Raw genomic sequence first — 72,089 nt, 5'->3', positions numbered from 1 at the left:
TGATGGATAGAGAAACATGGATATTCACACATGGATAAGGGGATGAGGCAAAAGAGCTGAGGGAAATTTTTTTGCCATTTTTGAAGCTTTTATGGCTCTAGGGAAACACCATGTGATTCTTTTTAGTTTTGAGAAATCATGCTCCAAGAAATGGATCTCCATATGGAGTGAAGGGACCATGACCTTCGAATATGGCATGGAAAAAGTAAATAATAAGATGGGACTTGGAAAATAAGGCGAACAAGCTCACCATAAGTAAGAAAAGAGGAAATTATAATTTTTTGATTTCATACATCTATGAATTATAAGGAAGTATTAAAATTGACCAAAAAAGATGACAAAATATATAAGGGATAAAATAAAATAATGAGGTTACCAAAATTTTACCTATTCTGCATGGAATGAAGGAGCCCCACCATTAGTTCTAGAGTGAAGAAAGAAGAATATGAAAAAATAAGAAAAGATGTTACATAGAATGGAAGGAGTTTAATTAAGGTACTTAAGGCCATGGTTATGTGGCAAAAATATGACTCTATAGATGGTATTAGCTGACAATAAAATAATTCAAAATTAAATGATGAATGAAAAGATTTTGTAATTTTACAAAGACAAAAGCAAGAATACTTAAAGTGAATTCCACTATTAAGTGATTCAACTCATTAATGTAGATTAGTTGATGATATTAACACATATATGGCCATTGGTTTCTATCTCAACAACACACCATTTATGACCACCAATTATTATGTGTACTCAGTGAAAATGGCATTGGCACCAAAGGCTCTAGGGTATATCAAATGCATACCACGTATGCAAATAAAGACTTAAAATAGACTTGAAATTATAATTACATTAGGAAGATAATGAAAAGGTACATGTTATGTTAAATGTCTAAATCCTTACCCACATTTCATTATATGAATTTTTCAAATTAATTTTTATTATGAGATCTATTTATACTATAATATAATGTGACAGTCTCTCTCTCTCTCTCTCTCTCTCTCTCTCTCTCTCTCTCTCTCTCTCTCTCTCTCTCCCTATATATATATATTGATATTAATGTTATTTGAAATAAATTAACTACATTGGTTATTGGAATATAATTAATTAATCATGAGTTAAGTACAAAAAAAATTCAAAATTTCAATGCTCTTATAATTGAGAGTAATTATAATATGTGATTTTTATAATTCTATATGAGCTATTTTGCCTTGATCTTTTCCTCCGAGAATGTTCTTATAGAAAAAAGAGGGAGATTGACATTTTAGGAAAACTTGAAAGAAATGTAATAAAAAGAGGTTATGATTCAGTAAACCTTCAATGATCTTGATCATATTGATTCAGAGGGAGTAAACCATGTTGAGATGGTATCTCTAGTATTCTACAAATTTTTACAATCAAGAGGACCATGATTCATACATCGTGACCATATGATTTTAATGAGACTACCCCTTGTGTACATAATGATGAAGTGATGACTTCCAAGTAATTATCACTTGTATTTGGAGAAGTTGTTGTAAGTTGATGATCTTAAAATAACTTGTATTATGAGATCAAACAAATTGAGTATATGGCGAATGTCTTGTTGGAATTATTTAGAATAATTGAGAGGGTGGGAAGTGAATCAGTTATGCAAGGTCTAGATGTGCAATTAAATATTTTCATAGCTTAGTGAACCCATATCCATAAAACATTTTCATCATGCATGCATCCATTAGACTATGCAATCACTTAAACTTGTAGGTTATTGTCAAATCAACTTTGTAGAAATGTAAACATGAAACATAATAGATTCAATAACACATTTGACATAATAATTTAGCATGGAAACCCAATTTGGGAAAACCCACCAATAACATGCTACTCATTCTCACTCTTTTGAAGTGATACCTTGTGAAAGGCCAACCCTATTACAGTTTACAATGCACACTATTAAATGTGACCTGGTTAAATGATTCCAATCACCCTATTAGGAGTGAGCCTTGTTAGAGGACTTTAGATCATTCACTTGGAATGTAACCTAGATAAAAGATTTACAAATGAATGTTAGGTCAACCTTAATCCAAAGGATTTACCCTAGACTGATACAATAATTAGAAAGTAACATTAAGGCTTGATTTGATAACAACTTACAACACACTTGCATATTACAAATCTTTGTTTCAGTCCTCCATTCTACTTGGGTTCATACACTTCAGCTCTGATAGCTTGTTCACTTTTTAAGAATCCCTACCCTTAAGCCTTCTTGCTTTGCTTGCCAATTTGGTCTCTTCTCTTAGGTCATTGAATGAAGCAATACCCTAGACTCCTTATTTTCCTTACATTCTCACACATGATAATCATTACTTCTGACCAACCATCTCTATAAATAGAGAATTAAGATATTTTTTCATTCATCCTCCATCATCCATTTTAGGGCTAGGTCAAATTAGGTAGGATTCAATGAATCTACCCATTATTTCATTTCATTCCCTTCTATAAACTCCTCCTTCAACCCTGTTTAATTTGCGTCAAAATGGTTCACCATGAATTCTGTGCCACCAGCTCATCAATCTTATCTTCCACACGGTTCACACAATCCAAGAAATAAAACTTATTGGCTTAGATTCATCAAATTCTCAAACTTTCCCATAATGACGACACTTGACATTAATAAGCTTTTGATGCTTGACACACTACATTTCTTGACATCCTCTATCAAATCAGTCAACATGAACTAAAGTTTACTAGTACTTGACATCAACTAAAATTTACTCAAATTACACTATTTCACTTGGTTTACACTGAAATTGACTTTTCTCAACTCCCAATGATTTTTTGCTTGGCTTTCACTAACTTTGCTTAGCACCTACTATGCATAATGTTAAGCTTGGTAGAAAAACTTCATTTAACTTGTTCTTCTAAACTTAATCAATGTAACCAACCTTTGCAATCTTAAGTAGATTATTAATGCACTATAATATCAATGTCTTAACTAATCCTTGTACTCCTTTTCCATATCATAACTCAACCTTTCCTCTAGGTGCTATTGTTACCTCATTTGATCAAATTATCTTCATCAATCAAATAAATGATAGTACTTAAATCATATAAGAAATTGTCTTACTAGAAATTAGCAGGTTTGACATCAGTGACAAAACAATGATTGAAACACATTTATCATACATGTATCAATCTTTTTTCAATAATCTATCTCTTTGGCATTAATGGAAAACCAAACTGACTAGACTTAATTAGTATGACCAATAGAATACCAAAAAGAAAATGATTCCTTGTATTGAAATCTCTCTCTATATTAGCAAATTTTATCTTCTAAATAGGTAGCAAAATTTTGTTTTGATCAACAGATAGTCAATAAACTCATCCTTATGATTCCCTCTGGATTACTTCTTATATCTCCCTCAACATTATCTCCCTCTTACTAGGTAGATATAATCAATAAGTGCACTTTCTTTCTCTAAGTAGATATTCCATAGTTCTATATCTTCTATCTCTAGATTTCTCCCTCTTTATTGCTTTTACTCTTAATGATTTCTCCCTATACTTAGTAGACTTTTTCCCTCTGTTTGATGATAATGTCAAAGACTTGTCATCTTTATATGGAGATATGAATTTTTTCAATTTCTCCCTTGGTCACCTTGCTTGTGACCTTTTTCTATAGCCATAATTGATTGTGAGTAGCTCCAACTCTTTGATTACTTTAGGTAGCTCCTAAAGTAAGATCCACTGCATCAATATGTAACATATGTCAATCAACTTGTTTGATGTAGGGCACTTCTCATGCTTCTTAGATAGCCTTTAATAGGGGTACCACCCCTAGTTTACCTCTTAGATACTCATGAGCATCCTTAGGTAATGCTTTTGTGAAGATATCAACTATTTTCTCTTTTGTGTTAACATATTCCATCTTTACCTCTTTATCTTGAATGAATTCTTTTAAGTAATGATACTTGATTGCAATGTTATTAGTCTTTGTATGCATCACATGATTCTTTGATATATTTACAACACTTGTATTATCACAATAAAGTATCATAGGTTCAGCGATTTCCTCCTTCATACCTTTAAGTAGTTGTTTGATCCATACAATGTTTGTACAATTTATTGCAGCAATAACTTTATTCATCTTCAACAATAGATTGACAAATGCAATTTTGTTTCTTGCTAGTTCATGTAACGAGCCTTTTTCCTAAGAAAAACACTCCTCCACTGGTGCTCTTTCTGTCATCAATATTTCCATCCCAATTAGAATTAGTGTAGGCTCTCAATTCAATTTTCTCATTTTTCTTGTAGTATAGACCATAGTTCTTTGTTCCTTTCAGATATCTCATTATTCTCTTAACAATCATCAGATGATTCTCCTTGGGATTAGTAGAGAATCTTGCAACTATCCCTATAGATAATGTAATATCAGGTCTATTGTGTACTACATATTGTTATTTTCCAATCATTTACCTATATAATATTTGATTCACCTCAGCTGTATCATTATTCTTTGATAATTTATGTCCTATCACCATAGTTGTACGTACTATCTTGGAATCCTCCAATCCAAAAGTTTTCAATATCTCCTTTACATACTTTAACTTTGTGATGTATATACAACATTTCATTTGATTTGAAAACCCACAAAGAACTTGATCTCTCCAAACATAGACATCTCAAATTCTTTCTTCATTTCATTTGCAAAAGCATTACATCAAGTATCTTGTGCTCCAAATATTATATCATTAAAAAAGTTTTAGATAAAAAAATACCTTTACCTTTCTCTGTCTTCAAGTATAGATTTTTGTAATCATCAGTCCTCTCAAATCCAATCTTCACAAGATAATTATGAATCATTTCATACCATGCTCTTAGTGCTTTCTTCAAACCTTATAGATCTTTGTGTAATCTACATACCATGTTTTTTTTGTTAGCATTAATAAATCCTTCTGGTTGTTCTATATAAACCTCTTCCTCTAATATATCATTAAATAATGCAGACTTAACATCCATTTGATAAACTTTGAAACCTTTGTATACAAAGTAAGAAAACAGAGTTCTTACTCCTTCCAGTCTTGCAACATGGACAAATGTTTCTCCATATTCAATCCCTTCTTCTTGAGCATATCCTTTTCAAACTAATCTTTCCTTATTCCTTGTAACTTCACCATTTTCATCTAACTTGTTTCTGTATACCCACTTGGTACCAATAACATTTTTATCTTTTGGTCTAGGAACTAGAGTCCATGTCTTATTTTTCTCAATTTGTTCAATCTTTTCTTCCATGACTTTACTCCAGTCCACATCCTCTAAGGCATCTTTCACTATTTTGGGTTTTTGCATGCTCAACAAACATGTACCATTTCTCAACTTGTTCCTTGCCATTGGTCTAACATCTCTATCTCCAATGATTTCTGTATGAGGGTGATGCCTTTTAACATACTTAAACAATCTTGGTTTAACTCTGGCTTCTATATTTTGTCTCTCAATAGCTAAATCACTATGTACCTCTCTGTTAGGTAGTTCAACATCTCTTTCATGTACACTAATTTCAGAATCAAAATGTGCTTCATCATCATTCTATAACTTGACTCTTGAATGTAACTTGGTTCCTAAATGCAACTTGACATTCATAGTATGTGACTCAGTAATCACTGAAACTTGTAGTTGGTTTGCAACTTGATTTACAACATCTTCATCAGCTGTCATACCTTCATAAAATCATACAAAAGATTTTTTATTCTTCTAGTTCTTTCATAGGTTTAGCCTCATATACTTCTATATATTCATCAAATTTTACATTTGTACTTTCCACAACTTTGTTAGTGTTAGTATCTAAACACTTATAAATGTTACTTCTTATGGAATAACCAAGAAATATACCTTCTTCACTTTTAGCATCTAGTTTAATTACCATTTTTGAAATATTTGAGAATATAATACTTGCTTCCAAATACCTTAAAATATTTTATATTAGGTGAGTATCCATACCATAGTTCAAAAGGTGTTGAATAAGTAACCTTTCCTGACTTGCACAGGATTCAAGGTATAGACAACTATACTTATAACTTCTCTTCAATATTTTAGATAGAGATACTGCAACTATACTATATTGCAATGATACTATAGGTATAGATAACTATACTTACAAGTAGTGATATTGCATGGTTTTCCTAAAACTATTATTTTAGATAGAGATACTAAGCTTACTGGTTATTTTTGGAGCACACTTTGGAAGAAATTGGATATAAAGGTGAAGTTTCTACATTTCATCAACAAATAGATGGACAAACTAAAGTTGTGAACAAAATTTTAGGTAACTTGTTGAGATGTTTAGTTGGAGATAAGCTTACTAATTGGGATTTGATTTTAGCACAAGTAGATTTTTTATATAATGACTCTATGAATAGAAGTACCAAGAAGACACCTTTTGAGATTCTTAATGGATTGAATCCTAAACAGACCACTAAGTTAAGATATTTGAATATGGAAATGAAGAGAAGTGCTAAAGAAAAGGAATTTGTAGATTTTATGAAGACTCTACATGAGGAAGTAAAGAAGAATATGGAAGATGGTAATCTTGACTACAAATAGAAAGAAGATAAAGGAATAAGACATAAATATTTTGAGGTAGTGATGAAGTTATAGCTCAATTGAAGAAGGCACAATTTATAGTTGGTACCTACAGTAAGCTAAAGATGAAAAAGTTTGGTCCTTGTAAGATCCTAAGGAAGTTTGATAGTGGAAATGAATTTGAAGTTGAATCGCCACAAGATGTGGATAGTTCACCAATATTCAATATTGTAGACATTTTTAGTATTTGAATCAGGTGATAAATTAAAAGATAACCTAGATTATCCCAAAAGGAAGATATACAATATTGAGAAGATTTTAGACAATAAAGTAAGTAAGAGTACTAGAGGAAACTACTACATGGAGTATCTAGTTCAATTTAAGGATAAACCACTTGAAGATGGTTCATGGATAACACAAAGTGAGTTGGATCTTTATGATTTTGATCAGAATATCAAGATCCCTTGGTATGGAAATCAACTCTTTACTTACTCTAGGTGTCTAATGTAGGAGTATCTTGGGTCAATGGTAATCTTGCATCAACAAAAAATATTACTTTTTTTTGGTAGCAATATGATATTTGTGAAGTAGCCATTTCTTCTTTTGGTTTTGAGTTGAGTGTGATTGATATCATGTTGAGGACCTATTTGAGATCCTTATTCTATGAGTGCATGAGTTCATGTTTTGTGTGCTTTGAGTTATGTACCATTTTCTATAATTGCTATTTACTAAGATTTCATCTAGCGCAGTGTGTTATTTCTTTTTTAATATTTTATTATGATAACATGGCATCTTACATGCTTTGGAGATGACTTCTTGATTGTGTTTGGACCTACCTTTAAGAGTGCATGAACAATTGATGCCCATTTCTTGATCTTGGTTTGCACCTCCAAGGAAAGATCTATATTATAATTAAATTACTAATTGACCAACTTGTGATCTAGCTAGCTATATTAGAACTTGAATTTATTGTAGGAAAGTAGAATGATAGCATGATAGAAGATAGATAGGAAGAAATCTAAAGATTGCAAGTTTCAAGCTCTAATGTTGTAAATTTATTTTTATGGACGCAACATGGAAAGCTTTACAATCAAACACGTTGGTTATAGATGGCATATTTTATATTAGTAGATCTATGAATTCTTCTATCTCTTTCTTGTAATTTTGTGTTTGATTTCGTGTGTACTTTTGGCAAGATGTTAGAAAAACTAGTTTTCAATATTAGCATTTTCATATTTACATTCCATCCCTTAACAATTTATAGGTATGTGTAAAACATGGGTTTAGGATCTCTTTCATGTGCATTATTCTAAACCATATTCATCAATATTTTTATAAGAACAAATGACAATGGCCTGTATAATGACCCATAGATTAGCAAATAGAGAATCTATGTATAGAGTTGGCCAAGATTGCAAAAAATCACAAAGCTTAGAGGGGATGGGAGAATAATAGTATACTTTATAAAAAATATAGCACTAGCAATCCTATGCAAAGGGGAAAATTAAGAAGAAATGATCAACATCCTCGAGAGCATCACCACAAAAAACACATTTAATGTGATCATATATTTTAAGTTTCCATAACCTGTTACCTATTAACACATGATTCTTTAGTGCCAGCTAAGTAAATATGTCAACCCTTGGTGGAATTTCATTTCTCCAACTGTTGGTAAACAAGTTTGTCCTTTCTTGTTTCCTATGAAAATATGACTCTTAATGCCCGAATGATGAACAATATCTGTCTACAACAATTGAAAAGCCATTCTCTGATTACCAATTTCTCTCTGAATTGGTAGGTACACCTCCTTATGTGAATGATGTTCCAGGAATTATGTTTTTGTTTCTACATCTAACTCGGGGTATGCTCTTAACCTGAGAGAAGAAGAGGCTAACTGAACTAAGTCTAACCAGAGCTTAATTCAAGAAAGAAAATACTTACTGATCTACAAACCAAGCTATGGGATCCAGAAATCCTATGAATTCATAACTCAACAACTATCTACAAAAATTTAAATGAAATGATTAAGAGCTTTTCTTGAATCTTTCCTTGAATCTCACAAAGCACATCCTACTATGATTAATTTATATCCTTATTAAAAAAAGAACTAAACATCCTTCATTTCTTCCTACAATTCAAATTTAAAAGAAAGACGCATAGAAGCAATAGGTTAACTAAACAAAACAAAAATTATTGACATAAACCACTCTTTTATTGGCTCTGCAATATCAAGTCTTTTACACCAATAACTTGCTAACCCCCCCTTGTTGTTATCTTCTTCAATAGTATATATAGAGTTTAAAAATGTACAACATTCATGGGAATACAAAGTATTTCAACATCCAAAATTTGAAAGGGCATGTGACAAGTGACTATGAAATTACAACAAAGAGGAACTAATATGACTTTATCCCTTCATCTGACCTTGCTCAATAAAATGAACTGAATAGACCTTTATCAAATTAATATAATCTAGTCTAAATACCATGACTGCTCAACCAAATATTGAAGAAATTTGACAAGCACTTGCAAGCTTCTATCCATGAACAGAGAAAGAATTCATCATAACCTTGAAAATTGACACCTCCCTGTGGCCCTTGAACTCTAAGTTCTTTGTTGTACTCTTCCCATTTCTTAGTCCTCTATCATCTTTAACTTGAGGCTTATTTGCATTAAATTCATCTTCCCTAATTCTAATTTAAATACCATGACAGGCCTCATAATAATATTTCACTAGCAGGTTCACACAGTCAACCTTTAAAATGTCATTGCAACCATGCCAAAGTGAAGTTTTTGTGTGATAATCTGTGATAATCTTGACAACCCAATCCCTTAACCTTGGGCTATGCAAACCATTTGGTACCATATTTATAGTATGAAGTAGATCTAGATTACCCACTATGTGCTCCGGTAACATTCCAACCATTTTTGGGTTGCCAAGGCTTTGCTTAATTAGCTCCTCCTATAGATCGTCATCATGTTGCATTGTGACAAACTTTATAGCCTGTTCCATATCTTCCAATTTATTTATGATAAGTGCAAGAGCCTTCCTTGAATTTCCCATCCTCTCAAGAATAAATACTTGCTCTTTTATAAGACCTCTTCTGATACAAATCTCATAAGCCTTGTCAAGCGAGTAATATTGGCTACTGCGGAGGAATGGGAGAAGCAATCTGGGCTCATATTCTGCAAAAAAATCTACCTGAAGGCCATGGAATTCTTCCCCTACATTAGGATCTATCTCAAAGAGTGCATGTAAATATTCATGCAGGTATAATTTGTGTGTCTTATCATTGTCAAATTCCAACAACTGTGAAACTACATCAGATGGTGGGATAAACTTCTGTTGCTGGAAAAGTAACACTATAGCCCTTTTCAAATCTAAATTCATCAGAGCTTCTGCCTTGCCTTGTAAAAAAAAACCATATAGATTGCGCTCCTTGATAAATTCAAAAATGCTAGGCTTCGTCAGATTTGCATATATTGCAAAAGTCTTCTCATAGTGTTTATTAATGACATACAAATTGGCTAGAGCCTCTCTCAAAGTGGGAGTTGTAGAGATCATATATAACTATGATTCAATAGTATCAATGACCATGGATGTGCTATATATATATGATTTCCAAGTTTGAATTGTTGACAATAGTTGTTTATAGAATGCTGGATTTGTGGCTAGAGCTATGAGAGCTGCCTCATACACAGTATCCCATAGTTGAGGATTATTGGTGGGGATGTAAGGTACCAAAAGGGGTAGTTTCTGATCACGTGAAAATTCAAACACCACCTCTCCCATGCCATTGAAAATCCATGCAACAATTTTGGGCACAAAGTAGCTACTTTAGCATATTGCCTTTCAAAGAAATGAAGATATTTTGAACCCACCTCATCAAGAAGTTCGATTTGAGCTTTTCTAGCTTCAATTGCAACTAGTGTTTTTTTCATGCTGTTGATGTTGGAGAAGCCAAACTATATGGTCATCTGCATCCCTAGGCTTCATAGTGATTACACCTTTAGGAAAAACTATATAGTATAGGGGTTCCTCCCTACGAGCCCACTACCCTGCTGCACCACTACTTCTTGAGAAAGAAGCATGTGTGAGAAGATAATATTTGGCCTTGAAATGCTCAAATCCATTTATTGGAAGTTTATCTATTGCAAGATCTTCATTTTTCCAAGTCACTATATGTACCTCTAGTCTTTGGGAACATCCCTATCATGATGGTAGAGTGTTCCCAACTTCATTTTCTCCATCTTCCCTATCATGTATATATGCTAGAATAACTAGAGCATCTCCATTATATTCATAGTGAACCCTATTAACTAATAAGTCACAATATAAATGCTGGTAGAGTTGTGGGGCCAAAACATACACAATTTCATTTGCTTCATCTCCAAAAGCAACTAAATACAATTCAATCTCTGATTGCCCCAAATTCTGCTCTTGAAGTTAATCAAATCAAAAAATTTAAAGCTATCACCTTCTTGATATTGAGATAAACAATATATCATCCCTAGGTGATCACTTTAGTTATAATGGAAGACTCTTCTAAAGAATTGGAATTAAAGCATAAGTTAATATTGAAATGTTTCTCCAAAGTCCAATTATCACTTGAAATACATAATTTTTAAAAAAATCTTCCACTTTGACAGCATGGGTGAAGGACAAAAAGTGGGGCAACAGCTGGCTCTGACTGGGGACTTAAACATTCTCATGTTTAAGTAATGAATCTGGAATCTCTGGTTTCGCATAGGTATAAAAAGGGTAGCAACACAACAAAACTAAACAAGGAAAACCAAGCAACAAGAAAGGAAACTAACTAAACACAACAAAAAGACCTCATATAAGGCTGGAAATACTAGACAAACCTTATATGAGAAGAATCCTGCATTAATCAAACAAAACCATTCACAGGCTGAGAGAAATACGACCTCTTGCGAGATAAAGGTCTGCATATGTATGAATTCTTTGAATTCAGTAGCGACCCCTTACTTTAATGAGAATAGAGCCAATTTAGTAACTTTCCAGGCAATGGTAATTTTCCAAATAACCATTTTTCATCATAAACTTCTTCATGACAGATTTTTGTACCTTCATATTTTTGCAGCAAAAGAGACCAATTGAATAATGGATTATGCATACTCTGTTTAGGACTGAGACTTCCTTGAATGTTCTAAATTTTATTATCACTCAGTACCAGGCCATCCATTGAAAGGTCATCATCATGCTTACTAATTCCATCCTTCTTAGCTTTGACTAATTCATCAGTAGTTAGGAAAAAATTTTGGCCTATATTTTCAGCATTATGAGCACTATCACTAGTATATATGTCTATTGTTTATTTAATGTTCTCTTGAGACATATTATTTTCTGAGGTAATTAAACTAGTGATCTCCACATCACATACATTAGGAAAAATTACTATAGCTTCATGTGATTTGACTGAGAGAAATAATTGCTCATTCTGTCTATGATTAGTGTTATCTTCAACTTCAATCATCAACTCCTTATTCTCTGTAGCATTAAAAGCAATTCCTTTAGTTTTAACAATTTTAGAATGCTGAACCAAAACTGATTCTTCTATCTACAATACTGAGGGTGATTCTAGATTCATATGCATTGATTCTTGGGAAGCATTCAAATCACAATCTACCGCAAGAACTACCTTCTCTTGATTAACTTTGTAAATTTTATCAGAACAAGATGGTCCCTAAACATCTTCCATAATCACATCTGAACTATTTGTGGTATGCTCTTGATATTTAATTTTAGACATAGGCAGAGCATTTTCCCAGAGCTTTTCATTATGCTCATCCTTAGGAGAAAAGGTCTCCTTTTCAACCTCAAATGATAAATCTAAAGGTGAAACTATTGATTCCAAAGGAAATATTGTTGAAAAAAAGGAATAAAAACAACCTTTTCTTCTTCTTGTGATGATTCAGGCATGTCATTTTCTATAAGCTGGAGATGCTCTTCTTGCTGATGGCTCATCCATTGTAGACTAACTGAAGATGAAGTAAATTTAGGTTCTCTCAAAGTAGGGAAGATGGGAGAAGAAAAAGTATCCTTTTCAGAACTTACATCAATGTTGTGTGTTTTAGATGCTGGCTATTTTTGTCTTGCTAGAGGAATTTTTGAATCAGCAGCTACCTTTGTCTTTTGTTTCTCTGAATATGATTCATACTTTAAAAACAAATTTTCAGAGTTGACATTGGAATATGAGTTTGTCTAACTACTGGATAGAGAAGAATTGGCTATCAGAGATTACCTCCTATTGATCACTTGCATAGCTTTCATTATCATGATCGATAGTCAAATGAAACATGCACCCATTTACCTTTTTATGTGGAGCTTCGATTGCTAATCTTTGCTATAATCTAGGCAACTACAAAGTTTTATCACTACATTCATTAGCCTACCTTGAAAATTTTCTTTGATATGGATTGTTGAAGTTTGGGAGCTATCTTTTCAAAGCAACCAGCTCATTGGACAACTTCTGAATCATCTCTTCCTATGAAGTAGTATCACTGGTGCTGGCCTTATTATGGATTTCATGTTTCCATCTTCCTGTAGCAATCATATCATCCTCCAACTCTACAACAATCATTTGAGCTGTCTCCAAATTTGTAGGGTGAGATCTCCTTAATTCAAAGCCTATGTTAGGAGGCATAGCGCTGATGAAGAACATTTTTAAATTGCCTACTGCGGGTCTATTTTCTATTGGAATTTTATTCATGATCTTATTGAAGCTAGCAACAAAATCTCTCATGCTCATAGAAAGTAACTTCTTTATTGACATTAATTGAGCCAATAGAGCATGTTCATCTTCAACAATTTTAAAACGATCCTCAAAAGCTACGCTCATGGTATTCCAATTCGTAATAGATCCATTAGCCAAGTGATAGAACCAGTATGCAGCTGCCTTAGTAAGAGTTTCAAAAAATAATCAGACTATGACATCTTCATGATTAACTCCTAAAATATTTATAGTTGTAAAAAATACCTTTATGGGTTCATCTATAGTAACCTTCCCATCTCTTGTGAATTTAGGTATATTCTTCCAAGAATCGAAAGGAAGAAGATGGCAGGCTACAAAATTAAGAGGCCTAGTAGCAAATGCACAAGGTGTAGCCATATCCTAATTTATCTCTCAGAGGATTCTAACCTCGATACATTCTTTGAGATTTTTTTTTTGTACAACAAAGTGACAGAAATCTACATAAAATTTCATCAAATTAATGAGAACAAAAGTAATCTTACCTCAATTTCTTGTGGATCACTGAGTGTTTGAATTGATGCTTGAGTTAGCCTCTGATTCTGTATTTGTCTTTGTACCACTACAACCAACTTTCCAACTAGTTCTTCTTCTTTCAAAACTTTACTAGCTCTTCTGTAATTGAAATTGTATCCTCATGAGGTTGCACCATTTTACCTCATGGCAGGTAAGGCGACTAATTGTGAGCATTAGTATTCTAAAATTTTAATTATTACCAAGGTTGTGCAATTAGAAAACCTTGTAATGAAATTGTTTCTTGACTTGTAAATGAGGTTCTTTGAGAACGGAGTCACCAATTGCTCAGGAAGCAATGAAAATAAATAATGAAGATTGAAAAATCAATGTGTTCTTCCTCTTAGTCACCAAAGTCTATTGTGTAAACACAAGTTGGGTAACTGAATGATAAGAACTTTTTAAATTCTTCAAACTCTGATATGTAATAGAGTTATTTAAAACACAGAGTCACCAATCTCTAGCAAAGATAATAATAATAAAATTGAGAAAATAATCTCCAATACTAATCTTCATTTTTGTTTCCCTAGCAGAGTCACCAAAAAACTGTTGGTAAACAGGTTTTTCCTTTCGGGTTTCCAATGAAAATATGACTCTTAATGCCTGAATCATGAACAATATCTATTTATAATAGTTGAAAATCCATTCTCTAATTACTAACTTCTCTCTGAATTGGTAGGTACAACTCCCTATGTGAATGATGTTCAAGGAATTATGTTTTTGTTTCTACATCTAACTCGGGGTATGGTTTTAACCTAAGAGCAGAAGAGGCTAACCAAACTAAGTCTAACTAGAGCTTAATTCAGGCAAGAAAATACTTACTAATCTACAAACCAAGCTATGGGATCCACAAATCTTATGAATTCATAACTTAGCAACTATCTACAAAAATTTAAATGGAATGATTAAGAACTTTTCCTGAATCTCACAAAGCACATCCTACTATGATTAATTCATATGCTTATTACAAAAAGAATGAAACATCCTTCCTTTCTTCCTACAATTTATATTTAAAAGAAAGATGCATAGAAGCAACATGTTAACTAAATGAAAATGAAATTATTGACATAAAACACTCTTTTATCGGCTCTGCAATATCAAGTCTTTTACACCAATAACTTGCTGACCTCCCCTTGTTATTATCTTCTTCAATAGCATATATAGAGTTTACAAACATACAACATTCATGGGAATACAAAGTACTTCAACTTCCAGAATTCAAAAGGGGATGTGACAAGTGACTACAAAATTACAACAAAGAGGAACTAATATGACTTTATCCCTTCATCTAACCTTGCTCAATAAAATGAACTGAATAGACCTTTATCGAACTAATATAATCTAGTCTATAATACCATGACTGCTCAACCAAATATTGAAGATATTCAACAAGCACTTGCAAGCTTCTATCCATGAATAGAGAAAGAATTCATCATAACCTTGAAAATTGACACCTCCCCGTGGCCCTTAAACTCTAAGTTCTTTGCTGTACTCTTCCCATTTCTTAGTCCTCTATCATCTCTAACTTGATGCTTATTTGCATTAAACTCATCTTCCCTAATTCTAATGTAAATACCATGATGAGCCTCATAATAATATTTCACTAGCAGGTTCACATAGTCAGCCTTTAGAATGTCATTGCAACCATGCCGAAGTGAAGTTTTTGTGTGATAATCTGTGATAATCTTGACAAGCCAATCCCTTAACCTTGGGATATACAAACCATTTGGTACCATATTTACAGTATGAAGTAGATCTAGATTACCCACTATGTGCTCCGGTAACATTCCAACCATTTTTGAATTGCCAAGGCTTTGCTTAATCAAATCCTCCCATAGATCATTATCATGTTGCATTGTGACAAACTTTATAGCCTGTTCCATATCTTCCAATTTATTTATGATAAGTGTGAGAGCCTTCCTTGAATTTCCCATCCTCCCAAGAATAAATACTTTCTCTTTTATAAGACCTCTTCTGATACAAACCTCATAAGCCTTGTCAGGGGAGTAATATTGGCCACTACGGAGGAATGAGAGAAGCAATTTGGGCTCATATTCTGCAAAAAGCTCTACTTGAAGGCCATGGAATTCTTTCCCTAAATTAGGATCTATCTCAAAGAGTGCATGTAAATATTCATGTAGGTATGATCTGTGTGTCTTATTATTTCCAAATTCCAACAACTGTGAAACTACATCAGATGGTTGGATAAACTTCCGTTGCTAGACAAGTAACACTACAACTCTTTTCAAATCTAAATTCATTAGAGCTTCTGCCTTGCCTTGTAAAAAAAAATCATATAGATTGTCCTCCTTGATAAATTCAAATATTCCAGGCTTCCTTTGATCTGCATATATTGCAAAAGTCTTCTCATGTTGTTTATCAATGACATACAAATCAGCTAGAGCCTCTCTCAATGTGGGAGTTGTAGAGCTCATTTTAACTGTGGTTCAATAGAATAAATGACCATGGATGCGTTATATATAGATGATGACCAAGTTTGACTTATTGACAATAGTTGTTTATAGAATGTTGGATTTGTGGCTAGAGCTATGAGAGCTGCTTCATACACAATATCTCGTAGTTGAGGATTATTGGTGGGGATGTAAGGTACCAAAAGGGGTAACTGCCGATCACGTGCAAATTCAAACACCATATCTGCCATGCCATTGCAAATCCATGCAACAATTTTGGGTACGAAGTAGCTGCTTTAGCATATTGCCTTTCCAAGAAATGAAGATATTTTGAACCCACCTCATCAAGAAGTTCGATTCAGGCTTTTCCAGCTTCAATTGCAGCTAGTGCTTTTCCATGCTGTCAATGTTGAAGAAGCCAAGCTATATGGTCATCTGTATCCCTAGGCTTCATAATGATTACACCTTTAGGGAAAACTATATAGTATAGGGGTTCCTCCCCAGGAGCTCACTGCCCTCCTGCACCACTACTTCCTGAGAAAGAAGCATGTGCGAGAAGATAATCTTTGGCCTTGAAATGCTCAAATCCATTTATTGGAAGTTCATCTATTGCAAGATCTTCATTTTTCCAAGTCACTATATGTACCTCTAGTCTTTGGGCACATGCCTGTCATGATGATATAGTGTTCCCAACTTCATTTTCTCCATGTTCCCTATCATGTATATATGCTAGAATAACTAGAGCATCTCCATTATACTCATAGTGAACCCTATTAACTAATAAGTCACAATATAAATTCTAGTAGAGTTGTGGGGCCAAAACATACACAATTTCATTTGCTTCATCTCCAAAAGAAACTAAATACAATTCAATCTCTAATTGCCCCAAATTCTGCTCTTGAAGTTAATATCAAATCAGAAAATGCAATGCTATCACCTTCTTGATATTGAGATAAACATTATATCATCCCTAGGTGATCACTTTAGTTATTTTGGAAGACTCTTCTAAAGAATTAGAATTAAAGCATAAGTTAATATTGAAATGTTTCTCCAAATTCCAATTATCACTTGAAATACATAAATTTTTAAAAAATCTTCCACTTTGACAGCATGGGTGAAGGACAAAAAGTGGGGCAACACCAACAAAACTTATAGGCCCTTTGCAGACCAAGTTGGTGATTATGAGCTTGGAGAGCTTGATAACCAACTCTGACTAAATATTGGCTAGATTTAGAAGAGAGCCAAACAACTTTATCAAATTGTGCAAAAAGGAAAATAGTTATCTTATTCAAGGTTCTTTTGAATAAATATTTAGAGACATGATCAACAGGAAGGAGATCATGATCCTTCCAATAAACCTTACCTAAAATAATATCCACATGATCAATATAATGAACTAATTTACCGCCTTAGATTTCACAAACTAATTCATGAATTTTAAGGAATTGGTTTTCATGAGTTAATGGAACAAATCCATTCTAAGAATCTAGCCAGAACAACACATCCTCACCATTATGCAATTCCCATGTTATGTAGTTTTTAATTAGGCAACAAGAAGGCATCATGAACTCCCATATTTCATACCCTTTTTGGAGGATTGATAACTGTGAACACTCTAGTGTGGTCCATGGAATCTAAATACTTAACATTCATCATTTTACACAAGGGAAAATCTAGTTTACTGTATAGTTTCCACACCAATTTAGCACCAAATGCTAGATTTCTTTTTGCAATATCATGAAGGATCGATCCCTCACAATACTTATTAAGAGCCATCCTTGATAGAGAGATTAATGGAATCAATTTTTTACCATCCAAATTGTTGTTCCAAAGAAAGTTTCTAATAAACTTTTGAATCTATTTTATGATTGATTTAGGGGCCTTTAAAACAAAAAAGAAATAATTCAGGATGGATGCAAGTACTAATTTTATCAGAGTTAATCTCGCAACAAATGATAACCATCTAAATTTCTAGCTCGGGGTTCTTGAATTTAACCTTGAAATAATTCTAGAGCACTATTGCTTCTTATTAGATCCATAAAATAGCGGAATTCCTAAATATGAGTTGGGCAATTTAGCATTTGATGTAGGACCTTTTAGTAGTTTTTTAAAGCTTTAAATATTTTTTTAATTTTTTTTTTAGAAAGTTATTTTTTATTAATAACCTTGAAATATTACTTCTAATTTTGAATGTTAATTCGTAGTTCATCTTATCTTAGTTTTAAGAAGCTTCATGAATATTTTTAGCTTTTTTTGAGTTATTTTAAAAAAGTTACAAAAAATGGCAAAAAATAGCTTTATGAGAAAATGCCAAAAATGGTAATTTTGGATTTGTATTTAACATTGTAATTTCTCTCATTGTGGGAGGAGGAGGATTGTGAAGAATAATAAGGAAGAATTTGGAGTTCTAATATTTATTTTTGTGTTTTTTCTCTCTTATATTTTTGTTAATTACTTGAGCAATTTTGGCTGCAATATCTCGTATCAGAGCTTAGAAGGTATGGGAAAATAACATTTTTGTATTTGTGTGGTTATGAGTTTATGTTTATGCAAGTTGAGAAGAGGAACTAGTTTCCAAAAATTAAGGTAGAGAAGAGTAAAGATCTAGTTGTGTCAAAGGATGGACTCGTTTGAACAACTAGATTTATTGATGAAGTATTTGCATAAGAGGAAAGAAGAAAAGAAAGGAAAATAGAAAGAGAGGAAGAGGAAGGAGGAATATATGAGGTGATTAGAGTTGAAAGAAATGTTAAGAAAATTACAATAGAGTTTTCAACAATTAAGAAAGCTAATGGAATTAGAAATGCAAAAATGGTACCTACCAGTCAAGAAGAAGATCACATGGCCTATTCAAAAGATTATTCAGAAGAAGAAAAGGAAAGAAGAGACAAAAATTAAAGGAAGAGCTAAAAAATGAAATGGTGAGTATACTAATGACCTTTTTGACATGAAGAATTGAAGAATCCAAGATAAACATAGCCGCAAAAGAGTCATTTTGTCATTTTCAACCTTATGTTCAAAATGAACAAATAGAAATGGCTATTCATAATGAGATTTCTAATGAAGATATTTATGATTTTTTTGTTAATGAGGTATATGAGTGTTTCCAAAGGTATTATGTTAATTATGGTAATGATCAATATGTTGATATATTAAATGTTGAAGAAATAAATGATTATGGTATAAAGGTTTATATAGAAGAAATGAAATTTTGGTTTTTAAAGGTCGAGAATATGTTGAGTAGAATATGAGTTATGAAAAATAAGAGGAAGAGGGATCTAGTGATAGTTGCAAAGCTTAATGATAAAATGCCAAAAAATTGGAAGACTAGGAAGAATGAACAAACTTGCATTCCTCTAAGTCAATAAAATCAATGTTTGATACAATGGAAGGAAAAGTTTCAGAAACGAAACTATAAACAATCAAAAATAACTTGTAGGAGTTACATTATTTCAACCAGAGGAGAATGATGCAAGAGATTTTAGTGGCTTTCTTATATAGAAGATTTTAGTAATTTTTAAAAGCTTTTAATGTTATTCTTAGTTTTTTAAAAGTTGATTTTTATTAATAACCTCGAAATATTACTTTCAATTTAAAATGTTAGTTGGCAGTTCATCTTATCTTAGTTTTAGGAAGCTTCATGAATTTTTTAAATTTTTTTTGAGTTGTTTTAAAAAATTACCAAAAATGACAAAGAAAAGAGTTTTATGAAAAAACTACCAAAAATGGTAATTTTGGTTTTGTATTTCCTCTCATTGTATGGGAAGAGAATTTGGAAGGATAATAAAGAAGGATTTTGTGTTCTAATATTTATTTTTGTGTTATTTCTCTCTTATGTTTCTATTAGTTATTTGAGGAATTTTGGCTTAATATAGCAAAAATTACCTCAAAAAAAAGGTATTAGAGCTCAGAAGGTCTGAGAAAATAATATTGATGCACAAGCATCCTATGTGTAAGACAAATCTTGCATCAGCCAAAAATATTTTTATTTTCAGCCTTTTCTATTTTAATAAGGACAAGTACATAGGGTGTTACTATTTCTCAAAACGTTCTTTTTTAAGTAAGTTAGTCATACGAGTTCAGAATATTCTCATTTTCTATATGAAGGTTTATTTTAGAATCATAAGCCTCCCATAAAAATCTCATTACTGCAACTTAGGTATCATAGAAGTTATTGTGGATTTTTGGTGGAAACTTTTGGAGAAAAATCTTTGAACCCAATTTTGAAGGCCTTAGAGGCCCTAGATGAGGTCCCAAAACTTGAAAGAAGGATGCCTGCATGGTGTTAAGCCTATAGATCAGGAGTTTACGTTTCTAAAAAGTGGTTATAGTAAGCCAATTGGAGCAATAGTTTGAGAGTTACGGCCTTCCAAAGTTGGGCTACCCAAAATCTCTAAAATAAATGTCAAAGATGTGTTTGGTCAGTTCTATATGTATTGTTAGGGTTTGCCAACCCTAGGTATTAAGTTTGAATTTCTACAACCTTCCTGGGTGACATAAAATTGCCCATTTCAAAAAGATCCAAACATTGTCTAGAACAACTTAGGGTGATAGTTCACAACATTGTCTTGTATATTACTATAATGAAGGTGTCCATGTGGGTTAGCATATTGTACTTGTGAATTCTATAGTTCTATATTTATGACAATAATAAGAAGCTCCTATTTTGTTCTCCCAATTGTAATTGTTTCTTTGTTTTTGTTATGGGTTTATGGTATCAAGGAAGCACCCTTCATCAAGTGGTATCAAATCTATAGATAGATAGCTGACTATGAGGTATTTCACACTAGGACTATGGTTTGTGCTAAGCATGTAGACAGATCTTTGATTGTGAGGCAGTTTGCACTAGGGTTTTAGTGAAAGTGAAAAAATGCCTCTACGAAGAGAGAGTGGCAGAAGAGTTGTAGGTGTTACACCTAAGGGTTTTAGAGTCCTCCAAAGACAAATGCAAGCATTCAAAGAACAAATGCATAGATGAATAAATCTTGATGTAAGAGATGAAAGTGAGGATGTGGACAAAGAAGAAGAAAATACTAAAGTAGAGGCAGTTCTAAACCTAGAGGAAAAGAGGCTTTTTAGGGCCATCTCCAAGATTGGAAAAAGACATAAGTTTGAGGTTCCCACATTTTTGGGAAATCTTAACTTGGATGAGCTAATCAATTAGATTAATGAATTGGATGAATACTTTGAGTATGATGATATTGAGGATCCTAATAGGGTCAAGTTTGTGAAGGCAATAGTGAAGGGACATGCAAAGATTTGGTGGCATGATATTTAGTTGGAGTGAAATAGAAGGCGAAAGGAAAAAATCACTAGATGGGATCAGATGATAGCTAAACTAAAGTGATAATTCATTCCCATGGATTATGAGTTTGATTTGTTGAAGAAAATGCAAGGGTTGAAGTAAGTGGGAAAATTTGTTCAAGAATATATCAAAGAGTTCTACCGAGTTCTCATTAGAACTGGCCATGCAAAAGCTGATGAGAAAGTGACCCATTATCTTAATGGGTTAAGGCCAAGTATTCAAGATGAGATGAATCTAGTTCAAATGAATAGTACTGAGGAGGCAAACTATTTTACCCTAAGAGTTGAAGAGAAGCTGAGCAAGAAGTTTGACAGCAAGAATAGTGGAAGAGGTTGTGATGGAAGATCTAGCATATGATCTTATGGAGGCCATAATGATGATTAGAAGAACAATTATGGGGCTAAAATTAGTAGTCAGAACTAGAGGGGAAATAATTCCAATCATCTACATGATAAAAAAAATTGAGATTAGAGAGGAAGAGGTAGAGGGAAAGGATCTAGAAGAGGAGGCTTCTATGGGAATTGTTTCGCTATGGAGAAGAAGGGCATAGAGCATTTGAATGTTTCTAGTGTTGAGGAAGGACATATCAAAGAATAAAAGACCATATCAAAGTTGTCATGTTGATGAAGATTCCAGATCATCACATTGTGAAGATGCCAAAAGAGGAGAAGTCCTAGTTAATAGATGAGTCCTGCTACATAGTGAGAATGAACCTGATCAAAGGAGCTTGTTTCACACAAGGTGAAGATATGAAGATAAGTGTTGTGATGTTATCATTGATGGGGGAAGCACTAAAAATTTGGTATAAGAAAATATGGTCACAAAGATGAAGTTGAAGACATAGAAAATCCTGCATCCATACCGTATTTCTTGGGTGCAAGATGAACACAAGGTCATGATCAATAAGAAGTGCTTAGTAAAGTTCAAGATTGGGAGCTACCAAGATGAAGTACTATGTGATATCATACCTATGGACATATGTCATATGTTTCTAAGTAGGCCATGGTAGTTTGATAGGCATGCTATACGTGATGGGCAAGCAAATACCTACACTCTAACCAAGGATGGAGTGAAGCATAAGTTACAACTATTGAAGGATAAAGAAGAAAAGGTATGTAGTGCTACCAAATATGTTTTGTTGATGAAAAAGAGTTTCTCAAAGGTATGAAGTGTGAGCATACATGTTTTTCTATAATTTCAAAAGACAGTAAAAAATAAGTAGAGGAGGTACCTGTAGAAGTTGCAAATATGTTGGGAGGGTTTTTCTAATATTGTATTAGATAATGTAATTGATGGATTACCCCCAATGAGGAAGATTAGTAACCAGATGGATTTGGTTCTAGGAGCTAGTTTTCCAAACAAGGAAGTACACATAATGACACCAACAAAATGTGAAGAATTGAACAGACATGTTCATGAGTTATTGCAAAAGGGGTTGATTTGAGAGAGTCAGAGTCCATTTTTTGTACTAGCCATACTAGCACCAAAGAAGAATTGAGAATGGAGGATGTGCATAGATTCACATACTATCAACAAGATCACAATCAAGTATAGATTTCCATTGCCAAGGATGGATGATATTATGGACTGTTTGAGTGAAGTTGAGTATTTTACAAAGATAGATATGAAGAGTGGGTACCATCATATTTGCAGTAGAGAAGGTGAGGAGTCAAAGACTTTTTTCAAGACAAGGGAAAGACTGTATGAGTGGTTAGTCATGCCTTTTGGGCTAACCAATGCACCAAACACTTTCATGCAACTCATGAATGAGGTACTTACTATTGAAGGAGTTTCTGGGTAAGTTTGTCATTGTTTACCTAGATGATATTTTGATCTTTAGTAAGACATTGGAGGAGAATTTGATTCATATTCACAAGGTGTTTGATAAGTTAAGGAAAGAAAAGTTGCTGATAAACCTGAAGAAGTGCAATTTTGTAAAGAAGGAGTTGGTGTACCTAGGATTTGTAGTCTTAGTAGAAGGTTTGGAAATGGACCCAAAGAAAGTACAGGTTGTTCTTGAATGGCCTACTCCAAAGAGTGTGATAGATGTAAGATCTTTTCATGGACTAGCTAGTTTTTACAAAAAGTTCATAAGAGGTTTTAGCAGTATTTGTGGACTGTTGACTGAAACAATGAGAAAGGATAGGAAAGAATTTAAGTGGATTGTAGGAGCAAATAAGAGTTTTAATCTATTGAAATAAAAAGATACTAAATAGTATATTTTATCACTTCTTGATTTTAACAAGGTGTTTCAAGTAGACTATGTTGCTAATGCTATTGCAATAGGAGCTATTTTGAGTCAAGAAGGTAGACCTGTTGCTTATTTTAATGAGAAGTTGAATGATGCAAAAATAAAATATTTTGTTTATGATTAGGAATTTTATGCTATAGTTCAAGAATTGAAGTGGAGACACTATCTTCTTCCTAAGGAGTTTGTTTTGTATACTAATAATCAAGATTTGCAATATTTAAATAGTCAAGGGAAATTGAACTGAACACATTTGAAGTGGATTGAATTTTTGTAGAGTTATACATTTGTTTTGAAATAGAGGAATGGGAAGTCTAACATAGTTGCAAATTCTCTTAGAAGAAGACAAATTTTGTTGAAAGAAATGCAGATAGAGGTGGTTGGGTTCAAGGAACTTAGTACTTTGTATCTAGATGATCCTAATTTTGGTGAAGCATGGAAGGCTTGTACAAAACCTGTTACACTTGATAGGATAAAGTGGTTGGATTTCATGATCCAGGATAGTATGTTATTTAAAGGAAGAAAATTATGCATTCCTAGAAGCTCAATGAGAGAAAATCTCATCAAGGAGAAGCATAGTGGAGGATTGGGTAGACATTTTAGCAAAGATAAGACCATTTTTTTGGTTGCTGAGAATTATTACTAGCCATAGTTGCAACAAGATGTGAAGAAGTTTCTATAGAGTTGTAGAGTATATTAGATGGCAAAAGGAGTGAAGCAAATAAAGGGTTGTATCAACCATTACTAGTACCAAAAAGGTCAATGGAAGGATGTCAGCATGGATTTTGTTCTTGGATTACTGAGGACACAATGTGGGCATGATTCTATTTTTGTGGTGGTTGATAGGTTTTCAAAGATGACACATTTTGTTCCTTGCAAGAAGACTAGTGATGTTCATGTGGCAAAGTTGTTTTTCAGAGAAGTGGTGAGATTACACAGTTTGCCAAAGAGTATAGTTTCAAATCAAGATACCAATTTTGTTGGGTATTTTTGGCATACATTGTTGAAGAAATTGAAGATAGGGTTGAAGTTTAATACATCACATCATCCATAGACTAATGGATAGAAAAAAGTTGTAAATCGTAGTTTGGGAAATTTCTTGAGATGTTTGGTTGGAGACAAACCAAAAGGATGGGATTTGATTTTACCATAGGCAGAATTTGTATATAATAATTTTGTCAACAAGAGTACTGATAAATCACCATTCCAGATTGTATATGGGAGTAGTCCCAGAAATGCTTCTGAATTGAGGTAGTTGGATACATGAGAGATAAGTAGTGCTGAAGAAAAATAATTTGTTGAACATTTAAAGAACATCCATGAGGAGGTGAGGAAGTATATCATAAAGATGAATGCATAGTACATGGCTAAGGAAAATGTGAAAAGGAGGTACAAGGAATTTCAGATTGGAGATGAAGTTATGGTTCATTTGAGAAAGGTGCATTATCCAATGGGTACATATACTAAGCTAAAGATGAAGAAGTTTGGATCATGTAAGATAGTGAAAATGCATGATTTTGGAAATGCTTATGAAGTGTAGTTTTTTGTTGAATTGAATATTTTACTAGTATTTAATATTTCAGATTTGATAAAGTATTATGAAGGAGGTGATGGAGATGAAGTTGCAGAAGCATAGTGGAGTATTCTAGTAGCTAGTTCAACTACAAAGGAGATTAAAGAGATATTGGACAGTTGTGTTGGCAAAAGTAGAAGAAACAAAACTTATAAGGAATACTTGGTCAAATGGAAAGGGAGGCTATTAGAGGATTCATCATGGCTAGCAAGGGAAGAGGTTAACCATGTTGGTTTTCCTCTAAACACCTAAGACATGATGGAGTCACTTCTCAAATTATCTCTGGTGTCTGATATAGGAGTATCTTGAGTGTAAGAGAAATCTTGCATCACCCAAAATATTTTTTATTTTTAGCCTTTTATATTTTATTAAGGACTAGTAGATAGGGGGGATACTATTTTTGGGAACTTGCTATTTTTAGTAAGTTTGTCATATGAGCTTAGAATGTTCTCATTTTTCACATGAAGGTTCATTTTAGAATTATAAGCCTACCATAAAAAATCTCATTTCTCCATCTTACATATTAGAGAAGTTATTGCAAATTTTCGATGAAATTTTTTGGAGAAAAATATTTGAACTCAATTTTGAAGGTCTTAGAGGCCTTGGATGAGGTCCAAAATCTCGATAGAAGGGCACTTGTGTAGTTCTAATGCCTACAAATTAGGAGCTGGCATTTCTGAAAAGTGGTTATAATAGCCAATCAGAGCCACTATTCGAGATTTATGGCCTTCCAAAGTTGGGATACCCAAAATCTCTAAAATAAATGTCAAAGATGTATTTGGCCTACTCTATATGTATTGTTAGGGTCTATTAGCCCTAAGTATTAAGTTTACATGTCTAGAACCTTCTCGAGTGACATAAAATTGCCTATTTAAGAAAGACCTAAACATTGTCTAGAACAACTTTGGGTGATAATTCACAACATTGTCTTGCAGATTATTGTAATGAAGGTGCCCATGTGGGTTAGCATATTGTACTTGTGAATTCTATAATTCTACATTTGTGACGATAATAAGAAGCCCCTATTTTTTTCTCGTAATTATTGTTATTTCTTTGTTTCTATTATGGGTTTATGGTATTAAGGGGAGCACCCTTCATCAAATATTTTTATATTTGTGTGGTTATAAGTTTATGTTTATGCAGGTTGAGAAGAGTAACTAGTTTCCAAAACTCAAGGTAAAAAAGAGAAAAGATCTAGTTGTTGCAAAGGATGGACTCGTTTGAAGAGTTGGATTTATTGATGAAGCATTTCCAGAAGAGGAAAGAAGAAAATAAAAGAAAAGAAAAAGAGAGGAAGAGGAAGAAGGAGGAGATGATATGATTAGAGTTGAAAGAAATTTTAAGAGAATTACAACAAAGTTTTCAACAATTAAGAAAGCTAATATAATTAGAAATATGAAAATGGTACCTACCTATCAAGAAGAAGATCACTTGGCCTAATCAGAAGAAGAAAAGGAAAGAAAATACACAAAAGGTAAAGGAAGATCCAAAAAATGAAATGGTGAGTATACCAATGATTATTTTGACATCAAGAATTGAAGAAGCCAAGATAAACATAGCTATGCAAGAGTCTTTTTGTCATTTTCAGCCTTATGTTTAGAATGAGCAAACATAAATGGTTTTTTATAATGAGATTTCTAATGAAGACATTTCAGATTTTTTTAATGAGGCATATGAATGTTCCCAAAGGTATTATGTTAATTGTGACAATGGTGGATATGCTAATATATTATATGTTAAATACATAAATGATTATGGTACAGAGGTTTATACAGAAGAAATAGAATTTTGGATTTTAAAGTCTGAGAAAATATTGAGTAGAAGATGGATCAATAAAAATAAGAGGAAGAGGTATCCAGTGACAGATGCAAAGATGAATGGTAAAATGTCAAAAAATTGGAAGACTAGGAAGAAGGAATATACTTGCATCCCTCTGAGTCAATAAAACCATTGTTTGACACAATGGAAGGAAAAGTTCCAAAAAATAAACTATATACATTCAAAAAACAACTTGTAGGAGCTGCGTTCTTTCAACCAAAGGAGATTGATGTAGGAGCTTTTAGTGGCTTTCTGATGCATGATCTTTTAGTACTTTATTTTAAAGCTTTTAATACTTTTCTTAGTTTTTAGAAACTTGATTTTTATTAATAACCTCAAAATATTACTTCCAATTTTGAATGTTAGTTGGTAGTTCACCTTATCTCAGTTTTAGGAAGTTTCACGAAAAAAATCATATTTTTTTGAGTTATTTTTAAAAATTATCAAAAATGGCAAAAAAATGTTTTATGAAAAAACTGCCAAAAATGGTAATTTTTGATTTGCCTTTAAATTTGTATTTCCTCTCATTGTAGGGAAAAGAGAATTGAGAAGATGAATAAAGAATAATTTGGAGTTCTAATATTTATTTTTGTGTTCTTTCTCTCTTATGTTTCTATTAATTATTACATGCGTCATTGGACTTAATATATTTTAATATTACCTCCTTGACTTTGGGGTTTCTATTGAAGAAGAAGACTGAGGATTTTTGGGGATTGACTTGTTAATTCAAGGTAGATTCATAAAGAATAAGAACCTTTTTGACTTGGTGAATCTCCTCAATGAAATCTTTACAAAAAAGAAGAGTGTCCTCAACAAAGATGGAGTGTGTAGCTGCAATACTCGAGTTTAGTAATGTGTGATGTCCCCATTTTCCAATACCTTAATAAATATTATAAGAAAATATCAATAAGTAATATCAATAACAAAAATAAATATTAAACTATAACATTAAATATAATTATAATTATAATTAATTATAGACAATTAATATAAGCTATTCTATATAAGTCCCCTAATACATATGATAATAAATAAATGAATAAATAATACTCAAATATACTAATAACTTTTATATACATAATATGGTAAATAATATAGCACTACATGCTATAATAATAATAAAAATGAATAAAATATAACTAATAATATCAACCTAATGATATGAGCCAACTAAATATAATAGTATTTATTGTTGTTAATGAGTTTATAGTAATATACTTATTTAAAAATAATCTTACCATATTAATATATAATGAAGGGGTGGTTACGAATAAGAATGTTTTTTAGGATGTGACGTATTGGAAAATATAAATGAAGAGTTACTCTCATGAGGGACCATAAAAAAATTAGCAAATATTTTTATTTATGAGAATGAGCAAACCTGGATCATTATAGTGGTATTAGAGCTAAGATCCTGCTACCTTGTAAGTTTGAACAAATTTTAACACAAAGAAAAGAAGATTGAACAAAGAAACATCAATACTATATAATTGAAACACAAAAATAAACAACATTATTATTTGATAGACTAATTGAACAATAGAATAATTAATACATGATAGAGGAGACATCTGATGAGAACAACTCATTTTATTGGAGATTTAGGTATTGGTCCCAAGCATTACAAGTATTCTAGAATCTCTAGTTACAATGCAGACTAGGGGAATTTATTCAACCATCTTACTCTTGAAAGAAAAAGGACTTTGAATAAGAACATCAACCAAGTAGATTTTTGGGTGGAATTGAGCAACAATGATCCAAGATACATAGAGTAGATTAATAAGACACAGTCAGTGGCATACAAGATAGAGAAATATTATAAGAGACATTGGATTATTTTATATCATTAAATCAACGAGTTATATATGGAACATTGATATCTAAATTATTTGTAAAAATAACTACTTGATATTGTCAATTTTTGTTGAATTAAAAGCTATATGAATCTCAAAGATTGAAGATTGTAAGAGAAAATTGTATCAATTTTTCTTATCTAAACCATTCGTATTGGGAGAAATAGGAAATAACAATCAGTTACATAATATATATAGTCATGAATAAGAGAGAATAGCAAAGCAAGAAAAAATATAAGAACATGCATGCACAGACACACACATTAAATTCACCAGTTAGTAGTAAGAGCCATGGAATAATTATAGACATTTGATAGAGAATCAAAAGTTATGTTATAGCTTCCCAGTATATGCGATACAAGGGGATCATCATAACAATCAGAAAACATGAAGTTCCTTCGCCCCTCAACATATCATCCAATCATTATTATATAGATTCAAATATCTGATATAACATCACATGGTGATTCTATATTGACATCACTTTAAAATGATGGTACATTAAAGAAAAATTGTTTCACAATTCATGTTGAGTTATTGGAGAAGAGTTGAACATTGAAGACCTACAAATTAATATTGCAAATAAAGTGGATAGCAATACAGAGAAGAAGAGTTGACATATAGTATTGGGAAACATGGTGATCAGACTAATTAAGGAGACCATCCACAATCATATAGTCTATCCGATATATAATTCATAATATCTTTGAGCTTTTCTAATATTTTTAGTTGAAAAGAACAAAAAATAAATAAGAGAACTCAATAATGAGTAAACTACATGGTTGTCAAAGAACCTTGATCTAAATCAAGATTGGTATCAAGACAATAAATGATTATATAAAGAGAGACATACAAGTATCAAGGAGAATTAATGAGGAATGAAAATAAAAGTTTAGAAACTGGCATCATACATATACTAGAATACACCAAGGTATTGAAAAATCATTCATCTATTAAGTTGAGAAATTTGGTGGGGATATCATTGTTGGATCCCTACTAGAACTATGATCAAAACTCTTGATGGCATCCATAGTATATGGTTGATTGAATGATTTGAAGCACAATACATGAAAATTTTTAGTCCTCCTTATACCTATTCAACCCAGTCACTATGAGAAATATATCAAAATTTAATTTAATACTCACAACCCTAAACCTAAAATTTTACTTGGCACTTAAAAGTTGCTTGGCACATGAAGGTGTCGAGTGCTAGTTTTACTCAACACTTGATGGTCCTGAGTGGTAGGTTGCTCAGCACTTGATGGTGCCGAGTGAAAAGCAACAGGTGCTGAGTTAGCTCGGCACTCAAAGAAATAATACTCGACAAATGAAGAGCAACTCGGTAGATGAAGAATCAACTCGATAAATGAAGAACTCAGTAGACACTAGATACTGAGTGAGCTTAGTAATGTGGATGCCAAGTGAACTCGATAGCCACAAAAAAAAAAAAAAAAGGTGGAGCTCGGTAGATGAAGATACCGAGTGAACTTGATGGACACTGCAGAGAAAGACTTTAACAAGACTTGACCGAGTGGAAATATATAACATGAACAACTTTCACCATTAAAACAAGAGAGCCAGTATTTGAAGCTTCCAAATAAAACTTTTCAAATGCAATGAATAAAGAAAGAGAAATGGATTCAAATATGCCTGCTTGCTTTCTATTCAACTTGGATTTAAAACATTACAAAATCTGGGAGCATTTGCTTCAACCAAAAAACCCTAAGATAACCCTAAACTTCAAGCAACTTCAATACTTAGAAACTTTAATCTTGCAGCTTTAATGGCTGCATACAATAACGCCTAGAGCAATCACTGCTTCAAAAGGATGAATGAAACAATAAAGTATGAACTTACAAGATGGCACAGAAAGCACGTGCAACTGGAGTCATGGAATAAGCTTCCTTTGTCTTTGCAATAATAAGATCTGCTGATCACTTCCTTTCCACTTTTTCTCTGCAACTTCTTTGCTCTGCTAAACTCTCTTTTTTTGTCTTTCTCTCTATCAAATGGAATGTGAGACATTCCTTTTTGTCTCCTACCACAAAAAATTTCCCCCTCTTTTCCAAATTTGAAAAACTCACCTACTTGTAATAAATTTTCTGGCTGTTCTACAATCCGTTAGGGGTGGTAGGTGGGCATTTGGCTCCAGGGAGAAATGACCAAATGTAATTAATATTCCAACACTCCCCCTTTATCTCGAGCCAAAAAAATAAGGATCATGGCTGATCTAGATCAACTACACCAAGACAATCTCTTAGGTGTACAAAACTTCCAATGCCTAATGGCTTAGTAAAGATGTCTGCTAGCTACTGCTCAGACTTGCAAAAATCCATCTTGATATCCCCATTCTCCACCAACTCTCTGATGAAGTGATATCTGATCTCTATATGTTTGCTTCTCCCATGGAAGACTGGATCCTTAGACAATGCAATTGATGAGATGTTGTCACAATAAATTGTGGTTCCAACCTCTTGCCTTTCATTCAAATCTGTCAAGATCCTCCTTAGCCAAATTGCTTGACATGTTGTTGCATTTGCTGCTATGTATTCAGCCTCTACTGTAGATTGAGCAACAATAGGTTGCTTCTTGGATGACTATGAAATTGCACCCGATCCCATATGAAACATGTATCTAGAAGTGCTCTTCCTATCATCTAAACTTCCAACCCAATTACTATTAGTGTAACCAACCAACTTGAAATCATCAATTGTAGTATATAAAATCTCAAATCCCCTGGTACCTTTCACATACCTTAGGATCCTCTTTTCCACTTGCCAATGGGAATCCTTTGGTGTTTCCATAAGTCTAAAAATCAGACTTATTGCATGCATTAGGTCTGGCTGAGTTGCAGTCAAATACATTAGACTTCCAACCATACTCTTGTATAATGTTGGATCCACTCTTTTGCTGATGTCTTCCTTGCTCAACTTCAAACCTACTATTGTTGGTGTGGGGGCTACCTTACTGTTTTGCATTTTAAATCTCTCCAAGATCTGCCCTGCATATTTTTCTTGAGAGATGAAAATGCCATTATGCATTTGTTTTACTTCTATGCCTAGAAAGTATTTCAAGAGACCTAGGTATGTCATTTCAAATTCACTTTTCATGGCCTCTTTAAATTCACCAATTAGATCCTTATCATTACCAGTAAAAATCAAGTCATCTACATACAAGACAACAATCAATACATTACCATCTGCTGCCTTGATGTAAAGAGTGGGCTCACCATTGCTTTTGCTAAAGCCATTGCTCATCAAATATGAGTCAATCATACTATACCATGCCCTTGGAGCTTGGTTGAGCCCATAAAGAGCTCTCTTCAATCTATATACTTTGTTCTCTTCACTTGAAACTTCATAACTAGGTGGCTGCTCCACATATACTTCTTCTTTCAATACACCATTTAGGAAGGAGGATTTCACATCCATTTGAAATACCTTCCACTTGTGTTGGGCTGCAATTGCTATGATAGCACACACGATTTCCATTCTTGCAACTGGGGCATATATTTCATCATAATCTCTTCCATACTGCTATTTGTAGCCCTTGACTACCAGCCTTGCCTTATGCCTATCAATCTTGCCTTCAACATTGCATTTGGTCTCATAGACCCATTTCACTCCAATCACTTGCTTCTTGGAAGGCAATTTAGTTAGCTCCCATGTCTCATTCCTTTCTATAGCATCTATCTCCTCATCCATGGCCTTACACCATTTCTTCTCCTTAATAGCTTCTTCAAAATATATTGGATCACTATGAGAAAATAATGCAAAATTAAAACTCTCATCATAATCTTCATACCTTTCATCTTGGTATATCTCCCTAAGACTCTTGGTCTTTCTTGGTAATAGGGAGGAGAGTGTGGGATCAGAATCTTCACTGCTGCTGCTTAGCACTGACACTCGGTCATGCCTAGAGGAGCTCGGCAATGACTGAACCTGCTTGCCTTTTCTTCTATTTTCTCCTTCTTCTTGCTATTCATTAGCATCTTTGTCACTCATAATTGGCACTTTACTTGAAGTGCTTGGTGACTCATCAATTTGTCCATACCAAGACTAATTTTTAAGAAATTCCACATCTCTTGAAAGCATCATCTTGTTGTTCAATGGGTCATACAATCTGTATGCCTTTGATTCTGGGTTGTACCTTGTGAAAATGCATTTCACACCTTTGTCATCAAATTTTTGCCTTTTCTCTTTAGGCACATGAGCATATGCAACACATCCAAACACCCTTAGGTGTTCAACTGTCCATCTTCCTTGTGACCATGCTTCCATTGGAATTCTATCACGGATTGCTTTTGTAGGACACCTATTAATTAGGTAAATTGCTATTGCCACAACCTCTCCCCAAAATTCAGTTGGGAGACCATTCTCTTTCATCATGCTCCTTTCCATTTCAACAATGGTCATGTTCTTTCTTTCAGCCACTCCATTCTACTGTGGTGTATAGCTGGCTGTGAGCTCTTTCTTTATGCCATGTTTCTTGCAAAAATTTACAAAAGAATTGGAGGTATACTCCCCTCCTCTATCTGATCCGAGGACCTTGATATAGTCTCCACATTCTCTTTCAGCCTGGGCTTTAAATTCTACAAATTTATTAAATGCTTTAGATTTATTCTTTAAGAAATACACCCATGTCCTACGACTAAAATCATCAGTGAATGCCATGAAATAAGTACTCCTCCCAATGGAAGTAACTTGCATAGGACTGACTAGGTCGGTATGCACTAACTCTAATAGATATCTAGCCCTCCTAGAATTTCCAAAATTAAAGGGAAGCCTATGTTGCTTACCCAAAATAAAAGCCTCACACTTGTCACAAGAATTTTCTACACGTGGCAAACCATCTACCATTCTTTTATTTGATAACAAATTTAAACCAGCATAGCCACGATGACCATACCTGAGATGCCATAGCCATGGGGGGTCTTCAGTCACACTCCTTAGAGCTGATTGTGTGGGAGCTGCAGCACCAACTTGAGATGAGAAACATGTCTCAATTCTCAAGGGAAACATTCTGTTCTTTGTCATTTGAACTGCTGCAAGTAAGTTCTTGCTCCCACCCATTTCATGGATGAGACATCTATCATTTTCCATCAGAACTTTGTATTCATTTTGAATGAGCTGACCAATGCTCATCAAATTGTGCTTCATACCAGGGGCAAAATACACATTTTGTATTTCCTTCTTCTCACCTTTCTTGGTGCGGACCATAATAGATCCTCTGCCCACAACTGGTAGGGTTCCATTGTTACCCATTTTAATCTCCAATTTGAAACTCTTGTCAATGAATGAAAACAAGGTTTCATTGCCACTCATGTGGTTGCTACATCCACTGTCGAGGTACCGAACCTCAGGGCTTCCTTCTTCACCAACATTACACATGATGAAGGTAGTGTTTTCACTTCCCATATTCATGTCAGCCACATTTGCTTGTCCTAACTAATCTTTCTTCTTTTTCCAGAATTCATTTGCATAATGCCCATATTTATGATAGTAGTAGCATTCTACATTACTCTTATTTGAGTTTTAGTTTTTTTTACCTGCTCTTGAAGTATTTTGTGAGCTACTTGCTCCATCTGCTCTTCCTAAGCTTTCTGCTGCAGCATTTTTTTGTCCTCCATTACCTCGGCCTCTACCTCTAGAGTTTTTGCCTGAGCCATTTCTTCCTCTCCCCCTTCCTCTTGGATTTTTCTGAGCTTTGAATGCTTGTTCTTGGGAAGATGAAGAAGTAGATCTATTGATCCAATGCTCATGGGTTTGAAGTGTACCTATTAACTCATCCATTGTCAAAATAGTGAGGTCTTTTGCCTCTTCTATGGTCATGACCAAATTGTAATACTTATGAGGTAAACTCCTCAATATCTTCTCCACTATCCTCTACTCTTGATAGTCTTCTCCATTTGATTTCAGTTGATTGATCACATTGGAGGTCCTTGAACTGAAATTTGTAATTGATTCATTTTCCTTCATCTGAAGGTTCTCAAACTCCCTCCTTATATTATGTAGCTTTATAGTGTGGACTTTATCAGTCCCCTTGAAGTTTGTCTCAAGGATATTCCATGCTTTCTTTGCATAATTTGCTACTGCAATCTTTGGGAATACTGTCTCTGTCATTGCTGCTTCAATAAGACTTAATGCCTTAGCATCCTTCCTCCTTGACTCTTTCAAATGAGTCTTTTGTGCATTTGTGAGAGTAGCATACTGAGTTGGATCAGTCACATCGTTGAATCCATTAACCACAAACTCCCACAAATAATTTGCAACCATAATGGTTTTCATCTTCTTTGCCCATGTAGTATAATTTTGCCCATTAAAGGATGGTGGCTGCTGCCATATCTTTCCTGCATCTCCTGCCATGTTAAATATCCCAAGAAAAAAAAATGCCCTAACTCACTATGGATGTGGGGCCTCAAAGCTCTGATACCATGTGAGAAATATATCAAAATTTAATTTAATACTCACAACCCTAAACCTAAAATTTTGCTCGGCACTTAAAAGCTGCTCGACACATGAAGGTGCCGAGTGCTAGTTTTACTCGGCACTTGATGGTGCTGAGTGGTAGGTTGCTTGGCACTTGATGGTGCTGAGTGATAGGCAATAGGTGTCGAGTTAGCTCGGCACTCAAAGAAATAATACTCGATAAATGAAGAGCAACTCGGTAGATGAAGAATCAACTCAGTAAATGAAGAACTCAGTAGACACTAGATATCGAGTGAGCTCAGTAATGTGGATGCCGAGTTAACTCGGTAGCCACAAAAAGAAGAAGAAGGTGGATCTCGGTAGATGAAGATACCGAATGAACTCAGTGGACACTGCAGAGAAAGACTTTAACAAGACTTGATTGAGTGGAAATATATAATGTGAACAACTTTCACCATTAAAACCAGAGAGCCAGTATTTGAAGCTTCCAAATAAAAATTTTCAAATGCAATGAATAAAGAAAGAGTAATGGATTCAAATATGCCTGCTTTCTTTCTATTCAACTTGGATTTAAAGCATTACAAAATTTGGGAGCATTTGCTTCAACCAGAAAACCCTAAGATAACCCTAAACTTCAAGCAACTTCAATACTTAGAAACTTTAATCTTGTAGCTTTAATGGCTACATACAATAATACCTGGAGCAATCACTGCTTCAATAGGACAAATGAAACAATAAACTATGAACTTACAGGATGACATAGAAAGCACGTGAAATTGGAGTCATGGAATAAGCTTCCTTTGTCTCTGCAATAATTAGATCTACTGATCACTCCCTTTCCACCTTTTCTCTGCAACTTCTCTACTCTGTTGAACTCTCTTTTTTTGTCTCTCTCTCTCTCTATCGAATGGAATGTGAGACATTCCTTTTTTTTTCCTACCACAAAAAATTTCCCCCTCTTTTCCAAATTTGAAAAACTCACCTACCTGTAATAAATTTTCTAGCTGTTCTACAATCCGTTAGGGGTGGTAGGTGGGCATTTGGCTCCAAGGAGAAATGACCAAATGTAATTAATATTCCAATAATCACACCATGCACGCTCACACCTACGAATGAAAGGAAGATGTAGGGTATGATGACAAGCTATGTACCACATGGACAATGAAAAATAGTTTATAATAGAGCTAGATTTAATATAAGGCTTGTGGAGAGGATATATGAAGGGCATAAGATAATATTAAATAAGTAAAGGACATGACTATCCTCCATCCAAACTATATAGTTGACCAATTTTCAAAAAATAAAAAATATAAAGCATTTTTCTAAAAATTTCAGCTTTTGATCTTCATGACTTATATAGTTCTAGTTGAAAACAAAAATTTAAAAAAAAAAATAATCAGTACATTTTTATGAATCTAGAAAAAAAAGTAGTTTGAATTTGTTTTTTCTTTAGTACATTTTGGATGGAAATTAGCTTGTCCCTTAAAGAAGTGTGGACATGAGTTGTTCCAAGCTATATCACCCAAATACTAACACGGAGGAATAACATGGGTGTAATTGGGGACACAAGTGAATGTAGTCTAGAGAAATAAGTAGTAGAGATTGATTAAAAGGTACCCTAGCCAGATGGGGATAAAGTGTACACTCATATTACATCCTAAGGTGAACCCCAGTCCCATCACCTTAGTATTAAGAGAAGAGTCTAATTAGGCAAGTCACATGCCAAAGATAATAATAATGACAAAGACTGATGACAAGGTTGACAAGGGTATGAACCTACCAAATAAAAGGATAGAAGGTAAGTGGTGTTACTAAATGAAATACTATATTTACCATATTTGTTGTGATTATGTTTTATTATAAATAGAAATATTTTACTATTAGTAAGTGCAATATACTTTCTAATTACAATGAGTATTGAATATTCATGTTTAGAGTATATGTTATCTAGGGAATATGGTAATTCTTAAGCTACTTTATTTATTAAGAATATGACCATTTATTATTATTATTATCATTATTATAAATGACTATTGGAAGTCTAATATAATCAATTCAATTAATAGTTTGTGGACAAGTCTATATGAATATCATATTAGTTACATAATGGATAGGGAGTGTGAACTGAGGGAGAAGCAAATCAGTCACACTAGGGCAAGAGAATCCCAATATGGATAAAGATCCTAGGGAGTCCCAAGATGAGAGTTTCCAAACTTGAGTAGCAATAAATCTACCATCCACTATGGCATCATGCACCCTATTTTAGTACTAGCTAAAGAAAAGTTGTTAAAATATGTATCTTCAAGAAATTTTGATTTTGAGATAGGGGAAAGGAGCACGATATTCATGATCAAAGTGGTAAAACATTTCCTTACTTTTTCTTATTAAAAATTGTAAATAGGAATCTAACAAAGTTTTAACATGTATATTATGTGCCTACATCATTTCTTCATGCATTAATATGTTTTCTTCATGTCTTCTTTGTGTCTTCTTGCATTCTTGTGTCTACCTCGTGTTTGCATTATGTCTTCATGCATTAATGTGTCTACTTTGTGTCTTCATTCATATGTTCTTACATAAGACCATCATATACTAACATGTATACTTTTGCAATTGTCTAATGCAAGAAACCAAAGAATTTGAGCTATGAATTAATGAGGATCATATTTCTTGCTTGAGGACAAGCAAAATCGAGAGGGGCAGACTTGTCATGTCCCCATTTTAGCAATACCTTAATAAATATTATAAGAAATTATTAATAAGTAATATCAATAACAAAACTAAATATTAATGATAGATAATTAATATAAACTATTCTATATAAGCTCCTTAATACATATGATAATAAATAAATGAATAAATGAAGTACTTATATACTAATAATTTTTATATACATAATATGATTAATAATATAGCATTACATGCTATAAAAAGAGTTGCATTGCTACAACTGAAGTCTTGCCTAATGGAATAAAATAAAAGACTATCTTGAATGTAAGAGTTGGGTGTTTTTTTTTTAAAGGCAAAATTACACGAACCACTATAATATTATATTAAGAAAGTTGATTCAAAGGCCCAATTGAGAAATAATCAGGAAGAAAACCTATAATTGTTGCTCAATACAAAAAAAATGATTCATCAAATATTACTTGCTAAGTATAGTTCATAGGTGCAAAAAAGTAGTCGGTTTACATTATGGAGTATATACTACCTCCGAACATATAACTAAGCAGAGAGCCAAAATACAAAAAACTATATTTCAAACTTTCATTCTTCCATCACGACACAATTCTGAGTGACCTACATTATGTGAATATCTTCACCCACATATGATAACCAACCAATAGTATTGGTGACTAGAATGTGTGAGTCCCACCCCAAACCTATAGCCAAATCCCTACCTAAAGCTCTCTATGGTGACACAACCGAGTCCCAACCACTACACTGTTCATAAATGTTGGTTGATATTAGCCTTTGGAAATCTTCTATTGCATGGTTAACATAAGTTAACTTATCAAAAATTTCATTGATATGAGTGTGATAACAATGTTTCACAATAGGAAGAACTTAACTTGGGTCAAGTTTCATGAGATCTTATAACAAGGAATTCATAAATGCATGTCCTCAAGAGTATTGCTAGACATAATGTTTTGAAATTATTATTATACATTCTAGATATAGCTAGGTGTTACCTCACTAACTCCCTTAAAATATAACTAAAGGAATGGAAATATCAATGATAAGATACATAAGTATTCACCAAGGTTATAGGATAAATACTAACTGAAAATGGCTCAAAGAATTGCCAGCAATATTTTTTCTCAAGATAAAGGAAAGCAACCTTGTTATTTATGTCTAGATGCAACATTTATGCTAAGTAGATCCAAACTTGGTGAGTTGGACTACTATATAATACCACAAGACTAAAAATTAAATCACAATGTTTGATTTTACATAAGTGCTAATTTTATGAGATATATGCAAGATGATATTAAACATAGCCAAGACAAAAGAACTTGACATACAAACTCAATATTGAACACCAACATAAAATCTAGACCATGTTGATTGTGAGATTTTTTAGTAGAGCTTTGGAAATAAATATGACTAGCACAAATCTAGCATACCATGGATCTAATTTGTGCCAACTATCAAGTACCATTCATAATAAGCAATTTGTCAATCTCTATATTTTTTCACTAAAGTAATGAGTACATGCTATATAGTAGTTAAAACAATAAGAAGGAAAAAAATGACCCCAAAATCACACTATGTTTAAAAAAGAAACACACCAAGAGAAAAAAAATTATAAAAAACACAAGAAAGCATTCTCCATGTTCAAAAAGACTACCATAAAAATATAGGGCTTAAATACCATCACACAGAACATCCAAAGTTGGACCTTAGAAAATAGGAGTACCATTGGTTGAAAAATCATGAATAACAACTCCTCCAAGAAAACATCCATGGGAGCCTTGAAAATACAAGCAAACAACTAGTTCTACAAGCATACAATAAGGCTCACATGCGTGAGTAGTTTCCTTTACTTTGGATGGAATAATAATTGATACATGACTCCAAGCAAACATGTGACAACTCTATGGTTCGAGGATGCACCTAACACTCTTGTGATAAGCTTGGTATAACTACCATGATACAATTTCCTCGTGATATACCCATACGGTTAGTTGTGTTTCATGGCACCGATGCCTATTCTTTACAACCACAAAGAACATTATCTCATATTCTCCTTTGTATTCTGTAGAATTGTGCAATCCATAATATCCCATATTCTCCTTCTCAAATGGAATAATAATTGATGTATGATTCCAAGCAAAAATGTGACAACTTTATGGTTCAAGGATGCATCTGACACTCTTGTGATAAGCTTAGTATAAATACCATGACACAATTTCCTCATGACATACCCATTGAGGTAGTTGTACGTCATGGTGTTGATGCCTATGCTTTACAAACCACAAAGCATAGTATCCCATATTCTCCTCCATATTCTACAAAATTGTGCAATTCATAGTATCCCATATTCTCCTTTGTATTCTATAGAATTGTACAATTAAGATGAACTATCTTTTAGTATGAAAATGTTAAACAAATTTTTAAAGTGTTGGGATGCAGAAATATTATTAAAGATTAAATTTCAATCATTTTTAATAATTTCTATTTCACCTTTTATATTGAGCATTTTTATAATCTTTATTATTTATTTTGAAAAATAAATTATATTATAATACAATATATAATTTAATCATTAATATATTATATAAATTTATTTGATTAGACTATATTGCAATTTTAAAAATAAATAATATAAAGACATCACTTTTCCAAAATCGATCATGTAGTAAGTAAAAATTTATGGAAGTGACTATGTTGGAGTTTTTGCATCAAACACTCCAACATAGTCACTTCCATAAATTGTTACTTATTAAATAAATAATATATCTTGAAAAAATATAATTATTTAAATAAAAACATTCCTTTATTTTTAAATTATTTTCAAATATAATTTTAATGGTGATATATAATTTTAAATTAAATATTTTTTGATATAATCTATTTAAATATGTGTTGTTGTAAGGTTCAGTCTGCCTTCTTCATTCCTTTGGAACTATGGACTGTAATATAAAAATAGTCCATACTCTTGACACAAAATCTTGCACCCTTGCCTAAGGGAATGCATCTTAGGTAGCCTTGTATAGCATGGAAACAACCTCCAAGCTATGGGACTTGAACTATGAGGTTGAGTCTCCAAAGAAGGCTGACTTCCTTAGCTATTAGGGCACACCTAACTACTCTTGGAGAGGAAAAGCGAGGAGTGCATGAAATCAAACTACCTAGTCTAATCTAGAGGGTGATGCACCAAATAGTATATGGGTCTAGTTCTTTTTCAATGAATGCACTAAAACTTAATAGATTTCTCAAAATATACCATTATCTACACCTTTTCAATCTCAATATACTAGGTAAGCCAAAAGATAACAAGATCAGAGAAGGAATACAATGTATTCACTTGATCTAATTAGTCACCAAGTATGAACATGATCACATGATATTTCAACTGTCAAAATACATTCAGCAAGTGAGGCCACAAGAGTATACACTTGGTTGACAAAGAATGGACACAATAGAGAAGATCTTTACTGAGCATAGGAAAAATTATAGAAGAGCTATGGAAATTAGAAAAGAGAGAGCCCTTAGAAGAGCCATAAAACTTTCTTTTATAGTTCAAGCATAACTAAGATAGCTTTGAGAAAAAGTCATGGTTTAGCCACTGCCATTAGGTGTTCATAGAAGAATCAAGATGATCCAAACAATAGATCCAATCTAGCACACTTGGAGAGGCATGAAAATTATGGAAACCCGAAAGTGATAGAAATGATGTCAATCAATGCCAAAATTCCTCCAAATGAAAAATTAGATAGTAGAAGGAATGTCTCTACATTGTTTCTAGTACAATAATAACTCTAGGGTGGTTGGGATCGACCAAAAGATCAAATCACGTGAGAAAAAACCCTATCTTTCTCCTTCTTGGCTTAACAAATCAACACAATTCGTAGGTCGACCTAGTCAAGCAACCAAGATGAGATATGTGGACCAACCATGTTATTTCTTTCCACCAGCTTTCAAGGTCTTCATGGGTTTGACCATTTTAACCAACTAACTACACCACCCTCTCAAACTTAACCACAACCGCCTCATGAAACTTCTCACTTAAATATTGTTAACTACTCTTGTTATCATTCAATTGGTCCTACTGGAACATGTTGTCATTTGTCACTTTCTTCCATTGTCTAAAGATTGAGAAAGTCCATAATGCAAGAAGTGATGATTGTCAATCACCAAAAGATAGACGATCATGAGAAACCTCAATTATTACTACATTTTTCCTTTAAGTTTTTAGGTCCACTAGACATTTGACATCCATCTTAGCATACATGTCATCCTCTAACCAATCAAAAAAAAGTAACTAACACATAGCTCTAAGTCCTACTTTTGTAGTCCATAAGGGAGATGACATCATGAAATGCACACGTTGAAACCTTGCTTTCTTGCAATTTCTAAACTTCTTGCATCTTCAAAATGCAAAAAAGAAAGAATCATTGATCTTTTTACATCTGACGATGGATGAAACATGTGACACCTTCTACCCACCATGTCAAAGCTTGACCAATGAGAATGCTTCATTTTTCCAACTATTCTGATAGCTTTCCTAACACCTTTACTTTATTTGCGACCCATAAGGGAAATGACCCACATGCCACATGTCAACTACTCACTTTCTTGCATAATTTGAAGTCCTCACATTTTGAGAAAGTGAGAAAGAGACAACCCTCGGATGATCTTTGATCTAATGGTGGATGAAAAGATCACCATTGATTGCACTGACTGGAAGAAAAGGGGCCCATGGTGCTATGTGGCAACATGTCACTTTGTTGCTATGATAAAAAAGATTGCAACTTTTGATAATGAAAAAGCGACAACCCTTGATCCATCTACATCAAATGGTAGATAAAACATGGCCTACAAGTAAAATTAAATCATGTATACTTAGGAAAATAAAGTATAACCCAAGGTCATAAAATATTTATTTTCACATGTCCTAATTTGAATCTTTTAAAGATACAAGAATGTTTTTGAGTTCAAATTCAAATATCTCCTTTTTGGTGGGAAGGTGAAATTATCCAACAATTCTAGTGACTTAGGGGGAATGCAGGCCTAATATGCATGAATTAGTAGCCTACAAATCCATTGGGTAACAGAGTCATAGAAATCATGAAGATCCACCTAGAAAAACCATAAAATTGTAGAAAAATATGCCTAGTGAACTCTCAAAACTACTCTTTGCAACTGCAAAATAAGAAAACACAACTCTGCAACCTCTACAAGACTTCAAAACTTGGTCATCTCATAGAGAGACAACCTATGTCAGACACTTGTTGGAAAGAAAGAAAGAACTAAAGACAAACTACTCTAACTATATACATGAAACACTCATCCTTTATCAAAAATATGGTTTGAGATATATTCCATTGACTGGAATAGGCAAGATTTCACCATTAGGCCTACTCAACTAGAAAGCATTAGTCTACTTGCTACTAATAATCTATGGCTGTGAAGATCCACTTGTGACCAACACTAGAGGGTGGGTTTATTGGACCAATAAAATCCAAACCCTATTGAGTAAAAGGTTGATCAACCTGAATGGGATGGAGGGTAAGGGAAGCCAATCTTTGCTTCCTAGAAAAGAAGGTACATTTCTCACATTTCCTTACCCACTTATAATAGTAATTAAAAAAGGTTGGTCAATAATAGCCAACCCTCATCATCTTCATTACAGTAACTCTAGCTAAGAAATGGCCACTAGCAAGACCATCATAAAATTCTTTTAGCAACTTGCTGACCTAATCAGTCTAGATACATCTTAATAGGAATCCATTAGAATCCTTCCTGAATAATATTCAATCCACTAAGATGTAGGGAATAGATTGTAACCTTTATTCTATTTATGTCTTGGGGATACCTTCCTTCAAGTAAGAAAGTTGTCGTGTCATGTAACCAATCAAACTGACCGTCATTCTCTACTGGTTGCTCACCTTGAATCAAGAGGGCAGTATCCTCATGCATCTCAAAAGATGAGGCTATCTGCTCACAAAGTCCCTTACCTCTTATCATCTTGGCGATCTTTGTTAGGATTAACCTCAGACAAAAACAACAACTATATGCAAATATAACCAATACAAGAAAATAGTAGATCGCATGAACGAGAACACAAGACACCAAGATTTAATGTGGTTCACCTAATCCCTGGGCTATGTGCACCATCAACAAGTCTAATATTATTATTCATTGATTACAATCCGCCATCCCTTATAGCTCAATATCACCACAAGAAGCTAAAATATCACCATTACATTGTGAAATTTCTAACCCTAAGACTTTTTTTATACAAGCTTTTACCACCTACAAAATTAAGGCTAGAATAAGTCATCCAATAGGAAAAATAGTAGTCGATGCCTTTTACAATATAAGGGCATTTTTGGCTTTAGGGGTGCTGCCCTTGAAAACCCTTGTGGGGGCATTGCCCCTCACCCCCATCCTTTACTATGATAGGGATTGGGGGCACTGCCCCTTGACCCTGTCTTGGGGGTGCTACCCCCAAACCCTCATAGAAATAATATATGGAGAAAACCATGCCAAATAAACCTCCAAGTTTGATTAGGCTCCACATTAGAACAATCTCCCATTTGGAGACTAATCAAAATCCACAACAATAATCTCCCACTTGGAGACTAATCATAGCATTGCTAAACCTTTAGCTCCCATTGGAATATATCAAACCACCCTAGACTATGATGTTCTTTGATTTTATTCAATTGAGAATACTAATTGAAGCTAAAGAGGAGTTCAACTTCTCCCTTGTCACTACCTTTGTAAACATATCCACTTGATTGTCATCTGTATCTATCTTCTCTAGCTTTAACTATCCATCATCCAAAACTAATCGAATGAAATGGTACTGCAACTATATGTGTTTTCTCTTTGAATGTAGAGCTAAATTCTTTGTAAGATGAATGAAAATTTGGCTATCTTTGAACAAATAATTATCCCTTTATGGGTGTCCAAATTATTCCATGAAGAACTGAAGCCATATCATCTCCTTGGCTACCTCTATAGTAGCAACACACTCTACCTTTGTAGTTGATAAAGCATTAACCTTTTGTAATTGAGAAACATAGCTCACTACTTTCCCATCAATAGTAAATACATAACCTATAGTATTCTGCCTGGTATCAATATACCTTGCCAAATCTTAGTCAACATATCCTTGCAAACTAGTACTAGAGCCCCTAAAATGTAAACACTTATTGAATGCTCCTCTCAAATATCTGAGAATCCATTTAACTACATTCTAGAAATACTCAATTCTTGGTTGCCTCATATACCTACTAACAACTCCCACTACATGTGCAATATCTGGCCTAGTACATACCATAACATATATCAAGCTTCCTATAGCTGAAGCATAAGGTACCTTAGACATCTTATCTTCCTCTTCTTGTGTCTTGGGACACTTCTCCTTAGTCAACTTCAAATGACCAAGTAAAGTGTACCGATAGCGTTAGCATTCTCCATAGAGAAACATTGCAACACCATCACAATATAATCAGCTTGAGATAATGTCAATTCTTACTCTTCCTATCTCCATAAATATTTATACCAAAGATTTTTTTTTTCTGCCCTCAAATCATTCATAGCAAATGTATGTGCTAATTGTTCATTTAACCTCTTAATGTGATCCATGTTAGACCCAACTAGAAGCATATCATCAACATATAAACATAAAATAATATAGTTGTCATCATCCAACCTCTTAAAATAAACACAATGATCTAAATGACACCTACTATATCCATGCTCATGCATAAAAATGTCAAATTTTAGATACCAATACTGAGGTGCTTGCTTCAAGCCATATAAACTTTTCTTCAATCTCCACATTAAGTTCTCCTTACCTTTGACCTAAAATCCTTATTGTTGTGCAATATAGATCTCTTCATCCAAATCATCATGAAGAAAGACTATTCTAACATCAAGCTGCTCCAAATGAAAATCTTTAGTAGCCACAATACTTAAAATAGTGTGAATAGAAGTCATTTTAAGAATAGGAGAAAACATCTCATCAAAATCAATGCCTTTTTTTTGTGTGCAAATCCTCTTACCACTAAACTAGATTTATATATTTTCTTACCTCCATCCTCTTCTTTCAACCTATAAACCCACTTATTCTATAGAGCCCTTTTACCTATAGGAAACTTGCATAAATCCCAAGTCTTATTTTTTAGCAAAGAGTCTATTTCGTCTTTCATTGTAGACTCCAACTGAATCTTAGTATCCACCTGAAAAAGTTCATCATAACATTCAGGTTCACCAATATCAATAAGTAAAATAGAATACAAAGAAGCTGAAAATCTTTTTGAAAGTTTGTTTAGCCTTTTTGACTATCCAACATTCACTAGGGTGTATGGTATTTGTTATTGCAGTTGATGTAGATCATGAGAAACTACTGGAACATCATCTTTTGGAGTATCATCCAACACTACATAATCATTTTATTTCTTCTCATGTTGCTGCAAAAACTCTTTATACAACACTTTCTCTTGCTTCTTACAATTTTATGATTTGCAAAATCCTAATCCTATAACCGAATTCATTAATGCCATATCCATTAAAAAAACATTTCTTTGACTTAGCTTCCAACTTGGTTCTATTGTCATAATCTATATGAGAAAATGCTTCACAACAAAAGGTTTTGAGAAAAGAATAATTTACCTTCTTACCAATCCATGCTTTCTCTAGAATACCACAACCCAAAGGAGTAGAGGGACCTCTATTAATCAAATATACAATAGTATTGACAATCTCCATCCACATATTTAAAGGAAACCTTGCATGCAACCTCATGCTTTTTGCATGCTCCATTATAGTCCTATTCATGCGTTCAACCACTCTATTTTCTTATGGAGTCCTTGGAATAGTTTCCTATCTACAAATACCATTAATGAAGTAATAATCTTCAACTTCATAACTGCAATACTCACCACCACTATCAGATCTGAGACATTTTAATTTCTTACTAGTCTCATTTTCAACAAAACATTTCCATTGTTTTAAAGTTTGAAATACATTAGATTTTTGTCTAAGGAAATAAACCCATACTTTAATAGTTGCATCATCAATAAATGTAACATAATAATGAGGGCTACCAAGGAAAGATGCCTGAGCTAGTCCCCATACATCTATATGCATGAGCTCTTATCTCTCACTTTTGTTTTCCTTCCTAGTTTTCAAAAAATTCACTCACTTTTGTATTCTATACACACAACTTTCACATAAATCCATATTAACACATTTCAGACTTGGTAAAAATTTCTTTGAATGAAGTACTTTCATACCTTTCTCACTCATGTGCCCAAGTCTATTGTGCCATAGTGCTGTATCAAAACATACAATATTTGTTTGTTCTCCCTGCTCAACTGCAACAACTGTTCCTAAATATTAATTTTTCTCTAAAACAATCAAAGTAGAAGGAACAAAATGACCTATACAAAGATATAAGGTGCCTACTTTCACATTTTTTGCTACTACAAGGGAACTTTTTGAAACCTTCCAATTTTTATCATTAAAAGTAACTACAAAACCCTCATCACCGAGTTGCCTTGCTGAAATTAAGTTCCTATTCAGCCTTGGAGCATCTCTTACCTCATGTAGTAGCTAATGATTCCCATTCTGCAACTTAATCTTAACTTTTCCCTTTCCAACAATTTGACAAGGTTCATTATCCCCCAAATAAACAAAAATCCCCTTGGACATAATCAATAAAATAACCTTTATAAGGTGTAGCATGAAATGAAGCACCAGAATCTAAAACCCATGAATCATGAATATTTTCTGAAGAAAGAAGAAAAGCATCCTCTTTAGATTTGTTACTTACCACATTTGCCTCCTTTTTCCTTTTTGGTTTATTTCCTTCATTGTTCTTTCAAGTTCAACAATCTTTCTTCTTATGCCTTGGTTTACCATAGTACTAATAATCTCTCAATCCTCTAGATTGAGACCTCTTCCCCTTTGACTTTCCTCTTGATTTCCCCTGATTTTTGGAATTATTTCCTCTCTCAGTCATTTTGCCTCTACTTTGTGCATTCAAAGAACTTCCTGATGTAGATCCACCTGAGGTTTTCCTATGAGTTTCCTCACTCAGGATAAAATTGACCACATCATCAAATTTTAGGGTATTAGATTTAGAAATAGAATTACTCATAGCAATTACCAAGCCATTCTAGCTTTCAGGCAAAGAACGCAAAATCAAGAGTCCTAATTTCTTCATCAAAATTAATACCCACAGAAGATAACTGACTAGTAATAGTATTAAACTTATTTAAATGATCTGTAATAGATCCACCTTCTATCATCTTCATATTAAATAAAAGCTTCATGAGAAATACCTTTTTTGAAGCAGAGGACTTTTCATGCAATTTCACTAGGGTTTGCATCAACTCTTTCATCATCTTTTCTTTTGTAATGTTAAATGTCACCAATGGTGCCAGGCATAATTGAATGCTTCCAAGTGCCTTTCTATCTAAAATTTCCTAGTCCTAATTTGTTATAGTTCCTTGATTCTTGGTTTTTGCTTACAATGAATTCCATAAATCCTTCTGATAAAGATAGTCCTCCATTTGCATCTTCCATAACTGAAAGTTCTACCCATTAAAATTCTCAACCCTCAACTTACCCTTGTTTGTCATCGCTCCCACTTAACTATGAGAGCTTCTTGCAAAGGATCACTAAAATAAATAAAAATGACAATGGTCTGGCTAAAAAAAATGACAATAGTCTAGCTCTAAAAAAAAAATGACGACCATCTGGCTTTGATACCACTTTTTAGGATTGACCTCAAACAGAAATAATAGCTACATGCAAATATAACCAATACCAAAAAATAGTAGATGGCATAAAAGAGAACACAAGACACCATGATTTAACATGGTTTACCCAATCCCTGGGCTATGTCCACCAATAACAAGCCCAATATTATTATTATCTAGTGATTACAATCTACAATACCTTACAACTCAATGTCATAGTAAGAAGCTACAATATCACCATTACATTGCAAAATTCCTAACCCTAGGCCTTTTTTTATACAAGATTTTACTACTTACAAAATTAGGGCTAGAATAAGTCATCCAATAGAAAAATTATTAGTGTTTCCCCCTGACCTCATCTTGGGGGTTCTACCCCCAAACCCCCATAGAAATAATATCGGGAGAAAACCACACTGAATAAACCTTTGAGTCTAATTAGGCTCCACATCACAACAATCTTGATATCAATGTCATATTCCATGACCTTAGTAATCCCTCAAGCTCTTTTCTCATTGCTATCTTTGTTTAGAAGGAAGTCCTTCACACCTGCATGTGGGAATAAAAGTTGGACTTTGTTATGAGACAAGAGATGCATGAGATTTTTGAGAGCTCTTACAACAACAAGGACTTGCTTCTGTACATAACTGTATCTACCCTCATAATCATTAAGCTGCTCACTGAAAAAAGCAATGGGTTGTTCCAAATTCTCATCATTTAGCTATGTTAAAACCACTGATATACTTAATTCTCCCCCAAAGGAGTAACAGATGAAATCTCTATCAAACTTGGGGTTAACAAGAGTAGGGGCTGATCAAAACTAGCTTTCCCCTCCTTAGTCTAGGTGAAGGTCAAGTTTTTTTTTAACATGTCAGTAAGAGGCTTGACCATGGTAGCAAAGTTTGGAATAAATCTTCTCACAAAATTAATCCTACCAAGGAAACTTTGTAGCCCCTTCTTATGAAAAGGAAGTGTGAGAGCAAGAATTGCTTCTACTCTCTTTGGATCTATTGTCAATCCATCTCTTGACAAAGTGTGTCCTAGGAGCTTCCCCTGCTTAGTGGAAAAAACATATTTCTTGGGATTTAGTGACACACCATAGTCTCTATATCTAACAAATACTTTCCTCAAATGATCAAATTGATCTACTGTATGTTTGGAAAAGATAGTTATATCATCAAGATACAATAACACAAAATTCTCCATCACACCTTTGAAAGCCATTGACATTTCTTTCTAAAATGTGGCACCTACATTAGTTAGTCCAAATGGCATCTTACAATAGGTGTAGGTACCCTCTTTAGTGGTAAAGGTTATCTTATTTTGATCTGACTCATATACAAGCACCTAATTATAGCTTGAAAAACCATCCAAGAAAGAAAATCTCTTTGAACCAGTAACCTTGGATAGGATCTATTCCATAGAAGGAAGAGGGTGATGGTCCTTAAGAGAAGCATTATTAAGGTCTCTAAAGTCTACACAAAGTCTGATTTCTCCACTCTTCTTCCTAATAGGGACAAGATTAGTTACCCATGAGGAATGTTTGATAGGGAAAATGATATTAGATTCTATGATTTTTGACAACTCTTTTCTCATTAATGGCTCAATCTTGGGGTTAAATAGCCTTTGTTTCAACCTAATAGGTTTAGCATCTTGACTCAAATCTATAGTATGTTGAAATAAGCTTGGTTCAAAACCCTTTAAGTCTTCATATGTCCATGTAATGAAATCATTAAATTCTTGACATAACCCGATAAAAACTTCTTGTTCTACTCTAGTACATACCTTCCCTAAGTTGAGAGTCTTCTTGTCAACAACAATGATGGGTGTATAGTCATCCTTACTTGTACTCAGATTTGAATCCTTGCTCCTTACTTGGTCATTAGAATTGAAAATTCCTTCGAAGGTAATGAGACCCTTAGGTAATTTTTTAGATTTCAAATTCATGATCTAGTCTCCATACTGAGTTTGGAGCTTGGACTAATTTTTAGAAGAGATTTTTTCTTCATTTTGCAAGAAATTTACAATTTTCACATCAGACTCAAACACTTGCTAGTTTGTGCAATTATTAGGAATAGTAGGCCTCACAAAGATTCTAATTTGTTGCCCCCTTTCCTCGGCAACATGCTTTGGTATATCATAATGAGTACTAATGGCTGCAAGCTATCAATATGTTTGTTCTTATTCCTAGGAACACTCTGGATATTGAAAGCCTAGAATCCTTCAAGAAGACCCCATACTCTATGTTTATATGACTTGAGGAGGTTGTTCTTTGTGACAGTTTGATTCCTAATTTGATTTACAATCAAATCACTATCCCCATAGACCTTAATATTTGATTCCCCTCCTTTGAGAAAGTTGAAGATCTTGGATTAGAGCTTCATTATTTTCTACATTATTTGTGCAACTAAATTGGAGCCTATAAGAAAAATAATACTTCTCCAACTCAACAAAAATTAGCATAGCACTAGCCCTTTAACCATTTTTGTTTCTTGAGCCATCAAAGAACATCTCCCATAATCTATTTATATCTTTTCTTTTTCATGAGATTGGGAATAGGTACACTTTCTTGAAATATACAATAGTTCCCAAGACCTATCTCTTTGGCTTCTTGTATTAGATCAAAGTGATGGGTAGTAGCCCATTCATCCAAAAATTAGTTAGGAACCTCTGCTAATGAGGTAGTAGGCTCATGGAATGTGTACACTTCCTCTTCTTCCCTAATTGTATAATTCATGTCTATAGGGCTTGGAGTACAAGTCTCTATGTGGTTAAGGGAAAAAGGTTTTTCCCTTAGGGAAGCTCTTGCTCCATATCTTGTCCTAAAGAAAATATAGGACCAATATACTACAATATGACCCCTTATTTGTGTGGTGAAGTCTCTAGAAAGAAATATAGGAAAATATGGTTCCACCTCTGCTATTGATATATCTTCAATTACAATGTAACTAGGACAAGAATCTATTTCCATCTCCACATTTTTTAGGATTTCTACAATATTGATAGTACTACCATCCAACTGAAGGACATCCCTAATCATGGGCTCATACTTGATATCAAGGAGATCAACTACACTCTTAGGCATTACAAAACTACTAGCCCCTAAATCCATCATACAATTGTGGACTAGTTTATCTCCTATTATCAAGGGAACATAAAAGGGGGGAGGCTTGATTCTCTTACTTGTTTTCCCTTCCTTTGTTGGCTGCACCAAGCTTTTTGCATTCTCCTCTCTACGTAGTTGATTCTTGGCCTCTATATTCTCTAAGTCCTTCTGTAGCAATTTTTTTGTAATGGTATGGTGGCAATAACATCCCACATGGAGATATTTACATTAGTCCTTTTCATCTTATGCACCACATTAAAAGGATTGTTGACTACCTTGGTTGAATCTTTAGGAATTGCATGGGTAGGTGGCTAAGGTTGAGTAACTTGAGGTTCAACAAGGCTCTTTTTGCTTGTGTTTTTCCTCTATTAAGGAGTAGCATTGAATTGGGCATTCATCACTAGCATATATGGAGAAAAATTTGAAGTTGAAGTTTGATTAGGTGATAGGGGTGTAGCATCTTCAACAACTCTTCTTTTGCTCCTAGTATTGTAAAAGCTATAGCATCATGATTGACATGATAGTGTTCTCCTAGTTGATGGTTCATGAAAGAACAATCATTTTGTTGTAAATAAGAAGCATTAGTAGGCTGACTAACATTGTATGGTTTCCTTATTATAGGCTCTTGGGTAGTCAATGTCAAATAAGATTCTACCTTCTAGTACATGCAACAGGCATATGAATAGTTGCAAGAAGGACATAAATCTTTCTCTTGAGCAAAATTTTTCTTGGGAACCAAGGAGCTATTTTGATTTGTATTGGCAGTAGGGGCATTACTAGTAGGTCCGCCCTAATCATAAGAGACATAATTTTGATTTTTATTTGGGGGCCTATTGTTCATAGGGGCTTGATACTATAGTTGGGGAGACTTACTATTTTGAGCTTGCTACCTTTTCAAAGTCACCACCTCATTGCTCACTTTTTGAATCATAGAGAAACTATCTTTCAACTTCTTTCCAAGATCTTGCATTGAGCCCTCAACTCTACTAGCTCACTAGAGGATGTGGAAGCTTGAAGGGGTAGAGTGAGGGGTTGAATTGTAGACATGGTAGGGATGGGGGCTACAATAGGCTAATGATTAGGAATATCAAGGAAGAAGGGCATTGGAGGCCTTAGAGCTAGCTTTCCTCCTTGTATCAAAATATTTTCTACCTTTATGGAAATCTCATAAGCATCTAGTAAAGTGTCTCCTCCCATAGATTGCAGAGTTGTAGCAATGTCACTATTGAAAGCTTTAAGGTAATGTAAGAAGGTATTACCTGGGGAAGACTTTACTAGAGTAGGTATTCTATCCAATGCTTTCTAAAATCTATAGTTGAAATCTGTTATGCATTCATGGGGTGCCCTTTTGATAGTTGTTAGTTTCTCTAAAAGTGATAGGTGATCAATTTTATCCTCAAAATACTTACATAGCCCCACTCCTAACCCATCCCAATAAATAATAGAGTTGTGAGTTAAACCTCTATAGAATTGTAGTTCTTTTCCTTTCAAGGATGAGGCTAGAAGCCTAATTGCAACATCATCTTCGGTAATACCATGAATGTTAACAAAATTTGAGACTTGTTGAATATGTTCTATAAGAGAGATGGAGGTTTCACTAGTGAAATCAGGTATACTTTTGAGAGCTAACACTAGAATATCATGCCTTTGAGCTAATAGGAGAGGACTCCCACCATTGGAGGTAGGAAAAGCATGATCTCTGGCCATATAAGCAAGTGATCTATTGATACGAGTAGATGGTATTCTAGGTTGACATCTAATAATAAGAGGAGTGGAGATGGATCTTATAGGGGTATGTGTTATTGCTGCACTCCTAACTAGTGATAAGGATACACTAGTCTTTCTTCTTCTAGGATTCAAAAATGAAAGCTCTTGGTATTGAAACTTACCTCTAGAAGATGCTCTTCTTTTAGCTTTGGGCATGAATTACAACAACTATAGTCTGAAACCAGATGTGAATGATGTAGAGATGTTAAGTGCTCTATGGAAATGAGCCTCTTGAAGGCCTAGAATATTGAGAGTAGCACTATCTTCTTAGCATCAACTTGAAATTCTTCTCTTGGACACTAGTGAACTTGAGATTTTCTTAAATATGAGTCCCACCAGGCATGCCAAAAACTATTGACACAAAATCTTGCACCCTTGCCTGAGGGAATGCATCTCAGGAAGCCTTGTGTAACATGGAAACAAACTCCAAGCTATGAGACTTGAATTGTGAGGTTGAGTCTTCGAAGAAGGCCGACTTCCTTTACTATCAGGTTGCACCTAACTACTCTTAAAGAGGAAAAGGGAGGAGTGCATGAAATCAAACTACCTAGTCTAATCTAGAGTGTGATGTATCAAATAGTATATGGGTCTAGTTCTTTTCCAATGAATGCACTAAAACTTAATAGATTTCTCAAAATATACCATTATCTACACCTTTTCAATCTCAATATCCTAAATAAGCCAAAATATAATGCAATCAGAGAAGGAATACAATGGATTCACTTGATCTAATTAGTCACCAAGTATGAACATGATCATATGATACTTCAACTGTCAAAATACATTCAACAAGTGAAGCCACATGAGTATACACACACTTGGATGATAGAGAGTGGATACAACAGAGAAGATGTCTATTGAGCATAGGTAAAATTATAGAAGTGCTCTGGAAGTTAGAAGAGAGAGAGAGAGAGAGAGAGAGAGAGAGAGAGAGAGAGAGAGAGAGAGAGAGAGAGAGAGAGAGAGAGCCCTTAGAAGAGCCATAAAAATTTCTTTTATGTCCAAGCATAAATGAGATAGCTTCTATTGGAAGTCATAATTCATTCACTGCCATTAAGTGTTTAGAGAACAATCAAGGCGATCCAAATAATAGATATAACCTAGTGCACTTACAGAGGCATGAAAATCATGGAAACCTTGACTAAAGTAACCCGAAGTGATAGAAATGTGCCAATCAATGCCATAATTCCTCCAAATGGACAATTAGGTGGTAGAAGGAATGTCTTTGCATCATTTCTAGTACATAAATAACTCTGGGGTGGTTCGGATCAACTAGAAGATCAGATTGCACAAGAAAAAACCCTATCTTTCTCCTTCTTGGCTCAACAAATCAACAAAATCAACAGGTCGACTTGGACAAGCAACCAAGATGAGACACATGGACCAACCATATTATTTCTTTCTGCTAGCTCACAAGGTCTTCATGGATTTGACCATTTTAACCAACTAACTGCACCACCCGTTCAAACTTAACCATGATTGCCTCATAAAACTACCCACTTAACTGCCATTAACTATTGTTGTTATCGTTCAACTAGGCCCACTAGGACACGTGGTCATTTGTTGCTTTCTAAATTTGTCTAAATATCAAGAAAGTTCATAATACGAGAAAGCAATGATCATCAATCACCAAATGATTGACAATCATGAGAGACCTCAGTTATTATTGCATTTTGACTTTAAGTTTTTGGGCCCATTGGACACTTGACATCCACCTTAGCATATACATAATCCCAATCAGAATGAAGCAACTGACACATAGCTATGACATATCCACACTAGTCTGATAAGTCCTACTTTTGTGGCTCATAAGTGAGATGAAATCATGAAATCCACATGTCTAAATCATGTCAGAGCTTGACCAATGAGAGCGCTTCCTTTTTCCAACTATTTTGACAACTTGCCTAATAGCTTTAGTTTTTCTACAACCCACAAGGAAAATTAAACCGTGCATACTTAGGAAAATAAAGTATAAACCAAGGTCATAAAACATTTATTTTTGCATGCCCTAATTTGAGTTTTTTAAAGATATGTGAACGTTACTGAGTTTGAATTCACATATCTCCATTTTGGCAGGAAGGTTGTTAGGATTAACTTCAGATAGAAGTAATAGTTACATGCAAATATAACAAATACCAAAAAATAGTAGGTCACATAAAAGAGAACACAAGACATCAATTAATGTGGTTCACCAAATCCTTGGGCTACGTCCACCAAGAACAAGTTTAATATTATTATTATCTAGTGATTATAATCCACAATACCTTACAGCTCAATACCACTGCAAGAAGTTACAATATCACCATTACATTATGAAAATATGTAACCATAAGCCTTTTTTATACAAGCTTTTTCCACTTACAAAAGTAGGGCTAGAATAAGTCATCCAATAGGAAAATAACAGTCGACACCTTTTACAATATAAGGTCATTTTTGGCTTAATTGCCCCTCAATCCCACCCTATACTATGATAGGGAGTACACTTGGGGTGCTGCCCCTTGACCCTATCTTGGGGGTGTTGCACCCAAACCCCCATAGAAAAAATATGGGAAAAAAACCACAACAAATAAACCTCCGAGTATAATTAGGCTCCACATCACAACAATGGTGAAATCAGCCAACACATACTTTAGATGTGCAACTACAAATATTATTAAATTAATAATCTAAATTAAATATGAAAAACTAAAAAATTTAAAATTATATAAGCTAATAATAACAACTATTATTTTTTAAAATGATTAAATATTTTTTAGTACCATTATTAAATGAACTAAATTATATAGTAGATTATAGTAAAGATTTAAAAAATAATAATTTGAAATTTAAATATAGAATTTTAAATATCTAAAATTTATTTATTTTAATGAATAAAGAAAGTTGTTTTAAAATTTTTCAAAAATAATGTTTCTTCCTTAATATCTTTTTTTGAATTGTTTTCAAGCTCTACAATAACTCAATTGCAACTAATTGATTCTGTGCATGAAGAAATATTAATTAAAATGATTTATTTGTTGCAACACTAAGGAATATTTTTTAACATTTTCAATACAGATTTCGAAGAATCATAAATAGCCTTGTTCTATGATTTGTATGGCATGGGTATGTGCAACATGACATCTAGCCATGCCGAACTAAACAGCTGGATAGCTATTGCCATTCAAATCATGGCTATTTTATTTTGTTTTTTCACATCAATTGGGTAGATAGGGAGTTGATTAATGATGCACTTTCAAGAGACTAATTAATTAAGGAGATATCATTTATAATTTATTAGTATGTTGCCAATCATAATCCATCACAGATTAAGACAATAATAATGGACCCACACATTAAAAAAATTAAAAATAGATTCTAAATGGAAGATAGATGAAACCTACACCGTTAGAAGATTTTCAAGTGAAAATAAATTTAAAATAAATCACATCTAATTCACCCACAAAATTTTCTATCAGCTAGTTATATTTATTTTGATACATTGTCAGCAAGACAACTATACATTCATTATTATACTCTCCCATATTACCATTAAATTAAATGGTATTTTGAAAACTTTTACAAATGTAAATCCTCCCCTTTCCATCGACTTCAATCACTTATTGCAAGACACCTCAGTAAATTTTCCCATATACCTCGCACACACATAAAAAAGATGCTCAAAGTGAGCTATGATGTGCTATTTAAACAAGAGAAGCTATTCTTGGATGTGGCCCTACTATTCATCTTATTGCCTATTGGTGACTAAAATATTATGGGCATGAGAGTTTTTAATCATTTAGAGTAACAACCTATAGAGTAGGGTAAAGCTTGATTTGTCCACCTATTATTCTATCACAAATTTATAAAATAATAATCCTCCCCTTTCCATTGCTTATCACACTCCACCAACTCACCTATGTTAGAAGAAATTATGAGCATTGAAATTAAATAGTAGAGGATATACCTTATTTCATCAGAATGCTTAAGAATCTAATGTTTAAATCAAGGAAATCCATAAAAGTAATGAATACATAAATATAAAATATTAGGGTTACCATCACTAATGGCAACCACCTTGTCCTTATCCATCAGTGTAGGTATCTATAATGCAATACTTGCAAAATTTTACCTATTTATCTTTGAAATATGTCAATGATGAAGTAGGAATTCTAGAAATAAAAGGAAACTATGCATGTAAAATGCTAGACACGTGAACTATCCTACTTTCTGGATAATGCCACCACTGATGGCAACCGCCATGTCCTTATGCATCAGTGTAGGTAGCTATAAAGCAATACTTGCAAAATTTTCCCTATTTATCTTTGAAATATGTCAATGATGAAGTAGGAATTCTAGAAATAAAAAGAAACTATGCATGTAAAATACTAGACATGTGAGGTATCCTACTTTCTTGATAATGCCACCACTAATAGCAACCACCATGTCCTTATGCATCAGTGTAGGTATCTGTAAAGCAATACTTGCAAAATTTTCCCTATTTATCTTTGAAATATGTCAATGATGAAGTAGGAATTCTAGAAATAAAAAGAAACTATGCATGTAAAATACTAGACATGTGAGCTATCCTACTTTTTGGATAATGCCACCACTGATGGCAACCACCACGTCCTTATCCATCAGTGTAGGTATCTGTAATGCAATACTTGCAAAATTTTCCCTATTTATCTTTGAAATATGTCAATGATGAATTAGGAATTCTACAAATAAAAGGAAACTATGCATGTAAAATGCTAGACATGTGAACTATCCTACTTTCTCGATAATGCCACCACTCCACCACTTGTCAGATGATTTCTATTATGTGTATTGTTTAACAACTGTCCAAATGTTCTTAAATAATTTTTTCTATTTTTTTAAGAAATGAATTAATAGGTAAGAGTAATATGAAAACTTTAATCTTTGCCTATTATAGACAGGACTAATAATTAGAAAAATAAATAAAATATAACTAATAATATCAATCTAATGATATGAGCCAACTAAATATAATCTTACCGAAACACAATCTATCTTCTAATTATTTCCCTCCTTACAATTATTATCTTGCCACGACATATGTGTCTTATCAATTTCTTAGTCCCTCCCTCCACTCAATACTTCTGAATCCAGTATAAAATATAAAGAGAGGCAAAACTGAAATCTTCTTTCTACTTATAGTACAATTTGGACTGACTAAGGGACCTGTAACTTCAAATTCAGTATGATTAATGTCTTTAGATGAACGTAACACCTCTCAGCAACTCCAAGACTCCTCGCATTGCCACGGCTTAGAAATAAGATAATAAGTTTTCTCTTAAATTCTGTCTAGTGCTTAGTTATTTTGGAGTGCTTTAGCAATGTCTAATTTGAAAGGAGATGCCATTTCTTGTATACCAGATAATGCCTTCAATTACTGGGATGATGGTTTTGTCCAATCTTTGGAAACACTTCAAAACTTTACTCGTTATTGTTTCTATTCTCAATCAAAGAATTTCTTCTCTTTTGTTTTGTTTTGGTAAAAAAAACTTCATTTTTAATTTTAGTTTTCTACCTTTATTGTGCATTATTTAAAAAATAAATAATTGATTTTTTTTTATAGATTAAGTATTTAACATTAATCAAGTTTTGATTGCACCTCATTAAGTTGTTAAATTTGACTTTTTCTATAAATTGTAAATTTGATTTTATGATTAAGGATTTTTATTGCATAATAATAATGTTTCTTTTTAAATGATTTTTTTTTTGTCATCATATGTCAAAATCAAGTTAAAATACATAGATCCTTGAATAAAATTATGAAAAAAATTTGAACTTATCTCTTGCTCTTTCATCCTGATGATGGATCACGTAGTGTGATTCGAAACGTTGATGGCAAAAATCGTTACACAATCTAATCCAGAAATAGTAATAACTACTATGGATTGTGGAAATCTGATTGCATTAAAAAATTTGAACTTTTAATTTATTTTTTAATGTTTAGTGGGAACATTATGCTAAAGCTAATTTACAACAAGCTCGGTGGAATAAAAGTGGATATGTTCCAAACTATAATGAGTACATAAAGATTGCTACAACAAGTGCAACAATTGGACCAATTTCATTACACGCAATCCTCTTAACCACTATTTTGACAAACAATGATATTTATAAGATATTCCTCAATCGATCAAGATTATGTGAGCTTGTATGGCTATCTTTGTGCTTAGCTAATGATGCACAAGATTTTGAGGTTTAGTTCTCTCTACTTAATCTCACCATTACATATATAAAGTTAGGTTTTTATGCCATCAATATTAACATATTTATTTTTATATTGAAGGATGAACAATGCCATGGAAAAACAACCTCGACCATTTCCTCAAATATGAGGTATCATCTTGAATATTTAGAAGATGATGCATTATTTCATGTCAAATGTCTTGCCAATCAATTGATTAAGGAATTAATATGGGAAGTTCTGAATCCAGATAATAAAATTCATGACTATGAGAAACTATGTTTCAACCTAAGTAGAGGAATACAAAACTTCTATGTATTTGGAGATGGAATTACATATTCTGAAGAAGTGGTCAAACACCAGGTTTTAAAAGTTGTAGTTGATCTGGTGAGAATATAACATTTCTCTCATCTAATAAAGAAATTACAACTTAAAATATAAATTTTAATATTTCGTGAACTATATAATATGTAATAGTTATAAGTATTCATCTTTTGGATACCATATCCCTTAAGTAAATTGTTTAATCATTACTATATTATTATTTAGTTATTTATGTTGATCTTTAAGTGTTATATTTTAACATACAAGTCAACCTAGTTAATATTCAAGGTATGCATGAGGTATGTCTAAAGGTCATAAATATTATTTGATCATAAGATTGTTAGTTGTGTTCTCATTAGATATATTTGGAGGTTTTATCCCTTAAAGTGGCTTGTTATTCTTAGCTATTAACAATTATTTGTACAAATCAACTCATATTATATTTCTCCTTATGAAAGTTGGCTCATTACAAAACTTGTAAAATGAAAAGTGGATACTCTTTCTATCTAAAGTATATATTTTTTATATGCTTCTATATTGTGTCTATTTTCTTCCTTACAATACTCAGCATTATTATATTTGATACTAGAGTTAGATAGGTTTACACTGTTATATTAAAATCAATATGTATGTTTATTTACACTGGTTCACATTGTTATTACATTTGTTTATTTATGATTTAGATTATTTTGGTATGAAAGTTATAATTAATATATGTCATTTAAGGAAAATGCTAGAGACATGAACCATGTAGATAATATATGGTAGTTATAGAAATAAACTATTGGACATCCAAAATAATAGGGGGTGAGTTATTATTCCCTTTAAACTATTGAAACTTCTACATAATCATTTGTATTATATAAATGAATTTAAAGATAATTTAAAACATGAGTAAAAGATCAGAATGCATAGAACCAATAATTTTACATGGAAAATTCAAATTAGGAAAAAAAACAACTTGATGATTAACATTTACTAAATTATAACCAGTTACAAAATACTGTAATAGAGCTCCTTGCATGACTCGCTACACGAGGGTTCACTTCCCAAATAAGTCTCATTACTAAAAGGTGGAATCACCGACCAGAAGTATAAAATTCATCTATTATAGTTGCAAGCATGAAAATTTCATACAAGTTCACTATACATAGTATACACACCTCATAAAATTACTACTATAATCTTTGATAGGAATAGTGTTATCAATCATTACTTCAACATCTTTATAATATCTCTAAGGATATGCAAAATATGTACCAACCTATTAATACAGTAGGTAGGTCAACACACCATGTCCAAAAAATTAAGTCAACCCCATAACAACTTTACACATTATCTCAAAAAATATTGAACACATATTTTATACAACTAATTCAACTAAAACATAATATATTTTATTACAGTCTTGAATTTATGTGAAAAATTCAATCCATAACCAATCCCCAAAACACTATGAAAAACTATGAAAATCACATGAATTATAGACTTGTTGGTTAATAGTTTTTCCCCATATTAGATTTTATAACCTGACTCTTTGATACCCAATGTTTTGGGGAGACAAAAGAGTGTTTACCAACAAATGGGTCAGTGCATGTATTCTATCCCTACCCTCTGAATTACTAGGTAAAACTCCCTTATGATTTGTAATGATATGTTTTTATGAGATCAAAAGTTTTGACATTATAAGCTCTTAACCTGAGAGCAATAAAGGATAACCAAATTATTTGTAGGCACAAACAATTCAGGAAAGATGGATTTGAATAACCTATCATAGTCAATGGAATGGCTATAGTAGATTATCTTGATATTTCTAACCCTTCTATTCTAAATGCAGATTAACCATCTAAATGTAGAGGAGGAATGAAGAAGATATGCACATGGGGGAAAATGGAATTGCTTTCACTATCAACCTTGAGTGAAATGGAATCCAATTAATAATTAATAGATAACCCCTACATTAATAGATAACCCAAGGATTCTGATGACTTACCATAAGAACTTTTGGAGTATCCTCTTCTTTGAATTGTTGATCTTCTACTAAAGCTTTACAAAGTGCATTACCTCTTACAAGTTTGGTTGGCTTAATTTCTATATCATATTCTTGGACTTTTTCTATTCAAATTGTTGAAAAAAGATTGATACAAGTATGATAAATGTGTTTTAATCATTGTTTTGTCACTGATGTCAAACTTGCTACTTGTTGGTAAGACAATTACTTATATGATTTGAGTACTATCATTTATTTGATTGATCAAAAGGATTTGATCAAATGAGGTAACAATATCACCTAGAGGGAAGGTTGAGTTATGATATGGAAAAGGAGTACAAGGATCAGTTAAGATAGTGATATTATAGTGCATTAATAATCTACTTAAGGTTGCAAAGGTTGGTTACACTAGTTAAGTTTAGAAGGACAAGTTAAACAAAGTTTGTCTACCATTCTTAACAATCTGCATAATAGGTGTCAAGAAAAGTTAGTGCAAGCTAAGCAGAAAATCAGTTGGAGCCAAGAAAAGTCAATTTTAGTGTAAGCTAAGTGAAACAGTGTAAGATGAATATAATTTAGTTGACGCCGAGCTCCGGTAAAATTTAGTTTGTGCCAAGTGATTTGATAGAAGATGCAAAGCAACATAGTATGTGCCAAGCATCAAAAGCTAGTTAATGCTAAGTGATAATATTATGAGAAATATAAAGAATTGGATGAATATGAGCTAACTAGTTTGATTTCTTGGATTGTGTGAATTGTGTGGAAGATAAGATAGAGGAGCTAGCGGCACATAATTCAAGGTAAACTATTTTGAGGTGAATTCAAAGAGAATTAAAGGAGAAGTTTCTAGAAGGGAATGAAATGAAATAATGGGTAAATTCATTAGATCCTACCTAATCTAACCTAAACCTAAAATGGATGATAAAGGATGAATGACAAAAGATCTCAATTCTCTATTTATAGAGATGGCTGGTCAGAATCAAAGGTTGTCATGTGTGAGAACCTAAGGAGGACAAGGAGTCTAGGGTATTGTTTCATTCAGTGACCTAAGAGAAGAGACTACATTGGAAAACAAAGCAAGAATGCTTAAGGGTATCAATGCTGGAAGGGTGTGTAAGGAAACTTGGCAACAAAGAATATAACTGTTTCCACATAACCCATAATAGATCTGAAATAAACATGGAATTAAAATCCACATGCAAGAGAATAGATAACATACCCACAAAATGTGACACAAGATATACCCTGGGAAACCCTCATTGAGGGAAAAACCTAGCCTCCAAAAGCATCCATCACCATGTATTATTTAGCAAAAAATACCATTGCCATACAACCATGGAAGCCTTCATGGCCATAGCCACAATCGAGAAAACTATGTGAACAAGCATGAATCCACACATCCCATGCCATGCTTTCAACCTTCACAAATGCTCCCTTGGCTAACTTGTCAAGCCTTGTCCCACTCAACTCTTTCCTTTTTTCTTCTCTTTGTCACTCTCTTTCTCACACTACAACAACTACCCTTGTGGCTGCTTATATAGTAGCAAGTCCCACAAAACCACCAAGTGGTATTACATAAACCATGTGCTAAAACCATGTGCTACCTAACCCACTGACCCCACATTTAATATTGGGCATTTAATTCTTTTCCCCAATATTAAATAATTACATGAAATATTATCACAATGTTACAATACAACTCATCAAGAATATTTCATGGGAATCTTTACATGTTGCACGTCCATCTAGGTACAACATTACATAATAAAAATAAAATAATAAAATATAACAATATTATGCAATGTGTGCAACACCCATTATCTCAACAATCTCCCACTTGTTGTATACATTGCATAGGGTCAATCCGTAGCCACATAAATGAACAAGGGAACAATCCCTCCCAGCGCATCCACCATCATGGATCAAAATAAACCAAGTGCTCCATCCTAGTACCCACAAAAAAATCAAAGTATCCAGCATCTCGAACATGAATGATCTCACCTCCTATTATGCCACTCCCACTGGACATACATAGAAGCCATCCAAAGAGAAAGCCACGCAACCTATCGCATTAGAAGATCATAAAATCCTGTACCAACTGAAATTCCAAGCACAAAAACCTGATCCAAAGGTAATCACATGTATCCGTAGTTGTCAAAATATCCATAGCTGAAATAGCACCCACAACAAAGTGCCAAACCCATCCAACTATCCATACCTCAAAGGTATAACAAGTGAATCTTATATCACCGACATATCCAATCTGCAACCTGCAATCACAAGCCTCAAGAGCAATACCTGCCACATATATACCAAGAAGCTCCCACTACAAAAGATAATGTCAAATCTATAACCAATCCACTCAACACATCTCAAAGAAGTGAATCCATGTAGTATCAAGGACATCCATAATACATAATCCAATATCCTGCAAGAATAACTCTCGTAACAAGTCTCCAATAGTCTCTCAAATTCTCCACAACCAACAAAGGAAAGAGAAAGAAATAACCATGTCATCTCTCACATGACATACATGAGCACAAACCAGTGATCACAATCTCCAACCAATCTCAAATTCAATGTAGTCAAAACTGAACATCCAAGAAAATAAGCAAGACCAGAGAAACCATGCAAATCATAACTTGTATCATGTCCTTCTACACACACCTCTAGATGTAAACTGTGCAAGTATGATCTACTCCATAAAATCCCAACAAGAAGCCTCAACAACACCCAAACCATACCATATAACTAATCATGGATGTAAGCCTCTCACAAGAAGATCAAACTCAATAAACCCATTCCTAAACCAACGAATAACCATTCCTAATCCAAGGAATATGCCCAAATATAAAACCATGTCCCAAACTCAACCAGCATAACAACATATGCACATGGAGATAACCAATGCTAAACCATCTCTCAAATGAACCCTCCAGAACTAACTCATGTACCATAGCTCAAGATCCATATCCATGAAAGACAAGCATAAATATAATGCAACTGAGAGAAAAAAAATAGGCTATACCTCTCAAGTAGCAAACCGCCGAGTAGACCAAGAGTGGGGAATGAGAATGCTCATCAAGATACCCAAGTCTCCAACCAAGACTCATCTAAGAACAATCTCCTCTCAAGTCCATATCAGGTGACTGCCCCTCGGACTTCCTGGTGAAACCATCAACCATCCCAACAAATACTTCTCTAATCCAAGAGAAATCAGCGTCACCACCGTATCTAGTATCCATGAGCACTTGTAACCAATCAATCCATGCCAACTCCAAATGCAACATAGCAATATCATGAAGTATCCAACTTATGATCAGTGTACTCAATACCAAGAAACTAAACCAAGATCAATGTCAAAGTTCCAACCATGGCCTCAGGAACATAAACATGACAACATGATCTTACCATCTCAACTAAAGAGATAACATGCTCCATATGAACACACTATAACATGTCACAACTCTAAATGCGTATCAAGAGTATACCATGACATAATAATGAAAATATCCTCATACCAAGGATAACATGCCAAATAAAAGCATAAACCACACCTTTTCCAAGAACCCTATGAGTCCTCAAGATGCAACCATCTCCACACACCATGAAGAAAACCATCTCCACATACTAGGAAGAACCATCTCCACATACCATGAAGATAACCAAGAACTCCATGAGTCCTCAAGATCTAACCATCTTCAAACACCATGAAGATAACAAGTGCACCATGCAAATGTCAAAGACGCTTCTGCAGCAATAGGATCTAAGACAAACCTCCAACATCTGCAAACACTCAATAAATATATCAATGCCAACAACTCCCACTCAACCGTGGTACCAAGTCACCTATGGCATCATAAAATCCATCTCCTATATGAAGATCCAAATCAAACCAGGAACTAATCCTGCACTGTCACCCCATCACTGTCACAAGCTCCCACTAAATCATGTATCCAAGCTATCCATGACATCATGATGAAAAACCATCCTCTAACCATGAGAATCAACCAAGGCATCAAACTATCAAAGAACTCAAAGTGCACATCATGAGCTCCTCAAAAGAAACTAAATAACTATGATCCTCAACCAAGAAGATATACCACCATAACTGAATCAAAAATCCAAGCTAATGAACATGAAGGATGTACCTATATAACCAATCATGTCATGCCAAAATCCATGACACCATGATCACATCCATGAACTGAGCATCTGTCTCTCAAAGTGTCCAACCTGTCAGCATAAAATAGTTAACCACAATCCTCCACCATGACTGTACCTGGTAACAACATCTCATCCCTTCTACATGAAGATAAAATTATGTGACTTAGGGCATAGACAACCCAAAACCAAGCCACCAATCTGAATATGCATCAATAATGAAAGATCAATGGGCAAAGACAACCCATAACCAAGCCATAAATGCAACCTATAAGTATAGACCACTTACAACACTACACAACTTGTAGACCCAACAAGTCATCATGCATATCCAAACCAAACACTGATAACCATATCATCATGAGACCAATCTGAAATATGAACTGAGTATACAATGACATCAAAACTTAAATCGCCAATGCCATAAACTCACAATGTTACCATAGTCAAAATATACCTATAAACTATTTAGATCAATATATCAACAAATAAATCATGCCAAACCTACACCAAATCTAAACCAATTTGTAGAGCTCTCTAAGAGCTTTCTATTGACTACTTGAAGTCCAAAATCTGACTCCGTATGCCCAAGTTATGCCCCAATTCATGATCAAAATAAACAACATCTGACTTTAGGGCTCTTAAAACTTGACAAAATTTCAAAATCATAGAACCAAACCTACACCATTTTTTAGTGCTCTAAATTAGCTTTCCAAAGCCTATAAGAACTCTAAAATCCGATATTCTGAGAGAAAGTTATGGCCATTTTACTAAGACAATCTTTTTACCATTTTTAGTACGATTTTTCATTTTTAATTTTTTTCAGTGACGAAAATTTCGACGAGATTAAACTTGACGGCCATCATGGGCTGAAACTAAAAAACTCTTTCATTTCCTTTGAACTTGGCCAAACTAGGGCATATTATATATCAAATTTTATGGAAATGTTAACCCGGATCCAATCATGAGGTCCTTTTTTACCCAGGAGGTCATTTTTGCAAGCTACCCCCCAAAAACCCTCATTTAAATGAAACATCCGAAAAAATCTTTTGTCCAACAATTTCACATGCCCAAATATTTTAACATCCCATCATAATAGCAAATCCAAAACCCTCAGATCTGCAATAAATGATTCATATATCTTTCCCTTTCTTTTATCCTCTCATGCATTCCCATGGATTCAATCTAGGGTTACAATAATAAAACCATAGCTCTGATACCACTTGTAAGGAAACTTGGCAACAAAGAATATAACCGTTTCCACATCACCCATAATAGATCTGAAATAAACATGGAATTAAAATCCACATGCAAGAGAATAGATAACATACAACCATGGAAGCCTTCATGGCCATAGCCACAACCGAGAAAACTATGTGAACAAGCATGAATCCACACATCCCATGCCATGCTTTCAACCTTCACAAATGCTCCCTTGGCTAACTTGTCAAGCCTTGTCCCACTCGACTCTTGCCTTTTTTCTTCTCCTTGTCACTCTCTTTCTCACACTACAACAACTACCCTTGTGGCTGCTTATATAGTAGCAAGTCCCACAAAACCACCAAGTGGTATTACATAAACCATGTGCTAAAACCATGTGCTACCTAACCCACTGACCCCACATTTAATATTGGGCCTAAATAGAACTTCTACTTTATAAACTTGATCTTTGAAATCAAGGTGTAGTAGGAGCAATGATGCAAGAATTGCCAAAGAATCAGCTCTTGAATTGAATTCTCTGGGTAGTGATATAATTGAGAAAGCATCCAAACTCTCAATTTCATTCCACACATTATTATGGTAGCTTCTCAATCTTGAGTTTTTTATTGCATATTGATTTTTTACTCGTCTCAACAAAAAATTTTCATCACCTTGAGCTTTGAGTGTCTTGACTCCTTTTTGTTTTGTTGCCATTATTCCAAGGAGAAGAGCTTCATATTCTATAGTATTGTTAGTATTTTTAAAATCTAACTTATAAGCCAAGAAATTCATTTCCCCACTAGGTGATGTAAACACCACCCTTACACTTGAACCAACACTAGCACAACTACTGTTAAAAAGTCCACAACTGATCACCTTTAGTTTGTTCTAATTATTCTAAAATATTAGGGGTGTTAGAGAACAACATATAATTACCAAAATGCATTTCATGATACAAGATTTGAGACCTAGGATCATTTGATTTCAGGACAATGAATTATGCCTTTTCTTCTGGTTCTAGCTTCACCTTTTTATCTGCAAGTTGGATAGTGGCACAAGACTAGTCTAGTTTTATTTCTCCCCCCATGTCTTTTCAAAAAATTCTACTTAGGAGCATGCCATAGCTTACAGGGGTGTTTTCCACTAGAATAGTAAGTTTTAGCCTTTTGGAAGGATAGGTAGCAAGGGCAACTTGAGCATCTTTTATCTATCCAAGAAAAGACATTTGTTTTACATCCATTGAGTAACATCTACCAAAATTTTTAATTAATGGAAGTCCTAAAGATTTTCCTACAAAAGAAAGAATTACATTATCAAAGGCTCTTGAATCTATGATGTAGTTACTCAATCTATTTTCATTGATGAATAAGGAAATGTAGAAGGGATCTAGTTTTTCATTTGGGCATGTGGCTAAGACAAGAGATTTTTCTTCTTTAAAGAACTTAGGGAGTGCAAAATCTTCATTAGTCAAAGAAGTACCACTAGTGCTAGCTTTATTGTGGTGATCAACATTAACATTAATATTACCATGACCCCCATCCTTATTATTTCAATGTTCAACTAGTCTTTACAATTGATTAGGATTAGACTTCAAATAATCTAATGGAGATATCTAGATTCTTACTTCTTTGTAGTATTGTACGATGTCAAAGGAATTAGCTGACTTACCTTTGTGTTCCTTTTGTGAAGTTAAAGTTACCATGCCACTATCTTTATCAATTTTGTTTGATGGTGCATTACTTTTGATAGGAACAAAATGTTTGGTCTGATTTCTATTCTTCTAACCTCTGGTCAAAACTATTAATTGAGGTTCTTCTATAGTTGCAAAACATTCACCTCCTTCTAAATTTGATTCATACTCCAAGAAAGTTTTTTTAGAGTCACCACAAGGAGCATGATCATCCTTTTAGGATATTCAATTGTTTGTTCTTTGTTATCCACCATCTTCCTATATCTGATCATATCAACACAAGTATCTCCATCATGATCTACCCTTAGATGAAAAACACCCATATTTTGTCTTTTTGGGGCACCTTCAATTGCTAATATTTGTTGAAGATGTGGTATTTTCAATACTTTACCTCCATTTGGGTTTCTATAACCTTCTTGATGAGGTTGATGAAAAGAATAAGCAGGTCCATTAATTTTTTTCTTTAATGAAATGAGCTCATTAGACAATTTTTGAAGCATGGCTTCTGTATTGTTTGAAGTACTAGTTGTATTACTTATGGTTCTAGATTTGAATTCTCTTTTCCACTTACCAGCTTCTATCATGTCATTCTCCATCTCCATAGCTAGTATCTAGGAAGCTTGCAAGTTTTCTACATTTTCCCTTCTAATTCGATATCCCAAATTAGGAGACATAGAACTAATGTATAAAGTCTTCTTATTATCATCTATTGGTGTAATTGTAGTAGGTATTCTCTTGATAAGTTTATTTAACTTTGCATTAAAATATCTAATAGAAATAGATGGTTCTTTCTTTATCTGTGCTAATTGCACTAACAATACTTGTGCATCTTCTATACTTTTGTAGCAATCCTCAAACCTTTGTTTCATAGTATCCCAAAATTTGATGCATCCTATAGGTAGGTCTTGAAACCAATCAACATCATTTTATATAAGTGTATCTACAGACATTCTGATAGCCACATCCTCATGTTGAGGATTTACTACATCACAAGCCTTATGAAAAGCACTTAGCTGCTGTTCAACAGAGACAATATCATCACCATTAAATATTGGAAAGTTCTTTCTTGATGCTCTTTGTAAATCAATATTAGCTCCAAGGGCAAGAGGACCAATAACATTTCCCCAAGGAAGTGCCATAGCTATAGGTATAATATTCTAGTTTGTCTGAAAAGTAACGAAGATTGGAAGTGTTGCACCAATAAACAACAAAGATTCAAAATTAAGAGGAATAGAGGTCCTAAAAAAAGGAGAAGAAGAAGATTGAATTCTCTATGTTCTATTAGGAGGAACAACTACAGACAAGTGAGTATCTTGGAGTTGTTTAGTCAAAGATTCCCTTGCATGTGCTCTTCCTCTTCTACAAAGATCTTCTAGGATTAAAAAATTGGCCTTCTTAAGCTCATCGTATATTGGGTCAATATTTACTCTTTCTTTAGCACTCATGATATATTTGAAATCTAGAGTGAATGAAATATTTATAAAAATGGTGTTTTGAATTTACTTTACTAGTCTTCAACTTTGAGTTTGCTTCTTTCCTTTAGTAGGCTGAGGCTATAAAATTCGTATCAAGTGCTTATGGAAAACACCTCACTACCACCATGCCTTTCTTGCAACTCAAATATATAGAATTAGGGTACAAATTTATTATGAAGGAAAATTCTTCAGAGCTTTCATTTGAATCTCCCCAGTAGAGTCACCAAAAATTGTTGGTTAACAGTTTGTCCCCCTATTAGATTTTATAAACTGACTCTTTGATACCCAATGTTTTGGGGAGACAAAAAGGATGCTTACTAACAAATGGGTCAGTGTATGTATTCCATCACTTCTCTCTAAATTACTAGATACAAGTCCCTTATGATTTGCAATGTTATGCAATGAATATGTTTTTATGAGATTAGAAGTTTTGACATTATAAGCTCTTAACTTGAGAGTAGTAATAGATAAACAAATTATTTGTAGGCACAAACAATTTAGGCAAGACCAATTTGAATAACCTATCACACTCAATGGAATGACTTTAGTAGATGTTCTTGATATTTCTAACCCTTCTATTCTAAATTTAGATTAACCATCTAAATGTAGAGGAGGAACAAAGGAGATATGCACATGGAGGCAAATGGAATTGCTTTCACTATCAATCTTGAATGAAATGGAATCCAATCAATAAATAATAGATTCACACACTTTTATCTTTCATTTCTCAATGAAACTATCTAATATGTTATGAAGCTAGCAAGAGAATAAACATAACCATATATGAAGAAAGTAAATGGAATCACTATACTACAAACATCAAAGTGAAATGGAATTCATTTGATTATTCATATAATCATACATGATTATGTTTCAACTATTAATGTTAAACTACTCTATGCATGGGCCTTCCTCAAAGGAATGATGAGAAGAAAGGCCTTCCTATGGGAAATCTAGACTCAAACTCAAGACATTAACACTTGACTTAAGTCAAAACCCTAGAGCAAACATATATGAAATTAAAATTGGACAACAAAACTATATGAAATTTAATCTATTTCATACCAGAGAAGCAAGTTATTTCTAGAAATAGCTTCTAGAATTCACATATTGTACAATCAACATTTGAAATTCTAAATATACATATTGTCTTGATAAATGAACATATTTTCATTTAAATTATACACTAATAATAGTACCCACAGAGGCTTATGAACCAAAACACAAATGTATAGTCTACCAAAATTGTTGAAGC

At 33.5% G+C, this 72,089-nt stretch overlaps 2 pseudogenes; both read right to left on the bottom strand.

The window, feature by feature from the left end:
• Positions 1-9,256: 9,256 nt before the first annotated feature.
• On the bottom strand, positions 9,257-13,421 carry LOC149550148 (vacuolar protein sorting-associated protein 41 homolog pseudogene; annotated as a pseudogene).
• Positions 13,422-15,250: 1,829 nt separating this feature from the next.
• On the bottom strand, positions 15,251-70,498 carry LOC149550147 (vacuolar protein sorting-associated protein 41 homolog pseudogene; annotated as a pseudogene).
• Positions 70,499-72,089: the final 1,591 nt, after the last annotated feature.

This window comes from Cupressus sempervirens, chromosome 7 (genome assembly GCF_028749045.1).
Source record: "Cupressus sempervirens isolate cs-2001-9-10 chromosome 7, ASM2874904v1, whole genome shotgun sequence".
Taxonomy (NCBI): Eukaryota; Viridiplantae; Streptophyta; class Pinopsida; order Cupressales; family Cupressaceae; genus Cupressus; species Cupressus sempervirens.
Note: the sequence above shows the minus strand (reverse complement) of the source record. Positions and strands in the feature narration are given on the sequence as shown.